This window comes from Kryptolebias marmoratus, linkage group LG10 (genome assembly GCF_001649575.2).
Source record: "Kryptolebias marmoratus isolate JLee-2015 linkage group LG10, ASM164957v2, whole genome shotgun sequence".
NCBI lineage: Eukaryota > Metazoa > Chordata > Actinopteri > Cyprinodontiformes > Rivulidae > Kryptolebias > Kryptolebias marmoratus.
Genome location: NC_051439.1, coordinates 17,193,457 through 17,265,545, shown reverse-complemented (window position 1 = coordinate 17,265,545; position 72,089 = coordinate 17,193,457). Strand labels below are relative to the sequence as shown.

The 72,089-nt window shown below is 38.9% G+C and overlaps 2 protein-coding genes across 2 annotated transcripts; both read right to left on the bottom strand.

Moving 5' to 3' along the window:
- Positions 1-60,204: 60,204 nt before the first annotated feature.
- On the bottom strand, positions 60,205-66,772 carry bsdc1 (BSD domain containing 1). Its single transcript, XM_017431697.3, has 11 exons — positions 66,703-66,772; positions 66,186-66,240; positions 64,858-64,974; positions 64,587-64,754; positions 63,710-63,764; positions 63,382-63,497; positions 63,230-63,298; positions 62,540-62,624; positions 61,964-62,452; positions 61,758-61,861; positions 60,205-61,669 (listed from the first exon to the last, which is right to left on the bottom strand). Exons 1-11 carry the CDS (start codon positions 66,711-66,713, stop codon positions 61,640-61,642), a joined length of 1,299 nt encoding a protein of 432 aa, XP_017287186.1. The 5' UTR covers positions 66,714-66,772; the 3' UTR covers positions 60,205-61,639.
- Positions 66,773-70,733: 3,961 nt separating this feature from the next.
- On the bottom strand, positions 70,734-71,887 carry olig4 (oligodendrocyte transcription factor 4). Its single transcript, XM_017431724.3, has one exon. The coding sequence runs from the start codon at positions 71,738-71,740 to the stop codon at positions 70,967-70,969; it is 774 nt and encodes a 257-aa protein (XP_017287213.1). The 5' UTR covers positions 71,741-71,887; the 3' UTR covers positions 70,734-70,966.
- Between the last annotated feature and the right edge of the window lie 202 nt (positions 71,888-72,089).

The window sequence follows — 72,089 nt, the reverse complement described above, 5'->3', positions numbered from 1 at the left end:
AGTATTTCTTTTTTTTTTTTTTCCAAACACAAAAAGTAAATAAAATACATCAGTGAAGTGTTTTTTTTCTGAGCGGGTTCCCCATCATGAAACATAGCTGCTGGCCAACAAAAAGAGCAGAGAGCCAATAACTTCTTCAACTTGTTTCCAACACAAACAGAAGGTAAAGAAAGGGAATTTTCAGAAAATAAACAATATGAAAAGTAATTTGACCAAAAGTTAAAGGACAAAACGTGCTCTTTCAGCTTCTCCCTCATGTGTTTTTTTTATTATTATTACTGTAGCACTGCTTTATTTGTTTACCTGCCACAGTATTATTGATTTCCTTTGCAACTTCTGCAATGTTACGTGCAGTCGGAAAAGTAATATTGGAATTTGTGACTCATACTAATATTTATTGACTGCCCGCTTCTTGCCCTCCCTTTTCTCTTTGCCCTCTCTCCTCCATCGTATATTTTTCAGGCTCTTTCTCTCTGCCAGCTGTCAGCGTTGGCAGAGTGCCAGGCGGACTCTTGCTGCTCGGCTGGTGACAGATGCAGGAGCAGTCAGGCAGAGAGGAGAAGAAGAACAGGAGTTAAAACAGAGAGAGCAAGAGAAAATAAAGAGAAAGTGGGGGCAAAAAGGGGAGGGGGGGGAGAAAGAATAAAAAAGGATGAGCAAAACAACAGTGTGGTAGCCCTCCCCGTTGTGTGAAAAAAGGGACAGGGTGCTGGATTATAGGCCACAGCCAATAATCACAGCCAGATGGGCTGGGGAGAGGCGTGGACTGAGGAGATAGAAAAACAAGATAGAGTGAGGCATTTTTGGAGTAAGGTATAAAGTACAACTTTATTTTGAGATTTTTATTCAAGGCTTTGTGCATATTCTACTCGTAGCAGCCTCCAACAAAGTAATGTGTTTGAGAGTGCTACGAGTCATTTCCCTGTAAGATTGCATCACTGATAGGCCACATCTGTGTGGCATTTAAGTCATGCTGCCCTTTTTCCCCTCACTTATTAAAATTCCAGAGCCCATTCCTGAACCCCTGACACTGGGAGATTACTTGGGCCAGAACTTGGCTGTTTCTTTTCAGCTCCTACACAAATTGTGCTGGTAATTTTGTTTTTGAAAGAGTGATTTGTCACTTGTATAGTGCATCAAGTGCCAGGACTCCATAGTCACCCTTAGAGACCAAAACAATCTCACAGGACAGGAAAGTTTCTGGAAAGGCAACAAAGGAGCAAAAACAAAATATTAGAAACAGGTTCGGTGACACATTTTGAGCCAAACAGAGTTTGTTTTCTTACTATTTCTTTCTTTCAGCACTTGCATGGTTTCTGCCAGCAAAATTTCCACCTTTTCAACCAGAAAACAAAGCACAAATTAGCATGTTAGTCCAGCTTTGGTTGGCACAACACATGTACCATTATCATCAAAATAAGAAGTTTTGCATATGAAGCCCGGATTATAAATGAGTCACTGAAAATGTTTAATTAAAGCTGACAAACCTGTTAAATGCAGCCAAGGCCATGTGACGACCCAAAAAAGACACAAATGTACACAAGCAAACCAACTTATGGGCCACAACAAAACCTAACTAACCCCACCCCCAACTTTCTCTGCACCTTGGCTGTTCTGCCTGTATATTATTGTTTTTCTCCCCCCAGTTTCTTTGTTTCTTCTCCCCCCCCCCATCTGGTGTGTCTGGACACGGCCACTCGGAGCTAATTCACTTCCTTGGACACCATCTGCTGTGAGACTTTCTACAGTAAACTGAGCCTGCCGGCCCGTCTCCGGGAGGCACAGAGCTGTGTTGTCACCTGTTCAGCATGCCGCCTTCTGCCCACCGGAATCATTTTTCACTGGATGCTCCATGCGTCGACATGGAGGGTGTGACAAAAAGGTTGTTTGTCAAGCATTAGCGCTTCACTTATCTGATTTTTCAGTCCTTAATGACTACCTTATGTCTGCTCCACAAGATCATCTGCATCTGTTTAGTTCTAGAGTACGATGTCCTTGCTTGGACTCTGACTGAGAAGATTATATTTGCAATAACCAGCCACAAATGTATTAAAACTATGTCATCTCTGGTGAATGTGCAATTAATCAGTCTTTGCCTGTTAGCACGACCATAGGGCAATTACATAAAATTATAAGACTCACTTCAGATCCAGTAATTACTCAAAGTTATTAACCCCTGTGGTGATTTATTACCTCAGTACTTTAGAATTTGAACGGTAATATCTTAAGTTTAACATAGGTTAGTTTGACTTCTCAGTGTAAAAATGTTATGTCTTTACTGTAAACTAGTGTCTGTCAAAAGAGAGTAAAACTACCTAACATGTGTCTTATTTACATGTTTGTTTTAAATTGACAAGCTTGCTTTTATACTGTTTTGGTAAAAAACTGAGGTAACCCTATCAAATAATTTTACATGTATGCAATAATTGCTTGTAGTTTGTTTGAGGCATACATATTTAGTAAGTTATGGCTATTTTTGCCTGCTGCAGAAGGTGAAAGGATTTCTGCAGAAGGTTTTTGCCGTGTTTGTGTGTGTGCATTCATTCTTTTTTCTGTACCATTAACAAAATCATTTCATGGACCAGTGCTCAGATTGTAATGAAACTCTAAGAAAGTCAGATTTAGATCTACAATTCATTTACATTTAGAGTCAACCCAAATCTAGAAGGCTGCCAGAGCTAATTCATTTTAGCTAACACAAAATGGTTTCAATTCAGTCAAATTTACAGACAGAGAGTGAAACTATGTGTGGTAGTGGCTGAGAGTCATCCTCAGCACATTCTCTGAAAACTAACACATCTAGAAACATTGCACAAGATAGTCCATATTGTCATTTACAAGGTTTGACCAAAACAGCTATAGTTATAGTTTAGTTTAAATCTCTGGCATGACCTATGACGATATGCAGTAAAGGAACAGTAGACCTTTAATTATCATTATTATTGTTTTTTTTGTACATTACATTTATTATGTGAGTCACAACTGTGCTGATATGAAGGGATTGATACTTTGTTCATAAGTTAATGCCAGACTTTTTCTTTTGAGCTCCAAAAATGTAAAGATATATTAAGTACCAAAAAGAAAAGACTAATTGCAGGTTAATTGAGCTGTTGAGCAATGCAACAAAGAACTTGACCAATACTCGACCACAGTTTTTAACCCCCCCTCCCACCCCCACCTCTCTATCTAAGACCAAAAAGGTCTATAGTGAGATTGAGACAAAGCTCGCTAACTATTTCCTGTAAATTTAATTATAAACCAGATCTCTAATCAGCTACCATAATTACAAGAGACTTCATTAATGAGCATGTCAGCGTCTCAAGGGAGATAATAATAGTGGAATGGCACATTTCAACCACCATGCTCAGCAGGTGATTTTCACACGGCACCAAGAGGCCAGGAGCAATGTTTTTTAAAGTGTAAGTGAATTAGGGTATATTGTTTTTGTAAAAGGTGCTATTCACAGCAAAGAAATACAGTTCAGTGCTTCTAATTCTATGTAGCCATATGTCAATGCAAAGCAAACCCTAAAACGTCTGAAAACTGTGACCAGGTTTAAAAAGAAGTTTGCTTTGAAAGAATATCTCATGATTTGCAAAGTGGTGCAGACTCTGAACTAATCCTAATGGATGTGTTCCAGAGTGTGTGCTGGGTTGTGGAAACAAACGGCCCGTCTCTGCGCAGTTTCCTCTCGCAATTCCAACCAGATCCATTTCTTTTTCCCCTCTTTCTGCCTTTTCAACCTCTTAGCCCTCCACTTCTCAGCAGAGTTAGATTTCTCTAAAGCTCAGTCCGGGTTTGGCCATCTGTGCCTTGTGCTTTGACCCTTTTCCGTGGCTCAGGAAGTGAAGAATCTAAGCCATGGTGGGGTCTAGGGCAAGAACTGCATTGCTGCCCTGTTGGCTGACCTACTGACTGTTGTCACGACAGCTGGGTGAGGAAAACAGAGCCATTCCCCTGCGAAAGGATTGGTAAAAGGACATGATAGACAAAGCACTGGATTGTCAGTTGTGCTGATTTAGTGCGCAGAAAGAAATGAGAGTGACACATGTGTATGTGCGTGCAGTAGCAGCTGGAGTCCTGCAGCTGTTGACGCTGCAGCATAAGAAGCCTGTGTGTCTGCAGGCATGACCCAGTGGCAGCATTCCTTCTCATCGCAAAGGCAGAAATTGGCTGTCTGGTGAAAATCTTCCAATGAATACCTCTGCCCCGTCTTCTTCCTCCCCTCCTGCCTGCCGATATCCATCCAGCTCTTCTCCAGGCAGCCTGTCAATGAATTGTGCCTTATTTTCTTTAGTTACTTTTACTGGGCCAGCAGAAAGCAATTTCTGACATTGCTTTCTTGTTTGGCTCTGTTTGAGGCCTTGGCTTGGTTTCAGTACAAGATTATGAGCAACTTTGTCAAGTTGTGTTTGTCACTTGACTCCACAGGCTGTGGGTTTGTATAAAGATGTGGAAAATGGGAGTTTCTCTTGCAGTGGTGGCACACGCCTAATTTACACAGTAATAAAGAAAAAAAGTTTAACATTTTTCTCATATTCCCTGACTACATGTGTAGAAAAGTACATGTGGTTGACCAAGTCGTAACTCATTCACTGTATACTGGTACAATCAAGCTCAGCACTCATTTAGTCCAATCAATTCTTTCAGAAAATCAATTTACAACTCACTAAAACTTATCCACGTCAGGGATGAAAGTATACAGCTGCTTTTTGTGTGATATAAGGATTGACTTGTCTGCCAGACGCTGGCTGGGCCAAGCGTGTCTCTGAGTGTGTGTGACGTTCGAGTTTCTCCGGGGACTTGGGGTGAGGTATGATGGGCTGGGTGTTGATGTGATCTGGTGTGGTGAGTTAGGAGTCAGAGGGAAGCTAAAGCAGAGGGATGGTCTCCATCTGTCAGCCTGGCCCACTCTAAAGTGGCCATCAGTCAGGATTGATTAGCCAAGCGCCCATTAGCCTTCTGGCTTTTTCCTCTCTTTTTCCTTCTTTCTTTTTATTTGAGCTCTCTGTTTCCTCCCAATCATCTGTCTTTCTCTCTTTCACTCAAAATTCTTCTTCTTTTTTTGTAATCTTTATTTTGTTATTTGCTTCTCACATTCTCTTGACTCTTTACCATTTTACACTCTTTGGATTTTCCTCACGAGGTCACAACTCTTTTTCCTTCTGTGTTGTATTCTTTTATCTCACCTCACTTGTTTAATTTGACTTGCAGCTTTTTAAGCATTCTTTCCCCCCTTTCATCTGCTTTTACACCAGTTGCCTCAAACGTCAGAGTGGTAAAAACCGGATCAGCATACAGGAACACCCAGACAGTCAAAAACCATTCCTTGCCGTCATGATTTGCAAGCGTGAGGAGACCATCACTCTCTGCATCCATTTAGGCCAGGGTCCTTTGGGAACTGAAGGGATGTGGAGTGTGATCTGAGTAGCTGAAGCGATCGAGGATGTTCATGTTTGCTATTTTTGGCATTGGTAACTTTGGGAATGCAGGCTTTTTATAAGCAGTGTGTGCACACAGAATTCCAATTTGCAATATACACTGTAAATATTTACAGCAGATTCTAAGGACCTATGCACCAATTTTCTGTCAGTGGAAAATAATGTCACACTAAAATACTGTGAAAAGAGATCAAAACTAGTCATGATGTCATTTTAGTATTTCAAAACTTGTCCAAATCAAGTTTTTCTGCTTTTTAAATGATAAAAGATTGTTACAACAGAGAGAAAACAGGTGAGCTGATTACTGACGCGAGACAGATGTGAGTGAAGCCTGAAGGAAGAACAACTGAGGAAATCAAATCGCAAGGAATACAAGATCTGAACAACTAAAACTACTCCAATAAAGCCTAAAAATAGTAATTTCATCAAAGTTTAGTAGTTTAATGGAGACATCTTTGAAAATTGACCTGATTTTGTATGTCGTAAGTTAATAAATATGGACACAGTTGTAGTACAAGTTTCAAGTGAGACTGTACATTCTTCAAGTGTGTTTCACATGGATATGAGTATTGTTGGATAGGATAGAAATTGGCACAATAGTTTTTTGGAGGAGTTCATGATCCTTGATTTTGCAAAAGATACCCTGAATATAAAAGATAAGACAGAAATACAGAGAATCCACAACCAGAGAGCAAGCATGACTCAGAGGAAAAGGGGAACTTTTGTCCCCTGTGTTGGCATACTGACATTCAGCCAATTAAGAGTTGCACATGGCCCTTTCCTAATTTAATATTCCTTTACCTTTTATACTAGTGAAATTTATGAGTTTTACCATAAACTTTTCAATTTAAACTTTTAGAGTTTTAGGAATGCACTAAGTATGCCGTTAAATTGCCCCTTGGGGATGAATAAAGTGTTTTGAATTGAACAGAACAAACTGAATTGGTTTCTTTGTACTGCTTGCTCTGACTCTTCCTGTATAAAAGAGTACAACTAATATATTTCCGTCCCACTTTAATGGACCCATGTCAACATTATAGGTGATTAGGATCAAAAGAAAGGCAGGATGCACTTAGGGGTGGAGCTGACCCAGTATGCATGCAGGCTTTCTGACAGGTCTAAAGTGACAATGTGCCATTTGTGACACAAGCAGCGTGACAACATGAGGAGAGCCCTCTGATAAGCCAGCAGGGTGTTGATTGAGTACTAAACCTGAATGTTCTCAGCTTCTTCCAGTGTTGACAACAACTTGTCTGCTTGAGAAGAGGCTCTTAAAAAGCTGGCCTCATACAAACACAAGCACAGGGCCAACACTTACATGCTGCTTCTTCTCTGTGGTGGACTTCTATCAGGGTCGGGTGGAGGTAGCTGTGGCCTGCACTTAGACTTGAGTGCACATTTAAGAAATCTATGTTTCTAGTGAAAACCACATAGTGTTGTTGTACGTCACTGCAAGCAGAACCCACTTCATTCATTCACTCACTCAATAGTGTTCAGTATACAGACGACTCTGTAGGGGATGGGGTAGCCAGCTGTTTATGCACTACTTTTAGTGTAACACAAAGCAAATTTATACAGTGCAATATGAAGAAGTATTATAGCTGGAAGTGTGAACACCAATACACAATGGTTGATTCATTATACACTAAACTTTATAGTGAACATGTGTAAAATTTGAATGCAATATGATTATTAAGTTAACACTTATCTTTTAACTTCAAGAATAGTCTATGAGTTACCAAAATGTGTGTTTTTGTGGCAAAGGGTAGTGCATTTAAGGAATATACATTCATATAGGGTAGATATTGGTGTTGATACAGCATCAGCCCAACTCTGTTCAAGTAAAGGCTCAGATCAGGTAAGGACAACCTCCTTTCCCTTGGTGTGGAGTGGAGCTCTAGCCTCCAGTAAAGCCTCGCATACAACTGCTCGTGCACACTCAGCTGAGATTTCCTTCATTTGAAAAGGAAGGTGGAGGATAGGAGAAAAAAGGGGGGAAGGCAGAGACAGAAAATCAATACATCCACAGCATTACCCAGTGTACTCATTTCCCATCTGTGTGGCCATTTTAATCACAGACATAAAAGCAAGGGCACCCATAAGGAACAGTCTTTACCTATTTCAATCTAGCTATCACAAAGGAGATAAATTAGAAGAGGGATGCTTGTGTTTTTACACGACAGGAAGCAACAAGATGTCCTCGTGTGACTCATAAGTCTCAAATTGAACGTGAACTTCCCCTGTTTACTTTCAACATTTTATTTTTGTTCTTCTCTTGAGCACACACACACACACACACACACACACACACACACACACACACACACACACACACACACACACACACACTGTCCAGCATTAGCAGACTTGCCACAGTGTGAGATCAATCGATAAGTGAAATACCGTGTTGGCTCCTTACATGTCTCATTAAACACACCGGAAGTGTAATAAACTGGGCTGGACTGTGGTATAGGAAATGAGATAGGAGGTGGTAAAAGGAGCTGAAGAAGAGGCGGTATAAAAGGATATTTGAGGTGGAGGAATCTTCATTGTATATGTGAGTCACTGCATATAAGCTAGCTAAAATATGACGGTGCTGTGGCTCTAGTTGTGGCTATCTGGTTACAGCGAGTCTTTAATGAATGTGGCGATGTGAGACCTGTTGGCTGCAGCCTCAGACAGTCGGTAACTTTAGAGGGGCCTCTGGGGGATACAATGGCATGAAAAGGGCCCCAAGCCCCCAACCCCTTTTCTCTTTAAACACACACCATGCACATCCTCATGCACATCTTTCTTTACATTTCCTCTTGATGAGAGATCCTTGATTCATTCACTCAAAGCAAAGCAGAAACATTTGTAAAAGCCCATACAGTCAGAGCCAGCTGCATGATACTGAATATTTTTGTGGTTCAAGTATGGAAAAGTCAAGTGCATGTCACCAGGCACACAATGATTACATCAAATTGCTTGAAAAGATCTGACATTCATCACCTCATCCTGTCACAGCTGCTTTACAAGCAGCTCTGTAGATGTTTAAGCTCATTTTCTTTGTCAGTGCAGGTGACCTTTTTCTGATACGAAAGGTGATGTACAGCCAGCTATAGTGATTTTAGAAGATATGTGATGAACTTAATGCTATGTGTTGGAGAGCATTTTAGTGAGGGTAAAGTCATAACCTGTTCCTTCACAAACAGCTGTAATCAGACAGCAATCAAATGTACTCTGAAAAGTATCATCTATTCATCCCACCCCCAGGGTTGAAAGTGGCACTTCCAAAGTCAAAGTGATGAGTTGGAGTTTTCATTTCAAACTGAAGTCTTTTCTGATCTACAGATAGAAAGCAAAACTCTTTTTAAAGTACTGGCTTGCCTTCACATTTTAAGTATTAAAGGTGTGAAACAGTGTCACTGTAAATCCTAAAAAGTAGAACAGAACATATGGTGAAATTATTGTAAAAAGAAAATCATAATTAAAAGCAGCTCCTAAACTTGTTTCTTCTCCTTTTTCTAACCAATGTCACCCCGACCACAAACCACAGTCTTGCAGGATTCCATCTGTAGTAAGAATGTTGACAAAAGATTGCCAGCATCTTCAGAAAACTATGGCTTGCAGACAACGATCAAAGTCCTGTTGTCACCAATTGGGTTAGTCATTCATCATAACCTTGTTGAAAATAACTCATGTCCTTAATTAGTCACACAATAAATTAGTGCAAAACCAGCATAAAGTGAAATCTACTCCAAACAGTAAACAAAGTCTTATGAGTTTAGCACAAATAGAAGTATACCTCCAGATGTAATCAGCCACAGTGTGTGGCTGCCTGCATCATCTTGTGTCTTAACTCTGGCAGACTACTTATTATGTATTCACATTTAGTGTTATTTTGGTACATAAATGGGTGAATTAAGCAACATTGAAAAAACATTTCCAGGAGAGGCTGGAAGCAAAATGAGGTTTATAAGGAAACCTCCTCCGTACTAATGAAAAAAAAACATGTTCAAATTATTTTATGAGTAAAAAGGAAACTGACAATAAAAGATATAACCAAAAAATGTAACATAATAAGTCATGATGATCAAAAGCCTTTTCAAATATTAAAAAAAAAAATTAAGATAATGAGTTCTGCTTCTCACACAATGACCCCTGCAGTCAAGGCACCAGCTGCCATGCAACCTACAAGGGAAAAAGCTGGTAAAGAAAATGGATAGATGGATGGATTTGTAGATATATCAGTCAACTTTATAGTTTGTTTTCCACCATAAAAGATAGGAATTTAAACTGAGAAACCTTGATATGTTTGGATCTATCTGAATATATTTAGTTCAAAAAGTCATTCTATTTGTAAATTAGGGTGTTCCTAGCCATACCACATGGGATGTAAGAGCACACGCCTGTTTTAGCTACTAGAATCCCCTCTGGTGAAATCAGCTTGGGGAGAAATACCAGAGCTCCATGGAGGCATCAGAGAAAACCATTTAAGGATGAGCAGTATGGATTCTCAGGCTGGTCTACCCTCAGGCCTGGCCTTCATTCAAAACTCTTCTTTTGTTGTCACTTTTGCACTTTCTGTTAATTGCTGCACTCAAATTTCCTCCCCTCCCATCCAAGTGCAAGTTTTCAAGCATTTTGTTTGCAGTGGATCCAAGATATGTGTTGAATTCTTGAGTTAATGAAGCCTGAATAATTGCTGGTGAAAACAGCATTGTGACTTGATCTAATACGCATCGGAAATGAGAAGGGGTTTGAGCTTTAATGCAGCGTAAGCCAACTCAATGGGATTACATTCTAAAAACGATAAAACGTGATTGCGTTGACATGCTGTGGATGGGACTCATTACTCTGGCTTTCATCCCTCTGTTAAGTATCCACAAAATCCACCATGTTGCACAATTGAAAGAAATCACATGGGAGGGTCTAATAATGTTGCATTTCTGTGGCTGTCTGTCAGACGAGAATGGAGACTCTTCTGAAGAGAGCAACTCTGCTGGAGGAGAAAACATAAGCTTGTCAAACAGTGTTTTCTTGCTTCATTAAATCTGCAGACGTGTCCTACTTTTCTTCTTCCTCCTCCTTTGGACTCCTGTGCTAGTGAGCAGATTTGGTGGAGGATGAGAGTGGGGGTGTTTCATTAAATATCTATACACCCCGAGCCTTTCTGCAGTGTTGCTCGACCAGCAGGAGGTGCAGTGAACATTAAACATCTTCATGAAATCCTGCCCTTTGGATTCCTTCTCCATCCTGTTGTGGTTCAGACAGCCCGCCTGCTCCCCTCTATCTTCGCAAACACACTGATAATCTTGTTCTTCTAACCTCCCCCATCCTCTTTTTATTTCCCCCTGCAGTCCTCCCTGGTGTGACATTGAGCAGCCCAAGATTCCTTCTCCACCACACCCACCCGACTCCCCTAACTCCCTTTTCCTCTCTTATTGCTTTCTTTTTACCAACCCCCTCCACTTTTTTGTCCATCACAGTCAAAAGCTGTCAAAACAGCACGCTGCCTTCTTGATATCAAAGCCTGTTAAAAAGCTGCAGCCCAGACTAAACTCCAGAAAAACACAGTTCTGTTTGGACTTCCTTCAGCTCAGTTTAACTAGGCAGAGATCTCACTCTTTCATACCAATCAAACTGGTCAGAATTGTATAAAGGTTTAACATGAGGACAATGAAGCTGCTGGCTGGTATCAGATGAAACCTGAAGGACAATCCATAACATTTTCACTCCTTTCTGTCTGAATTTCCAGAATCACTAAAGCATCAAATTTCTGCAACTACAGCTGGATTTTTTTCTGGTGAAACAGAGGAAGAGTTGAGAAACATATACTATGGATATGTCTTTAAAACAAGAATAAAAGGCATCCAGATTTTCTTTCTTTGTTTCTTAGTGTTTTAGCTAAAATGCTTCTTTTTTCAACAAGATATGGAAGTTCCATTGCTTTTTACTCAAGCACTTAGCATTACTAAGACTTGGATGGTTGAAAATATACACCTACATATTTTCTGCTGGCATAATAAGAAACTCATTTTCGCTCCTACAATCTCTTTCAGGGGAGCTGCATCTTTTCAACTGGTCATAAAAACCAAACTATGCTCAATAACTTGAAAAAAAGCCTGCAGTAATCAGCATGACAGGAACACACCAACTAAATGTATATTTTTTTTATTCTCAGTTACTTTAATTTGATGTTTAGTTACTGTATATGTAACATTTTAATGGTTATTTGTCGGATTGTCAAACTATTACTTTTGTAGCCTCATTACAGTTTTGTTTATTAAATTTTTAGCTTTGTAGGACTGTCTCTTTCTAAAACTGAAGTACAACTGTCAGGAAAATCCAGCCCAATGTCTGAGTCAGCCCTTTTGGAGATGATAGGGAATGAATGGCCTTAATGTTGATTCAGATTTAAACAGTGTTAGCAACATTCAAGGGTTTAAAGTATCAACATAAGGTAGAAAAATATAGCAAGCCATATTTATGAGTACTAAAAATAAAGGTCTATCTCACATGAAAGTCTGCCTTGGGTGAAGGCCTCACACTCAGAGAAGCTGAAGCAAAAGCTTAGCTTAACAAAACAAAGCTGGAGAAAAAGACATTTGATCAAAAGATTTGATCTTCCCTTAGGTTCTGTAAGGTTTAATTGAGTTGGAAAGGGTTTTGTAAAAAGGCACACAGGGATACCTGATAAAAATCCATTTTGTCTTCTAAAAAAACATGTTAGCACGATGCCTTCAAAACCATCGCTGTATTAAAATATTTGTGTCTGCAAACTGCAGAGCTGCAGGTCTGTTCTCACTTGTATTTAAAAAAACTCACTTGCTTGGGAATAATTCCTCCCTCTGATGACATAACGAGATTTTGAGGTGAGCAATGACTGCAGTGTGCTCTAATAAATGTTTTACAGTGCAGCTCTACCAAGCAGTTAATCATGTGAGCAAAATTGTGCTAAGGCAGAGATTTTTATCACCAAATAGATAAAAAGTTTATTGTGCATGGTGCCAAAAAAGTTCAGGTGCACCAGCCAGTACATTACTTAATGTGACGCAGCTTGAGGGATTTCTAGTAATTTAGTTAACTCTGGGGAGAAAAGGGATTTGATGAATGTCATAACTTGTGAAAGGTTTCATGTGAAGTTTTGAGATTGATTTCAGATTGATAATGAAGAAATATGGTATGACTGAAAACCAACAAATCCCTCTGCATTCCTCTGTTTGTTTGGCACCCAAGATGTAAAGGTTGCTGTTTTAAGGAACCCATTGAAACAGAAGACAGAGACACAGCCCTCTTTAACAAATGCCATCCATCATTCTCCAGCAGGACTTTACCTTGCAACTAAAAACAATACTTAATACCACCAGTTTTTCTATTTTCTTTAGCGTACTGTTACATATATAGATTTAGCAGCTAAGAGGTTGTGTCATAATACAGATAAGACAGGACAAGTGCATGAACCTGTTTCTGTAAGAAGGAAACTGCTGTTGGCAAGAATATTACTGCAATCAGTGTTGTTTTCTGAAGTCACAGGGGAAAATGTGAGAAAGAAACCGAGTTTCCTTATTTACAGTGGTAGACCAGGTTCATCTGTCTAGTAGTATATTCCTGCAGTCTTTCATAATCAATTATTAGGAAACTAGATGAAGTTTTTAGATATTTTATGTTTTCATCCTTTTGGATTTTTGCACATTTTGAAGTGGAGATGACAAATGATGACTAAACCATAAAATTTACTTTGTGACTTCTCCAGTCTGTTAAAACTGAGATCACTCTGATTGTGGACTACTTCAGATTCCACACAACCCAGTTACAAAAAGTCAGAATCATGCCAAATGTTTTTTAGCAAACATTAGCAAACTTAAATATAGTTTTAAAACTAGTAAACATCTTGTTACTGTCATGCTAGAATTTTAGCAAACTAATATAAACATTTTGGTCAAAGTAGCAAAAGAGGTCCTTGTTAAGCAGGTCTTAGAATCTCAGATTAGCTTGTTTACATCAAAATGTCATCATTTTTAGAAATAAAAATAAATAAATTAGAACTCATTTATCCAACAAAACTTTTAGCCTCACATTAAAAATCTTGGTCTTGATGTTTTTTTAAATAAAATTGAGCAAAATATTTGCAGTTTGGTTGATGGCTCTAGAAGATCCAAAAGTCTGGTTTTGACTCTCTATACAATGTTTTGTGAGGAACTTGTTTGGGTTGTGATGTGAGTATCATGTTAAATGTAAATGTAAGTGTTGCGGTATTCACTCCAACTGTTTGTCTCAGGATTGTAATAATTAATATCAAAGCCTGCAGCTTTTGGGGTTTCAGAGGACCTTCCATAATGAGATCACCACCAACAGCTCTGAGTGCCAAAAGGCTGAGTCAAAGCGTTCTTGCCACACAGACAAGAGCCCACACAGACATCCCACCAGCACAGTGCCAACCAACCAATTGATCTCCAGGGAAACCCACCAGCATGAGGTTTAGTGTTTTGTGTGACTACGCCATGCTTGCTTGAATGCATGATTGAGATGTGATCTTTCCATTTGATAAGATTTTACGCTCCTTCTCAAACAGTTGATTCAGTGTCAGTCAGAGCACTGATAATACTGATGCATTAACTGTAATGAGCTATGACTAAGAAGTCTGCTCTTAAAGCAAGTCATTAATTACCACATGTTGTGCTTCCCGCAACAATGTAAGTTATTGTGAAATATGGGTCAAATGTAAAATGCTTGCCAGACCAGAGGTTTTTTTTTACACATTTAAGTTTTGTTTTCTGTTGGTTCACAATTAGAAAGTACGGGAAAATGAAACCATCCTTCTTTTATGAAATTCCCTATCAGCCCCGTCATCACTAAGACTTGGGTAAATAAATTGCAACAACAATGAGTAAAAGTTTCCTAACCATGCAAAGGTTTATAGGAAGTTTTGCACTTCCTTATTATATCAGATGGGTCGACAGAAAGCACCAACTGGCTTAACCAAAATCCCCAAATGTCACTTTATAAAAATGGTTTTCAACATATTTGTGTCAAAATGATGTTTGATTTATTATTTTCAGGTCAGCACTGCCAACCTTTGTTAAATCAAGTTGAATTTTTCTGTGCTTGAAAGCATGTTTTATGGGTGTACAAAGTTATTTTCAACTTTAAATTAAAAAAACAAAACAATTTATGGCTCTCCAAAGGTTTGATAAGATCTTATGTCAAGAGTGTTGAAGATTATAATTTGTCATGTCTTCAGGTATAAGAAGAAGAAGGTAGAAGATTGAGCTTCATCCATTTTTAGTTTCAAATCATACTGTATTTATTTTACCTCAGAAGTGAGAAGTCAACATTCTTTTAATTTATCATATTGCTTTGCAATTACCTTCAAAATATTTTTAGAAGTTACATTTCTGTGAATTTAGGAATGAAATTAGGCTAATAATGTTGGTTCTTTGATGTTTTAAATTCCAACTAGGAAATCTGACTTATTGTTGGCATTTAAAAAAATATTTCTCGCACGAGGGATTATCTATTCTCTCGGGCCTGGGAGTCCCTTGGATTCCCCAGGAGGAGCTGGACAGTGTTGCTGGGGAAAAGGATGTTTGTTTCCCTCCTGGACCTGTTGCCTCTGCGACCTGACCACTGATAAGCTGTAGAAGATGGATGGATGGGTTTCTTGCTGTTGTTAATTCTTTAAAAAAAAAAAAGAAGACATAAAGAAAACAATCAGTAAACTTACCAGAAAATCCAAATAAATAAATCTTAATATTAGTCTCTAGATTCTAGAGTCTAGAATCTTAAATTTATTGGAATGTATGGACAGTAGAACTTATTACAGTATTTTTATCTGCAATACAGTGCATTAAAAGCTTAACTCACAATACAATGTACCTAAAAGATAAGTCCCTACCAAGTTTCTGTGACCAAGTGTTTGACAAAGCAAATGTGTTTAAGAATAAAACTGCCAGTAAATTAGCTGAGAAAGTATTAGTCCAGTTTCAATTTGCTACAAATTTCTACAGGTTTTTGAAAATATTCTTCAAAGAAACACAATTGGTGGAAGAAATGATGCCCTCTAAAATCAGCTGCAAAAACAATAGCTGTAAAGACAGAGAACAGAAATGTCCTGATGTGGTTTTGTAACCCTGATACTTTTTAATCAAAGCATATCACAGACATTTTATTTTGACCACAGTAAATTAATTTTAGCTTTTAAAAAATGATGCAAATTGTGTTTGCATCATAAACCTGTAATTCACATTAGACCACATAAGCTATGTTTTCAACAGTCTGTATAACAATAAGAATGAGTATCATTTTGATCTTTTGTTCCAAACAAAGTCAGTTTACATAAAACTTAATCTTGCATAGTTTTTTGTTGAATCTCACCAAGGCCACCGGTTCCAGACTGTTCTTCACTTCACTAAAGCCATAACGTGGCCTCCTGTGGTGCTCCCGGAGCGTTTTTGATGGGAAGCTCTCCAGGAGTCTAGTTAGTCAAAGTTTGTTAACCACAGTTTCAAAGTGAAGTGATTCATCATTGTCATGATGAGAGGAAACTTGGTTCTTCTTTTCTAATGAAAAAGCAAACAACACTGAATGGAAAACAGACCCACTTTGAGCTGAGAAATGATTTTCTTCCTGGAACTGAAAGGTGAATACCAAACTCTTGAAGAGAGCTGCCCACCAAGAGGTTACTCACTCACCTCTTTGGATGCTTTTAGCTTTATTCTCGCAACAAAGCCACACTGGGTTAATACACACGACTCTACCTTAACACCTCCCACATATGCAGATCTATACAAGAGATCAAAGATTTTGACATTTGACAGTAAAACTTACTTTAATGTTTGCTAAGAATTGAAAGAGAACTCTGATAAAACCTATGTACCAAACAGAGTCACAAAACCACGAGAATCAGGAAGCTTGTGGCATTAAAATGAATAATCCCCTTTGTAAAACTACAAGTTTCAGTTTAATTGTTTATGTGTGCCTGCACACTAAACAGACATGACATAATCATGTCTTCATTTGAACGTGAAAGCCAGAATTTCCAAGCTTCTTTTTGGAAAGTTTAGCTGAAACCTTTAAAATGATATTTCTCAGAGCTAACCTTAATATATCTTTGCTGGTAAAAATTCCTGAGAGGAGCATTATTAAGATTAATTCTTAGAAACCCTCCCATATAAAATTGTCTGCCTGTGCCAGTGAACCTATCGCCGAAGTGTTTCTGTGTCTATGTTGCACAAATACATTTTAGTCATTTGTGTAACTTGCAGCTGTAACACAATCAACCCAGCTGAGGTGTCCTTTTCAGCTCAAAGTCTTTCTGATTTTTTAGGCAAATTAAAATTCAGAAAAACAGATTGATTAAAGTTTGAATATTAGGATGTTTTTACTATGCTATGCTAAGCTAATCAGCTAAAGTGGAATATAAAATAATGCAAATACATTGTTAAATTGTTAATTAACTAGAGAAAAAAGTATGTTTGACATTTCAGAAAGAAAACTTGCAATATGTTCTTTTGAATAAACAATTAAAAACTTTTTAGTTTTTCAACAAATATATTATTTATAGACTTGCTACAACAAATCATCTTTCTGACAAATCCAGTAAAAGTTGTGGGCATTGTAGTCCTGCATAATTTCTGTTGTTGTGGTCTCTCAAACAGAACAAACACAATTGCTTGACTTTATTAAAAAATCTGTTAGAAATCATAGGATTTTGTTTTCACTGCATTTGTCAATAAGAATCAATCTGACAACACATGACTCATGAGAATAATAATTTTATCATGATCTGGAAATTATTAGTCACGCTTGCTATAATTCTTGACTCATCTGGAGACATGCACAACAAACACTAATCTACTGTGTATCTGACATAAATGTTGACCCAGTTATCTAAATTGTTGTGAAGTTTGAGGTTTTCACAAAACATGACAGCAAATTATATTCATTGCTTGATGTTTTCTGCTTAAATAGTCAGAGTCAACTGCTTAAATGAATCAATGCACCACAGTGTTTGGGTGAGGGACATGCTAAAAGCTAAAAGTTGCATGAAGCTATCTGAAAGCAGCAAAAGGTCAGCTGAATGCTAAAACTAGCAAAAAGCTAGCACAGGGGTGGGCAGTCCTTGTCCTCGAGGGCCACTATCCTGCATGTTTTACTTGTTTACCTGCTGCAACACACCTAATGTAGTGGTTAAATTACCTCTTCATGTTCTGCAGAAACCCAGTGATTCACCCATTGATTCAAATCAGGAATAAAGGCTGTAGTAACCAAAAGTCGTAGCATCCATCTCCTAAATGAGTTGAATGTTTTATATATCTTCTTTTTCTTTCGGCTGTTCCCTTAAGACTGGCATGAAAGATACACTGGCTTGTGCTCCCTAGTGGCTGGTTTGAATGTTTCGATATATGAATGGCTAAAATAGCACAACGTATGCAGAAGAAGTATACAAAATGAAAAGTAGCGACGTGAAATCTAAACCAGATAAAAAGAGGAAGTGAGATTAAGTAAGAAACAGAAACTGAAGTCAACCACAGACATTTTTTTTTATTTACAACTTACTCTCAACTGCTTTCAAATACATCAGTTGGCTGGCTGAAGAGCCACATCCCAGGCTGACATGCTTTGTGTAAATAGGATGTTACTTTAGAGTCATCCACGCGTTGGTGAAGCCTAACCATTGGCTAGGCTTTACAGGCTGATGTCACCTCTTGGCACGACTTTGTGATCTTTGGACCTGATCAGCAATTCTGTTGTAGCCAACCAATCGGCTTGTAGGATTTTGACCCGTTTGCTTATGTCATGCAGCAGGGAATGCAAACAAGTGCACTTCTGGTGTGTGTGTGTGCGTTGGCTGTGGGGCAGCGGCTGTACTGCACTATTGTTTATCAAGCTCAGCAGTTGTCTGGGCAGCACAAACAGGCTGCCAGCTGTGACACTGTTGATTTTCACTAGACAAACTGTATGTTCAGTGCTCTTGCTGGCGGCCGAGTGTGAATTCACACTGCCAGTGTTTGTAAAGGTTTCCACCTACTACAGCCTTTTTCTAAACTTTTCGTCTTTTATTCTTTTCTCATTCAAATAATGAAGAATGGCTTTTTAAAAGTTGTGATTCAACATTTCCCGGAAAAGAAACATCATCTGATAAGACATCTCAAGACAGCAGTAATCAATTTTAAATAACAATGAATTTTATTCTTTTGACTTGACTTGACTTTAAGTCACTGCTGAGTGTGCCACTTCCTGTCTCGAGGTCGTTGCACAAACATGAGTCAGTTGCTCAGCTTAGATGCAAAACAGCATGTGATGACACAGTTTTAAACTGAATGTGTGAAACTACAGTGTGTGAGTAGCGCAAAATAAAAGCTGTCACATCTGAGGTATGATTAAAATTAAAACACAAAGTGCCTCTCATGTTTTTTTGTTTATCTAATGGCTGCTTTTGCACTCTTGCGGTTGTGACTAAACAAAACTTGAGGTAGGAATCAACTTACTGATGCAATCATATGGCAGAGAAGGGGTCAGGAAAAGCCCTACAAAGAATAAAAAAAAGCATCTTATTTGTGGTAAATACAAAACTACACACAGAAACCACCACACTCCACACCCCCTGCCTGCATGGGTTTACTTGAGGTGAAGTTTAAATAATAAATGAAAATGCTTCCTGACAAAGCTTGCAGTTTCTCCCCATGCCTCTCAACATGAATAATTATTTCCCTAACACTCTTGTTATGGACTGTAAATTGTAAAAGATGTGTCACAGTTTGCATAAAACTTACAATGAGGATTTGCAGCTATTCAAAAATTGTGAATTAGCAGGTAAGGGTTGAAAAGACAGACTTCTCTGCATGTTGAGAACCAGGGGAGACTTTACAAACTATGTCCTTTGTGTCTATTCTGTGTCAGAGTTGCTTTTTGTTAGAAAGTTGCTGTCTGCACTTTTTTATTTTTAGAAGGATTTGTTAATCAAGTCCATCACAGAATACCAATAATCTCAAAAAAGCTTTACAAAGGTTTTAGTGTTCTGTATGATCATTTTGTGAGATTGTAGTGCTATTGAACCACTGCTAATAATGAATTTGTGTATTCTATCATTTTAGGTCAAAATTAAAAAATTGAAAGAATTTTGACCAACAGACTGCTGGAACGTTAAAATAGAATACTACACTTGGCAGCCAGCATGAACTCGTTTTACATGAATTCAAATGCTTTGTCAAAGTTTTATTTTAGTTTCTGCTCAGTCAAACAGAAACACTGGGCTTGACTGGGTGGCAGTCCTTAAAATAACTGCAGTGCTGACCAATTTTTTTTCACAAAATGGTGGTTTCCTTAGTTTAAGTTGTGTGATGAAGCCAAAAATAAAGACCATTCACCCATCCCAGTAACTAAAATAACATAAAATCTCCATAATTTACTTTTAAATCAACATTTTCTAAGAGGTGTGTCTTCAGAAATAATCCTTTTAATTCTAATCCTCAAACTTTATTTTGAAAGCGACCATAGTTCTCTGCCTGCTGCATGAGCTCCAAGAAATTCCTTAAAACAATGTTTGGCATCATTGTGAAGCTTGGAGATTCCTCTTTTAAAATATCTGGCTGGAGTTCCCAACGATACCACTCCACACCCATAAAAATTGAGTTTTGAAACCGACACTCTCATAAATGAAACTAGCTTGTTGCCAGACCAGGTGATAAATCTTCAATAGTCAACAAACTATGTACTGCTTTAAAGCTTTTTAGGTGGAGAATTTGAAAATAAAAAGTCAATAATGAAAGGTTCCTCAATGTGAGTTTTTGCTAGCAGGGGTCACTTATTTTAAAAGTTAAACATTGTACCTATTGTAGGTAAGTACAATATTTTCCCCAGAAAATCCCTGTTTACCTTTCTCATTGAGTCATTTCCCTTTATTGGACTTTAGTTTCACTTTTAAATGTTCAGATCCTGTTTGGTTTGGTCGGCACAAACACTTCAGTATATTCAAACTTTCACTTTTGGGGTCTATCTGGTGCGCCTCAAAACAAACCCTTTTGGTTATGGTTGATAAAAAGTCAGAACTCAAGTAAAATTTGCTGGCTTTACAATAGAGGTTGGATTAAGACAGACACAATCCTTAGATGCAGTTGCTGCAGTTGTTTCTGTCATGGTTCAGGTTTTGTTTTTTGTGGTGTTTTGTTAATTTAGTTGATTTTCCCTGTTTGGATATTTTTGGTTCTTTATTGTGGTAGTTTTTTTTTTTATTCCCATAATTACGCTTCAGCTCCTCTGTTTGCCCAAATTACCCAAAGTTGTGTCTTGTGACATTAGGTTTATCTATTGAAAATATTTTGTTTTTACAATGTTATTTTTATGTTCTTTTGTTGGCCACTAATTTTCCCTCAGTGTGTTTATGAATATGGAACTCATAGCAAATGAAAGATGTAATTTAACCCTCAAATGTAAACTACATTTTTCTAATCTGGTCATCATGTAAAGTTCATTACCCTAAAACGGTTGTCCTTATAAAGCTTGTGCTAAAGGACAAATTGAATCTTTTGTTGAACGTCTCTGCAAAGCTTTATTAATCCATTATCTTCAACATCTTATTAGTTAGCTGCTGGCCAGAAATAAAAGATTTTTAATCAGATTGAACACAATAACATGATGTGACCTTGCAATTATCCCTCCATGACTAATTACATAAAGCAGCCATGTCTACATTGGCACTGTTAAGCCTGATTTAATGAGCATATAAACCTCTACAAAGTTGGTGAAAGGCTTCTCTGTGGCTTCTTCCAGAGTCCTATAGATAGCAAACTGCATTCAAGTCAACGGGAAAATGCATGCCAGAGTAGGCAGTGCCTGGCAACCCAAATATTTAAAAGGCTATTTAAGTTTTATTCCCCTTATCAAGAGTTAATTCACTCCTGCCAGCCATAGGAAATGTATGCAGAGAATTATTTTCTTCTCACAGTGTGTTAAAATGTTCTAAATTATTTGGATGAACTAAGTGGCAGTAAAGGCATCCACTTTTACAGCCTGTCTTTAAACGCAGCAGGAATGAAGCTCTTTTTGTCACTTTTATGGACTCCTTTACCCGATACACCAAACAGTTTATCTGAGGAGAAGAAACTGACTGGTGGCAGATGCTGACATCCATTCGAGCTGATTTCAGAATGAGCAATTATAACATTCATAGATATTCCAAACAACATGGATTTGTTAGGATTCCATCCAACTCATAAGTACAAAGTGTCTTTTAAGAAACAAAGTCAAGGGTACTTAAAACACATTAAATTTAAAGTTATTGGTACATAAGGTTGGGTTGGTATGTCTTAGAAAGACGTAATCAGCTGAAGCGCTTTCAAAAATGTCAAAATTACTGATTTGTATTCAAGTTTTTGCTCACTCACACATTGCATAGATTAGAAATGCTTTAGTTTAATTTACAAAAAATAAAGTAGGTGGTCCACAATTTTTAAAATTATGATTTAGGGGTGAATTATTCCAATACGTACAGTATAGTGAGTGTCAATTGTTTTATTGCTGCAGGTGTCTCAGATGCATCCACATTTGTTTTTTTAAAGCCTGTTTCTAATGAAAGCGGGATTTAAACAACTATTTACCACAATCAGTCTCAGAAAACATGTTGGGGTTGAGTCTCAGCCACCACATCAAGTTTAGTAATATCTGTTAAAATATACTAGTACTTTATGATATAATGATTCAAAATTAAAAACGTCACCAGCACAATAGAGGTGTTTTTATCCAACTCTACCCATAAATCAGTGTGAAGTAAAATAATAAATGACAGATTTTGTTTATTGATTATCTTAAAAAACAAAAAATAGGTATTTTTCAGATAAGAAAGCTTTTATTTTAGTAACATCATAAAATTGGAAAAACATGCTACCTTTTCAGAAAAAAATAGTAGCCAATATAGTTTAAAAAAGACTGATTCAAAATACAAAACATAAACAGGACAAGGACTCCAAAAATCCCCTCAAACCTCAAACTGTTTCAATTCAACTTCATGTGAATAGCAGACAGAAAAAACTGTTTGTGCTTGTGTGTGTGTGTGTGTGTGTATTTGAATGCCTGCAGTAGTTACTGAAACCTTTTTCTGACAGAGGAAACTTTATTTTTAGCTGATTTGACTAATGTATACTTAGTGACATGTAAACTGCAAGCATAACGTTTCAGTAATTTATGCATTCATGGAAAAAGCTTTGTTAAAAAAGGAAACCTAAAACTTGAGGGGTTCTGGAAACCTACATTTTTCTGCTAAATCTCAGCATCTAAAACTAGAAACATTAAATAAAGATCATTTGAATACATGAAACATTAGCTTTTACACTAAATTGTGGGCTTAAATCAACAGTAATGACTACTTAAACATACTGTACAGTTTGAGACGAGGACACAACTGAAAGGATTAAATAGAGTCAGCAACATATCTATACACATTTGACCAGCTTTTCAAACAAGGCTGCTCTTGTTCTAACATATAGTTGAACTGTGTGGTCATACTTTTTGTTTTGTTCATCAAACATACAGTTGCCCCCATGAGTTCAGACTGTGAGATTAAACTCATGGGAAGTTATTGCACCTTGAGAAAAGGAAACCATTGTTTTGGAAGCCTAAAAACTCAATCACAACTAAAACTGCAAGGTTTCCCCCAGTCAGGGCTCTTATTGCTGTCTCTCTGCTTGTTATTGTGGCCCCCTTTTCCCATGTGCAAGAAAGAATTCTGGCTTCTGTAAGATTCATCCTGGGGAGCAAGAGAAAAGGGTTAGCTGAGGTTTCTTTATTTCTGTCGTTGTCCCCATCCAGCAGCCCTGTTTCTTGATGAAAATGTCCTGCTGGATGAGGGCATTAGACCCCAGCTCTAATCCCGTGTAATTTCCCACAATCCCCTTTGCTTGCATCCTGCCAAGGAGGCGGTCGGCATCCTGCCGAGCCCCTAGCTGCCGGCTTTGACGTTCCCACACCTCTGCTCAATCAGTATTTCCTCCACTGGTGGAGAGGAAACAAGATGCTCGGTCTCTCCATCCCACCTCCCTTTCATCTCTTTTTCCATCAAAGCCAAAGCAACAACAGAAACAAGCAGCCAACTGATCACCGCGCCCTCGCACTGTGACCTTTGGCAGGATCCCGCTGGGGGTAAAGGCCACAGAGGAGACAGACAGGTTTTAGTCATTAGCAGAATTAAAACCATGGTCCACTACTGGTTGACCCAAATCACATCTGTGACTTTGTGGCATTGTTGCCCTCCACCACTAATCGTGTGTTTATTTGCAAGTCTTTGTACATTTGCCACAGCCATAATCCTGTTCAATCTCCTTCTTACATAAAATGCTTTATGATCATCTTTTCTATTGCTGGGCTCATCAGCGGGTCAGTTGGGTCAGGAACTGAATGACACGCTGTCTGGCCTCACATCTAAATGTCTATTTCAGAAAAGTCTAACAAGTGATAAATCGATTATACATGCTGTTCTCAACAGTCATGTAAGCTGGAGATTGAAAGGGGCTTTGTATGAAACACAAAAAATACACTGGCTGCTCATCAGTGACGCATTCAGAGGATTTTATCCATGACTGTTAAAGAAATTTGCATTTTAGTTTGCTTATTAAAGCCGGCACCTTTTCATTTAGTGCAAGTTACAATTTAGATGCACTGAATCCAGCGTGAGTACAACAAAGATAAGGTGACAAGTATATAGGATTTGTTAGATTTTATTCTCTGGTACCAAATTTGTGAAAACCTAATTATTTGGCTTACCCAATAGCTATTGGTAAAATGTTCACAGAAAGCGTTTGATTAATTCTAGGTACTGTAATAAATGCATGACTGGACATATTTATTATTGTTTAACAACAACTTTTATTTAAAGTGGATTGGAAATAGTTCAGCATTTAAACATTTAACATTGCTATTTACTATCAGAAGTACAAAGATAGTGCCTGTTGCCCCCAGAGGCTTGGTTGTTATACTGTAGGCTGTAGCTGTTCCCGGTTGACTCTTAACATTGTGTTGTATCCTCACGCAGCCTTACAGTTAATATATCTAGAGGCACAAAACTTGCTAAGCATTTATGTACATCTCATGACGTATGAATTTCACAAGTAACACATTTAAATGTGCGAAAACAGGCTCTGAATGTACATATATTTAGCATAAAAGTGGGTACATGTAATCTCACCCGAAATTTGCTTCATCAGTATGCAGAGTAAGTTATTTTCCTAAATCAGATTTTTATTTTTTTCTGGATTACCTACTATGTGGAGCTTCACATTTCTAGAACATGTCTCTGTAAGCGTGTTGTAACTTTGTTTATGCATGTGTTTTGATTGTGGTGGCAGGCGGCGACACCTCTGCTGCCTCCGAGCTGCTTCACTGCTGTAAGCACAGCAAACTGCTCAGCATCACACAGAAAAAGGAAGGATACGTGCAAGCCAGTTTCCCATCACCACGCTGCATAAAACTATTTTAAAATAGTCTCAAAATAACCATAGCTAAATGTAAATAGGAAAAGAAACTTACTGAAAATCATTACTTTGTTCTATTTTTACTTATTTTAAGATGGAAAATAATTTACAAACTATAGATTAGATATTCCACAATTTAGTAACTCCAAACAATTTTTCCAATGCTTAATTACAGCTCCTACAAACATCTAACCTTTGTTCAAGTTTACCATCAGACTGAGTGTAAATAAATTGCAGGAAATGGATGAAACATTATTAGCAAATGTTGACATACCAGTGTCTAATCCTCTATTTCCCATGGATATGAAATTTTAATGGCCACTGCAACAAAAATAAACACAGAGGTTTCTGAGAAAACGTCTGGCAATTTCTTGTTGTCTTTACATTGTTTGTGAAGAGCGTGACAAGATAAAAGTAATTTTTGCAAAGGAATAAATTGTGTTTGTTTTGGTTTTATTTTTAATTAGAAGGGAATGGTTGGTTTATAATTCTGCTCTAATATTAGTGGGTGTTAAGTTGCTACAAAGCAGGGTGTCTAAGTGGATGGTAAAAATAGTTAGAAAGTGTTTTCTGATTACATTTGGAATTTATATGTATTAATAGAAGAATAACAGACATACTAATGCCACCACATGTCATACAAGAGAGACAATACAAACAAACAGGATGATAAGAGTTGCCATTTTTATAATGAAGGTGGCTGAAAGTCCTATTAAACATCAACATATGCACTTATTAAGAAGCAAAGTAATATTTTACTGTAATATCTATTGGAAGCTGACAGCCAATATATGAGCTCTGACTGTGGCTTAAACTTTCAAAACTGGGTGTGCAGACACAACTTGGCAAAAAACTTTGCTTTTAAGACATAGGCCTGCAGTTTTTATAGCTAGGTTAAAGTGAGGGGGGTATGCATTTTATCAATAATGGGTCCCCACAAAGAAAGTATTACCTCCTCGGTTAACAGTCTGACCCCACAGCGTGCACCCTGCAGACAACTAAATCCTGCACAATTTTAAGACTTTTGTGCATCAAGAGGCTAAGGCTTGTTGTAAACGTTTTTCAGATTACAGCAGCTGTTTACTCTCAAAAATATTGTTGTTTAATTTGCCCGAGTAACTCACGCACTCTTCAAGTTCCTCAGGTCAAAGGTCGCAGAATTTATTAAGGCAACATATGAACATGTTATGCACACAACTCAAGGAAACTGTAGCACAGTGAAAAGAAAACTTTCCACTCATTAATTTCCAGAAATGTACTGTACACTCACAGGGTGGCTTTAACTAGCAGTTACTGAACAGCGATCGCATAGCTGCACCCAGATCTATTTCCATAAAATGTAAAAAAATGAAATATCTGTTTATTTTTTAAATTGTAGCTTTCTGGAGGCACTGTATTCATTTTAACACTCATTAAAAAGACAAGTTTATAGTTACAAGTGGAGATCAAAATGAATCTTTAAGTCAAATATGTATCTGTAAATGGAAAAAGGAGAAGTGAGTTCTGCAGCTTTTAGGATGACTTGTTGCAGGGGACCAGGTCAACTGCGGACAATCTAAATGGTCAACCTCAGTGGAAATCCAGTCACATGATAGTGACTCAACCAAAGAAACTTTACTCTAGAACAATTTCTCTGTCACTTCCCTCTTGTCTTGAGATGCTGTTTCTTTCTTTAGAAAGGAAGGAAACTTTTCAGATCAGCAAAACCTAAATGTGGCATTCTCGTTTCCTTTAAAATTGGCAGCAGTGTTGAAACAGCACTTCAAGAATTGACCTGAATAGTTTGAAAGGATTGTAACAATTCTGAAAGATTGCTCTGTAAGGCAAACTGAACGACAGGAAAGAGTAGCTTTGATTTAGAGCTTATAGAGAAGTAGCAGGCATTTCAGTTTTTCACTTTGTAAAGTTATTTGTTTGGCTTTAGATTTATCCCCAACACACTTGGTGTACCTTAATCCCCCAGCAGTATGAACACCTGCTAAAGAGAAGCCAACTCTGCGAGATGTGGAGATTGCAGAGAGAATTTTGGGAGCCAGATGTAATTACACTGCCTCACTTCTAGACCATAAATCACTGAGACCATCTGAGCATTGTGATCTCACAGAGCTTCACGTTAGGATCTTTTTGATGGCAGTGAAGCAGTGAAACAAAACAAGATAGTGATTTTATTTGGGGAACTTTGTGATCCCCAGCATCCCTATTTTCTGCTGTGGAATGTGAGATGGTGGAGCAGAGGCCTCCGTGGGGCTGTCTCTGTGGTCTGCCGCAGTGGGAATGTCAGACAAACATTATGAAACATGAGCAAACTGAATTGACATATCTTACAGGGTGGCGGCTCCATTTCCAGCTTCTGATCCAAATGGACAAACACAACTGACAGGATTTCAACATGGCCAGCACTCTGCATTATGAAAATACATATTTCACTGCATAGCTCTGGCTCTGTGGGGTTAATTTGATTTGATTGAAATCCATATTTGGAAGACCACTCAACTGAAGACACAGCAAGTCTTTTTTTCCCCCTAACCTTTAATTTCAATTAGTCATACTGCTCTATCTTTCTCATTCTCATTCCTTCATCCCACTCAAAACCCATCCCAGACAAGACTTTGTCTTTAGGACCCTTTGGAGACCAATTGAATTAAATTAGTGGCTTTTGTCTCTAAGCTCTGAGTGGCTATTTTCTGCCTTAGGGATGTATGGTATGTGGCTGACCCTTTCTGTCTGTTCTCTGATCCTCTCCCTGTGCTGTCAGTCAAACTGGCAGGAGTCAGGGGGGGCTTCAGATAGTGCCTCGCAGCATCATTCATTATGCCTGCTGTCGGCTGCTGGGATTAGAGCACAATCAATAGCTGCACAAACACATTGGTGGAGCTAAAACACTTCTCAGACCACCTAATTATTGTCTCAACACAACCCAATAAAACACTTATGCATCAAACTGCACACATATAAATGAGACAAAGATGTGTCTGATTCTCTTCTGAAGAAAATGCATTTTTTTGTTTCATTTTCATCCCTCCTTCTTTCTAGTTGCTGACCAAGCTTTTTTTCTGTGTTTGATAGAATAAATAGGTTTGTTAGAACTCTAATGAATAGTGTTGTGTCCTTTCAACAGGGGAGTGCTTTTGAAAATGCCAACCTAAGAGGATCCCTGCTTTTAAAGAAAAGCAAGGAAACCATCAATCAGAGCTGTGGCAGGTAAACAGTGTAGTTCACAATGTCAACATAACCACATTGCTACACACTGGTTGTTAATGATGAGGCACAACATGCACTTAAAAAAACAAAACACATTTAATGTTGCCTGTTTTAGTTTAAAACTCTGCAATCATTCTCCAAAATAAAATATGTGGCTGTCACAGCTTTGCTGAAATATTTTCCAGTTTGCAGCAGAGAAGAGACAGCTGCAGAACATGTACTGCGGTGGAGTCCAAACTGTCTGGGGGCAAAAGAGAGAGTGCATATTTCAGGGGGGAAGTTTAGTGGCCTCAGATTGGACTGAGATTAATGACATCTCAAGAGAAGGAAAAAATATTCCATGAATCAGCATTAATTTTTAAAGGAGTTATTGAAACAGACTGAAGTGAAACGAAAACAAAACCACAAGTAAAGCCAGATATGTTCCTAAATCTGTGAAAAATACGGATGTGTATGTTTTAAAACACCTAATAGAAAAGTCTAAAAATGAAAACCGTAAATTATTATACTGAGAGATGAACTGAAGAACTGTGTTTTCATGTAAGTTCTAAGTTTGTAGTCAAGATTGCAGCTGCTATTTCAGCTGCTAAAGCTTTGTTTGATGCAGTCTATGAATACAGAAATCAATTTTAGAAAGAGCAGTTTTGCATATGACATAAGCATTTGTAGAAAGAAATGGAAAATGTTAAGTCAAGTAAAAAAGCATCAGAACTTTAATGGAAACAGCTGCTTTATTGTCTATTAATTTCCAAGTTATAATAACAATTTTCAGAGACTTGTCATATACGTGCAACAAGCAGGCTGTTAGTTAAGTGCAGCACAAAGACTGAAACCACCATTTCAGCTCCTTTATTATATAGCTAGTATAGATAGTAAAATGACCCAATATTTCTTTTCTCTGTGAGGGAACATGGCTGTATCAAACTAAGAGTTATCATCTTGTCTTTCAGAAAACAAATTATCCTATTTTCTTGAAATGTCAAACAATTCCTAGAACTCCCTTAAAAGCATGAACTCTAATAAAAACAGCATACACATCGGTTCTAAACCTCATATGCACATAAACTGTCAGTTATATAAAGGTCACAGCCAGTTTATTTGAGATAGCTTATCTAAAGATGGTCCCCAAAGGAATAGAAAAATTATTGGTTGAATTGATTTAATCAAGACCTTCCCTGCAGTTTTACATTAGATGAGATCGGGAAGCTTGTATGGAAACACGTGATGGTATCTTTTTATTGCCTTTTTATTTATAGCATCTTATTAATTTCCATTCATTTATCACATCTCATTTCACCACTTACCAGTGCATACGCTTTGCTCCTCCTCCACGTTGGGGCCCAAGCTTAATTAAAAACCGCTGTAAGGGAGATCTGAAAATAAGAAAAATAGAGATGAAAAGGGACAGAAGGAAAGAAAAACAGTCACATACAGAGAGAGATGCCAGCACAATATATTTGAAGTGAGAATTCGCCATAAAAACCAGACAAGCGTTGAATCACACATACCCCAGTTCTGTCTGTTCTCAATTGTCCCATTCTTTTCTTCTTTAAAGCCTGAGTGCAGCTGCTTCCTGGACTATATTCTTTGTTTGTAGGCACGATAGAGTACGAGTGTGAATGCAGATATGGAAGAAGAAGGTCAAAAGTCAACCAGAGACTCAAGGGTCAGAGAGGAAGCCCACTTTCATGACATGATGGGGGCTGGAACCAGGGCAAACTGGGACAGACAGTAACGTAAACAGAGATTAGACGGGTGGGAAGAGACCCCCAACATATCAGCAGCGGACGAAGGAGAAGCAACAACAAAGAGTATGATAGGTTCGACCGCTGGAATGTCTGTATTTGCTTTGATTTGGGCTGCTACTGGTCTTTTATCTGTACCTGGAATTTGACTCTTCATGTCAGCCTCAGTAGTCTTCATGAACTTTGGAGATATTTGTTGATAACCTCTTTTTTGTGATAAGAGATGAGGCTGAAACCAATGGATTTGTCTTCCCCAACCTTTGGCTAAATGAAACTCAGTAGTAGAGGTTTTTGAATGTGGTGCCATTGATAACATTTTGCACTGTGGTAATGCCCACAGTGGCAAAACAACCTTTTTACAAACTTTCATAAAGTAAACTAATAACAACCAAACAGATCACAACAAATCATAAAGACAACTGAAATCAAGAACCAGAAATGTGGATTTGCAGTGAACACTTTGAGTTATGTTTAGGTTTTAGGGTTTTAGCAAACTACAAATTAGATTGACTACTTTGTTATTTTCATATATAGTTTGTGTAACTGTAATGTTTTCATTTGGAAAAGGCTGTCTTGACAATATTTTTTATCTGCTTTGTAGACAAAGCTAAGTTGTTGTCTTGTCAACCTCCAGATAACATTAAGACACATATTTTGTAAATTAAACCTGCACTGAAAGTAACTTAACTTTTAAAATTTGCCCTTAATACATCTTTATTTTTCTTACAGATGAGATCACAGGATAATTTTGCCTATGCACAAAACAGCAGTAGGAAAATGACTTGAATAGTTTGAGCAAATTTGTATATTTACAACCAAAATGTCCACGAGTTCTTGTTGTCTTAAATTTTCGGGGAGTGGCAGAATTAAAGTCCAACCAGGCATCCAGGGTCTTAAATGCCTTCATACTTTGCTTTGTGACTTTTCACAAAGTAGAAACGGGTACATATAAATATCAAGAAAACAAATTTCTGGCCAGATCTTTGGGTTTGTTGTCCACTTATTTTTGATAGGTCACAGGGATCTTGAATTTATGATGATATTCATACTCCTAATTCCATAACGGGAGACATGTTTAATCAGCTCCAACAGTGGTGTAGCTTTTTGATTAGATTAACACTCTCAAGTTGTGATGGCTCTAACACTGTAATTTTCATTCTTGAAAAGTTTTTTTAGAGTGATATGAAGCATACAGTTATTGTTTGATAATAATGGGTGTGCCTTGCACAGTGATTAAAAGCAAACAGACAAGCAGAAAGTTTTTACGAGTGTGTCTCCTACATGATGTGGTTCGTATCTCTGGGAGGGGTTTCTTCATTCTTCTGTTTTGTATTACCCTCAGACCTTTATGAGATCACACCTCATCCACACTGTAAATCTAATCATGACTGACAGTTTTTGTTGCACGAAAAGGAAAGCAACGTTTTTGAGCTGTGTTTTCACATCAAATTATTACTCCAATATATGAGCTTTAGCTCAGCTTAACAGCAGCTGACATTCAATCACGCTCCCTTTATTGGAACAGAATTTGTGAGCTGGCTAACACCACCCTGTCCTGTCCAGGCACACACACACCGTAGCAGCTTCAGCAGGCAACTTTGGCCCGTGTTAGTCACCATCTGCTTTGAATTGTGATAAGTTGAGACTGGGCTGTGGTCAGGAGGAGGAGGAGGCCTTGGTCTCATCTGGTTCTAATAGGTGATAAGAGGAAACTGAGCCATCCTGAGAAGTGCCTGCAGGGCAGCATGCCAGAAATTTCCAATGAAGGGTGGAAGGAAGAAAAAAAAGGTGCACACTTTCATAAAACTAACCTACATAGGATTTGGAGGAAATTCATTTATACTTTTTTTTAATCTCAGCAACTATTGGTAGTCAAGTGCATTATTGATTAAAATAAAAAGAGACTTCTGCTGGTATGAGAATTACTTGTTTTTGCTCATCTCATTAACGAGCTGACTGCAGGAAAAAATAGCACCATAAATATATGTTCAAATTAATTTGCTGGTGGTTTAAACTCTTTTATAGATTCATTGTTTAATCTGCAGCCAGAATAAATAGTCTCTTCTTTTATTCAACAACAAGGTTTCTACAGCTCGACTAATTTTCTGTTTTAATGGTCTGGAAGTGAACAAAAAGCATCAGGAAACAGGGACTGTAGACATAGCTGAGCCTTATCAGTGGGGTATACTATTCATCAGCTGAAAAGTTCATATCCATTAGTCAGCATTACCATGCTGCCTCAGCTGAGTCTATAGAGTAATGGGCCATAGATACAGCCCATTCGCACTCATTACCAGAGGCAGCTCACCCCAGAGTGTGAAGCAATACCTCAGTCTGTGGCTGGCAGGGTGCCATGTGGACAGAAAAGCTCCCCTCTGAGTCTGCCAGGCTACCTGTCAAATCACATCACAAGCATCATCCCTCTGACATTTATTCACACATTGTGAAACGACAAACTGTGAGTTATTTGATGGTATCATAAATTTAGGACAGTAAGGATAAAAATGATTCCGTCTGTAAATGTTGGCACATTTACCTTATGTATGGAAGTGTACTGTACCTGGACGAATGGACAGTGCAGGAGGTCAGAGCATTATTTCACAGGCTTCTCTCTATCAGCTGGTGATGTGCAAGAGAGGAGAGATGCTGCTGCTGCTGCTGCTGCTGCTGGGACAGAAGAGGAAAACATTCCTAACAGGTCAAAGGGCAACTGCTGTGCTTCCTGCCATTCAGGATGACTGGATTGGAGAAGTTTGAAGGGGAAAGGGAAAAGGGAGAGAAAAAAAAAGGGAGGGAAACTGGTATGATAACTGATACAATATCAGACCTTTTCAACCTTATTCTCTTAGAAAAATCTGGTCTGTGATAAGGATTCAGGATATTGCAAGTATCCTCTTGATCTCCTCTTGATTTCTGACTGCCAGCACTGTGGGGGCCCACCTTCGTCGTCTCATTGGTCCTTTCAATCCTCCTCAATCTGGCTGCTGTTTCTTACAGGGCCTCCCAGTACATCTACTCTCTGCTGCGGATGGAGGTGATTTACTGGTGGCCCCTGTGTTTGTTTTCCCTTTCCCTGCTGTTGGTTCTGCTAAGCACCCTGCTTAGCTACTTAGCTGCAAAGCATCGTCCTTGTGTGTAGACATGTGTGTGTTTATATGTGTATATATCTTACCCATAGTTCAGCCCGCTGGTTTATGTTACTTATGTGCATTAGATTTAAACACTGGTGTTTTCAAAGTGGTCAAGGAATTTGAGTTTTATAGAAACAGCCTGTTCTCATCGAGGATACACAGAGCGTTACAAATTTGATTTAGCTGACAAAGCTGGCTCACACACTCCACAATGGACTTTAGGCTGCCTTTAGGTATCTGCCATAGAGTGTCAGTCATCTATAAAAAGCACTAATGTAAGGATTTAACACATGTGGTCCTAAAAATGTTCCCTGAACAGTTTGTGAGAGCAAGTAGACCACACTGTCTACTCATACTGACCACACACTCAGATATGAAGAGCTGTGTTACAGAGTAAAGAACAAAGGCACCGCTGTCAGTTCCCAGTGTTCATCTAATTGGCCAAATAGCCGGAGGGGAGGGGCTGTGAGGTCACGCTTCTCTCTCTGGGCGCCCATTATTCGCTCAGTTAAACCTGGCGCTACGTGGCGTGGTCCAAAAAAAGGCTGTAGATACACTTGTCATTAAGACAGCCTAATTAGAAGTAGCTTCCCATGCCTTACCGCCTGACACCACCTGAGAGGCAGAGCTCAGACACACCTGTTCCCTCCAGACCCATCTTCAAGAAGTAACAGATTTTATGAGGATCTTTTGTCTTTCTGTTTGGCCCCTTTTTATTCACTTTGCTTGGCATGCTGTTAATGATTACAGGCAAGTTCTGTGCCACTTTTAATGAGTTTTTCTTAATTATTAGTTATATTTAAAGTAATATACTTCGTGAAAAGGCATTCTTTGACTTGTTTAATTTGAATAATATTAGCAAAAAGCAAGAAATATATAATGGGTCCTATGAATAATAAATTATAGCTTCAAAGCTTTACTTTTTGAAAGTTGGAGGCATTGAACAGAGAAACATAAAAGACCACGAATACACATACACACTCAATCAGATTGAAATCATAGATGCTGATGGCTGTGGGCAGGAAGGATCTCTTTTAGCAGTCTGTCCCGATGTGTCCTCAGTCCTGGTGTCCTCAAAGAGCCCCACCAGATAAGTTTCGCTGGTCTCCTGTGAAGCCAGGTTGGTCTTGAAGTCTTGGGTGATCTACCAGACCAGGTCCTGAAAGGGCAGCTTTCGGATGAGCAGCTCGGTGGACTTCTGGTAGTAGTGGATCTCCCTGAGAGCCACAGTACCAGGTCTGTAGAGGTGAGGCTTCTTCACTCGGCTGGTGGCTGAGGCGCTCTTGCAGGCGGCTTTGGTGGCGACCTGCTTCCTGGGAGCTTCACCTCCGGTGGATTTACGGGCGGTCTGCTTGGTTCTGGTCATGACTGGACTTCAGGGTTCATCACGTTTAACACAAGATGGCTTTTTTCACAATTGGGGACAGCAGATTAACATCTTTCACTCTTCAGTTGTTATGGTTACGCATCATAACAAAATGTCTAAAAGTAAAAAGGTTTCAGTAAAAATCCTTCCAGCTGCACAGCATCCGATAACAGAGGAAGTAGTCACCAAAAAAGTGATTTACATCATGAAAAAAAGAAGAAAAAAGTTTTCAAAAGCAATTTCTCAGAATGACTGTGACAGAGCTAGTCTAACATGCAGCAACCCTGAGCAGCGCAACTCTACACGCCGTCAAAAATGATTGACAGCTTTAAAGGAACTACTAATGAGTGTTGTGGTGTGTTCCCCTACAAAACAAAAAACCCAATTAAAAATATTTCATGAAAGAGATTTTTAAAAGAGATTTCATGAAGTGCTCTAAATTCATTCAGTATTTTTTAATGTTAGAGCAGTATAAAATCTTGCCCTGAACATGAAATTTTACAGATAGATTTGATGTTAAGACAGCAATCATTCCTCGCAGCCAAGCATTGTTTTGTGAAAAACTGTATGTTGTTGCACTTTAATTCCCTGATGGCAGATGGTGCATTATATGAAGCATAAACATTGAAACTAACTGCTGCCACAGAGCAGAGCTTTAAGGACTGATTACCGATGCATGAGTCATTTCTAAAGGAGCATTTTGAATTGATGCCAAACATGAAAAACTTTCGCCTGCTCAGTGGAGCGTATGCAATGCAGAGCCAGTGATGCATGTGGGGGTAAACTCTGGGCTGGTTTGGGTTGACTGCATGAGACAACAGGAAGTATACATAAAGCCAGCTGACTTTGACATGGAGTCAGCCTTGTGTAAACTTTGCAACATGTGCTTACATTTGCCATGAGTCGAACATACATTCCAGTGCTGAAAATGAATACAAACATCAAAACACTGATGAGTTTGAAATGATGCGTAAATTTGTGTTCCTCAATGGCTTTCACATATTATCTTTTCTTTGTTTACCTCTCATTCTCCACTCATTAGACTGCAAATATGTCACTGCAACTTCATGCATGCGGACATTCAAGGTCTCTCCTCATTTATACTTGCATGCATCATGGCACATTTCTTTAGATAATATCAAGCACAACTCGTAGAGACAAAAGTATGGAAGTCTTTTTGTGATTTGGGTACTTTGAGGTTAAAGGATTCCTTCTGACACAGGGGGTTATTGTCAACAGTATGAGGTAAGTGTGAGAGAAGCCAAGAAAAAAGGAAGGGAGCTTAATCACAATGTCACCCTGCCCTCTTCTGCCTCATAAAACCTTCTGATGTTGCTTTATATTAAAGTTTATAGGCTGAAAGATAAGGCTAAGACAGGCAAGGGATGCTGTGTCTTCTCTTTTTTTAATCTTTTTTTGCTTTACTTTTCCATCTGTCCACTCACAGTAGAGGCTGTGGTTGATGAGACGTGACATTTATTAAAGTTTGCCCATCAGGACTTTAGCTGAGAGGAGAAAGAGAGTAAAAATGAACGAAGGGTGGGGAAGAGAAGGAAATGATGACTGGGGGAAAACAAGAAGCAGAACTTAGGGTTGGATTAAAATCTCTGGGGAGAAAGATAAAGGAGATGGCTTTAAGTTAAAGCGATTGAAGGAGAAGAAGAAAAAAGATGCAATTATCTAATTCTTGAATATCAAAAGCTCCCAGTTGGAGCTGAAGGTGTGTTTAAGCCTGCTTGAGTTATTGATGAGACTGTCAGGACTGCTCTTCATCAGGTTGTGGAAAGCAGGAGTGTGTATTTTGGATGGGGATGGTCAAAAGGAGAAAAAGATGGAAAGAGCAAATGTTGGGGTGAGTGGATGGGTTCAGCTGGAAGTCTGCCCAGCCCAAAAAAGTGGTTCTGCCAATAAAACAGAGTAATGCTGAAAGGACAAAAAAAATGGATGCTGGACAGAAAGGAATTGTTTTCTTTAATGTGGTTCAACTAATTTTGATGGCTGAACTTCTCAGCTGACCCATTGTTAAAGTTTTACCCATGTTTTAAGGACTATTTTAATGTTCATGTTGTGCATGTTTTCATGTGAGAACTTACATATGTTGTACTTTTTTCTTTATTTTCAACAGTCTGGGGTTACTTTGGGCTGCAATAAAGTGCTCACCACAGAAACATTTCTTCAGCCAGTTGACTCATCCAAAATGATTTGGGTGAGAATCAGCGGTTGACCGGTAGTCCAGTAATCTGCCTATCAGATTCAAATATGACCATAATTATTCCTCTTCACTGCAATCCACTTTTGTGGCATGGAATTGGAAAAATATATGACCTATTTTTTGTTTTGTTTTACACCCACCCCAACCCTTGTCTTTAGCCTGATATTTAGGTCAGGGGGGACTGCGTTTTCCAGGCAGAGGCTGGGAGATTACTGTCCACTTGCTCCCTTGCCCTCGATATGTAATTGAAAAAATACAAATGGATTAGCTGGAGAGAGTTCAATGTGAGATGGCCTGCTGGGCTTGCAGTGGCCGGTGGATTCGGACACTTTAATACCACAGAGGGGGTAGGAAGTGGGATGGATTTAGGATGCTGATCAGCTGGAAAATGACAGAAATGGGATTAAAACCATGATGTGTTCATAGAGAAACATGGAAACAGAAAGGCAAATATAATTACTAAACATGTTAGCAATAGGAGCATAATGAATCAGCTTTCCATAGGAATCAGCCTTCCTATGTTTAGGTTATAGGTTACATACAATATTTACACTCTAAACTGCTTTTCTCATCAGTTACGATAATAATAAGTCTGTGCTTCAGTTAATTTTGGGGATCTGATGATATTGAAAACAAAGTAGTCAAAAAAGTGTTCTGGGTTTGCAAAATATTTGGATTAGACAACAACAATGAAAAGAGTTAAATTCTCACTTAAATTGTACACTGTCACCATCTGTTACAGCTTACTGGCCAAAACTTCTGAGCCAACTTCACACACTTCTAATTAAGCTTATCAAGGGTCTGTAATTTTTTCTGTATTTGCAAAATTTTTCTAGCTTTAAAACCAGTATATGTAGTAACATTTCAGCATATTCTAAAGCACAAGAAGCTTGGCAGCAAAGATCAAGTATGGTGCCATCAGTGGCAAAATAGAAAAAAAAAATGAAAGTCTTCGGGATATGTTTTTGATTCTGCAGACAGAAGAAGAAGTTGCCTAAAATGATAAAAAACATCAGATATAGTTTGTGTAAATCGTTCTTATGTCCCACAGAGCCAACAGTAAGTGATTTCAAACAGCTGTGTGACAAACTTTATAAGAACATTTCATAAAGAAAGACAAGAAAAACAATGTCAAGAGCAAAAAAGGAAAAATAATAAAACAATTTCACAATTTTCTGCCTGATCTAATAAAAAAATAGAATTGATGTTTTTTTGTTTGTTTATTTTATCCATTTAAGTGGAAATCTTGCCAGAGTAATTTAATAAAATTGATATAAAATGTATTGATAAACATTACCATCTGTCTGCACAGCTTTTGTCTTTAAAAGTAAAACTACAAGGATTTTATCCAGTTTTTATTTTATTTTTAAAGGTTTCAATTAAAGTCAGATTTTTTTCTGAGTTTTATTCCAGAGATAAGTAGATATTTAGCTTCAGAAATTTGTTTTTCTTTTCCCGTTCTTTGCTAATTTACTTTTTTCCCAACAATGAATGTCACTGTTTGAACTTGCTGCAACCATTTGATTCATCTGCTGAGTTACACTTTGCAAGATAAATAAAACTATATTTATTACAGTCAGTGATCTCACATGCACAGCTCCTTCAGCCATGCGGTATGTCTAGAGTACTCATAGGATTGGTCTTTATTTACCTTTATACTATTAACCTGCGATATTTGTAGGCTTATTTAAGTCATCAATGACACGATTATTTGCTGCAGAAAAAAAAGATGGTTATGTATATGTGGAGTTGTTAGTCTGGTATTGCAAACAATCATGTTTATTTAGTTTAATTTTTTCACATGTTTGGCTTGGTAGTTTACCTTCAGCTTCATTTTTTCCTTTAAATGCCACTATAAGCACATAACCAGAATTTGTCTTTAAGAAAATTCTGCTGAGAAATTGTCCGCCTCCTTTTAGCATCTCTCTCCTTCTGATGTTTCTCCTGCATCCTCTGTCTCGTCCTCACCGGCTCTGTGGACACACAAGGTCAGCCTCTGCTAATGTGTTGCTTGGTTCGCTACAGTTGGCTTGGAGATGGTTGTAAAAGCACTGACAAGATGACCTTCTCCTTGATGAATTATGGTCAAGAAGGCCATTACTTTGAGCTACTGGCTAAGCTGTGCACAGACGTTATGTGGTTTTGCATGAATGCAGGTGTGCTTTCGGATCTTGGAAATTTTCATTAAAAATGTGTCTATCTTTGCGAGTCACACTAAAATGATATGACGAGAATAGAAAAAAATACTAGGAAAGAAAAAGAAGGTATGGAAGACGGATGAAAAAGAAGGAATGGAGACATAAGACGGCTGAAGATGGGAGACGGAGCGAAGGAATACAAATGAGAGAGAAAAGGGGGAGGGTGATGAGAGGAAGGGATGAAGGGAGGAGAAATGAACAGGAGAGCAAGCTTAGAGGACAAAGAGGAGAAAAAAAAGAGGTTAAGAAAGAAAGAGTCAGCGGAGCAGTCGGCTCAAAGACTTGCAAGCGTATTGGTGACCTAGATTCTCTGCCTCTCCCTGGATCCCTCTCCCTCATGAATGTTTGATTACGCCTCCAACAATAGCAGTATTTACACCAAACACTTTTTAAATTACAATTTGGCTACAGCAGGGGAAGGTGGAGGGGGGAGAGAAAAAAAAATCAAATCCATTTATCGTGGAGTGAGAGCGACAGAGAAATTGATTTGAGAATTCTCACCTCAGTGGAGAGGCAAGATTTGAGTCTCTTAAGACCAGACAGTGCTTATTAGTGCACATAAACTGTCTCGCACACAAACACACACACATTGAGACAAATGATGAGCCTGTCTGACACATAGCCAGAATAAGACAAAAATAAAACCATCTCCACTCATGCATACCTCCACCAGGCACAGGCGGGAAAGCTCCTACATGAACATGGGAAAAACAAAACAAAACAAAAATGAATAAATAAATAACACAACCTGGTTCACAAAGCCCTCACAACCCTCCTATCTTGCTCACACAGGTGTATCTGTCGTTCCTCCCTACTCCCTCTAATTCCACCACATCCCAAAACCCACCTCCACCTCGTCTCAGTACATCAGCTGTCACCATGGCCACTGATAAAAGTCCGCCAGTGTTGCCATAGTAACCACTCTGGGAAAATTAAGCCTGCTGCTACATGTATGACGGCCATGAGAGACACAGAGTGGAGCCACACACACACCAGCAGACAACAAAATGGTGGCAAGATTAAACAGAGGATTCTGGGCTAAGCCACATTCATCAGACCAGACAACAAAGGATGCTGGGAGAGCACAAACACACACACACACAACTTGTCTCTTTTTGTGTCATGTCCACTTGCTTTTTTACACCCTTCCACACATGCAGTTTGTGTGCGCATGTGTGTATAAAAAAAAGACACACAAACACAGCTGAAGCAGCAGTTAATTCCATTCCAGTAACCAAAGAGAACTGGTTCAGAGTCAGTAATCTCCAAAAAGCCTGGTTTTTGGAAACTGCATGACAACCGGTTCCAAGTGGAACAAGCTAGACAGCCAGCTCATCACTGTCCTGTTTTTAAAAAAAAATGTCCTAAATAAAGGGCGAAACAAAGGTTTTTGAGAAAGAGTAAAACAATTCTGAAAGGATAAATAAAATCCTGCCAAAACCCAACAGATGTATGTTTAAATTGAATATCTAATTTTACTAAGAGGCCTGAAAACATTTGCAGACACATTTGTCTCTTTGATCAAACTGACATCCACATTTTGCACCTTGTGAGCCTTAAGCTTCGTCAGTAATTGTTGTATTTCTACATTTAAACTGTTCACAAATCATGCCCATTTTAATCCTCCTTTCTATGTGTCTGCTTTCTCTGCACCACAGACCAGTGGTGTCCCCACCTCATCCCCACCCCCTCCCTCTGCCTGGCAGAGGCCTCGTCCCCTTATCACCACAGTCTGGCTCGCTCCATAGACCGGATCATTCTGTCTACCCCCTGCACCACAGTTGCCATGGAAACGTGAGTGTCTATGAGTGTGTGCGGTGCTGCTGGGGGATTGGTTGCCGGGGGCAAGATGCTTTCCAATCAAACCTGTTACTGGGGTGTGTGTGTGTGTGCCCCCCCTTTGGAAAAGCAGGGAAAGTGGAAGACAGAGGGTGCCGCCTGTTGGGGCAGACAATGTTTTCATGTTCAGGTGATGTTTGGAAAGTGTGCTGCACGGTGGGACTACAAGAGGAGGCACGTCGATTTACCTGTGTTCATGCTTAAGACTGACACTTTGACTGTGGAAGTGGTTTCTTCTAATATTAGAAAGAATTGTTGTTACTATTTATTTGTTTACTTATTCAACTAATTTTTGTTGTGATGGGACAAATGGTGGAACAAACTGAGCTCATCTGTAAACACTTTTTATGTGTTAGGATTTCAATACAGTAAGAACTTATTTGTGTTATTTTTATGAATTTTCTTGTTTTTATTAGCTTTTTTTAATTTAAGGTTTCTGTTTTTCAAAGTTTTGTGCTGCTTTTAGTTTAAGTTCTTTGTTTATTGTTGCAATTGCAAGAAACCAATATGGTTACCATCAGTGTGTTTCATGAATGAGCATTTTATTTTAAAAAATATAAATAATATTTGTTTAAAATTGATTTAATGGATCTTTGCAGTTATGGGTTTTAACTTTATTTAAGTTGGAGATGATATATTAAGTTATTTATTGTGAAGCCTACCAAACCACTGCATTGTGGCTGCACATCAGATGGTTTTACTGTGCTCAATTTAAGGCACAGACATAAACATCAACGCATCAAAATAAATAACCTTTCCTTTACTTTCATCCCATAAAAGTCCAATCTGCCTTAAGCTTGATGTGATAATAAGTGCAACCTGCTGGTGTTAGGGGTGTGCCAAGGTTCAGCAACCTAACAGCTTCTTATTTTCGCCTTAGGTTGGACGATGAGTAGTGCTGCATTGTGCTGGGACAAGGCCAGAAGATCAGTTTTCAAATGTGTCCCAGCTGTCAAACATACACGGAGCCACGACAAAAAGATAGGAGTGCTCAGCAGGACGAGCCAGCTGAAGTGGAACCAGAACAAACGGCTTCTGAGGTGTGCTGGGTTAACTATTCTGCTCGCCTTGTGGGTTGTAGCTGAAGAATTGGGGTCCCACTGGCAAAACCAATCAATCTAAACAAACCCAATCAAGGCTTTATACTGAATTAAGTGTAATGTAATTTTTCTCTGTGGCATGACAGTTTAACTCAGTTCACGTTTTGTTTCACTTCATTATTGACATGCACGTGACCATAACCAATCAGCTGCCAGTTAAAGAAACAAAACAGATTCAAGCTGTGCTTTTATATCTTTAGACTGGCAGTTTAATTTTGAAATGTTTGCAGAAGGTGAAAAAGAGGCTGAATGACTTGTTTTTTAAGGTAAATAAGAGTTTATTTTAAAAAGATTTGATTCTGATTGACATCTGTTGAAAACATCTACTATTCATGCACCCAGCATCACTCATAATTCAAAGGCAACATTTGGCTCCAACTAAGCCTCCACACAGTGGCAACTGTGCTGTTTGTCATTTTAATTCAGATCAAAACTCTTGCCCAGGAATTTTTTTAATCTTTGGGGATGTTTGGGATATTCTGATCATCTCTGGTAAGAAGCAGAACAGTCATAAATTTACTTTGTGCCCACTCAGACCAGAAACAGCTGTTGACTTAGATTTAGTCAGAAGTAATTTGCAAAGGTTCTTTCCATCCAAGGGGCATGAAGTACTTTTCAAAACAGATATGATTTTTTGGGGGGAAATTATCCATCCATCCAAATTAGACACTAGCATGTTTTACTAGCTGACTGAAAACCATCCGACATTCTGCTATTGGTCATAAATGTCTGCACTTGTTAACTAATGGTGGCCAAACTATTCACTAGCAAACCAGTGAATGTCAAACTGCTGATACTGTAACTAGTTAGGGCTTTTTTAAACTTTACTAGTTGACTAGTGTTGCTAAAAATGTGCACAAGTTGACTATTAAAGCACAAAATGCCTTTTAGTAACACGAGTTAGAAAACTTTTCACTTGTCTATTGAACTGGTAAAAGTCAAAATCTTGTGAAGCGAAGTAATAAAAACCAAAGTACTCACTAACGAGTTACATAGAAAGCTAATGAGGAGATGGCACTACAAGTCAGATTTTTAAAAATTTTTAAATTTACACCAATCTTAACCTTTGTCAATAACCTGCCTGCTCTGTTTACTTGTGGCACATCTAAATTAGAGCTTATTTACAACCCTGAACAACCAATTAGAGGGATTGTTCTCACTGACAGTCTATCAGTTTAACATGTTAAATAGGCTGGATAATAAAATGTTAAAGGGGTCCGTGAGAACACTGAGACAAACTAAAATGATGAGCGCAACAACTACTTACTGATGGCCCTGAAATAGAGGTAAGCCAGGGACAGTAAAAAGCCTTTTCGAATCATTCAAAAATTAAAACAAATTCAAAGCTTTCAAATAGTAATCACATCATGTTAAAATTAAGACAACTAGACTTCTTTTTTTATTCTTGAAGACTTTTTGTTTCTTATACGAGGAGCTTTTTCTGTGTCATTGCCAGGTTTGCTCAGGCTTTAAGATCTTTGATACAGTTGTTTAATACTTGCCAATCTACTGCCATATGCATTGTTATATAAGGCTGAAAGTGACTTACAGTTTATTTAAGGTCATGTAAATTGTTACATGCAGCCTATATACTTTTTAATGATGTTTGGTGTTTTTCAAGAACTTGAGCAAAATTTCTGCTAGTGTATCAAAGTGAAACTTTATGATGTTGACTGATTAAAATAGTATTTAAGAACAAGAAGAAATAAGTGACTGTGGTCTAACATTGTCCCCATGGGCCAATAAGAAAGACTGTCTAAATCTGTTGATGTTAGCCTCTTTGCTCTCTGTGCAACTATGTCTTCTTTATCAGATCCTTTTCTGCTTCCTATACAAAGAGATCTGCAGCCATCAATCTTTGTCACTCTTGGTTTCTGTTTCTGTCTTTGTCTTTTCGTCTTTTTTCATCCTCTTCTGCTCTCCGTCTCTAAAGTCATGTCTCTCTCAGGCCCACTGCCCTATCATGTCTTAATCTACTCCTGAATTAAAGCAAAGCCAGCATCCCAGAGGAGCGCTTTAAGGGTGGAGAATGGGATAAAGAGACAGAAACTGAGAGAATGAGTATCAGATTGAGGGAGGAGATGCCATTTGCAGCAAAAGATATCTTAATAAGATGATTTATGTTTTCCAGATGATATAAAAACTCGATCTTAAAGCAGAAATTATAAAACTTTAACAAATCATAAAAAAGCACAAAAGAAAAGAGAAATGGTGGGATAAATGGAATGACAGATTATATCATATTCCATCTTTCCACTTATGGGTAAATCTTAAAGCCTCTCCAGAAAAGCAGCTATCATCAAACTGATAAATGCATGAGACTCAACATGTGACAACCATGCTCCATATTCCACCTTTCACAGCTCCTGGTGAGATGACTCAGGAGATAATTGCATTGTTTCTCGACATGTAGTCTGTTCGTTCAGTCATAATCAGACACCTGGCACCATCTCGCACTCCCCTGACATTCAGGAAGATTCTGTTGCTAAGAGCAACCACAGGAGGACAGTGGGTTGGTTGTGTTGTGGCTACGCTCTGACGTATCACACTTTCCCAGAATGAAATGGGTCTATATTTATATTGCTCACTCTGGAAGGATGACTCCTCGATGCAATATCAAGTTGTGCTAAAATCAAGAACCAATCTATCAATCGTCAAAGTGACTAACATCATTTTTATACTCCTTGCTGCTACTATGTCCAGTAGAGACTGTCTAAATGCTTTGACAGCTATGTTTTCTGCAGTGCCACTAAAAGGACTACAGTACAATACCCAGAGTGGTGCAGTAAAGAGTCCATCATGTCACTGTTATTTCCTTCGAGAACTGGAGTCAAATGTCTGTTCACTCAAAGATTTCAGCTATAGACGGTCCCAAAATGTCTGTAAGAATCAGAACAATGACAAGTACAAAAGTTAGAACACAATGGAAGGGGCAGCACTGATAAGTGTCAATCACAGTGTGACACTAGAGGAGGCCTGAATGAGTCTCAGAATCATGCAAAGTGTCACTCCTGCTTTTCAAGCTACTATTCATGATTTATTCAGTGCTACAAGGCTGCTAAACTGATTTCAGCCAGTCTTTATGTTCTGCCTCACTTCTGGCTTGGAGCTGGGTCTTCCAGTGCATGGCAAACAGTGAGCCTGCAGTGCCATATGGCTCTAAATTCTGCAAGTCAAGGAACACCAAATTAATTCTACGCACTGGAGGATTAAATTGCCCATCCTCTATCACACTAAACCCAGCAAAAAGTGTGACACTTTCTTACAGTTTACAGCCCCAACTGCTGTTTCTGCAACTTAGAATGCTGCACAAACACAGGTTTGCACATTTGCAACCAAATTACCAAATAACACTCATCACACAGTGCATTTTTAATAAAACAGCTGATTTTGGAAAACATAAAATACTTTTGTTTTTGTACATTAGTTACCTTGTAGCAAAAAAAAGCAGTTTAAAACAAATGGAAGCTAGCATAGTTAGAAGTGCTGTCACTTAAAGCTTGTATGTTTAAAACAAAAGGGCCTGCATGCTTGACAAAAGAGACAAGACAAAAACCTGTTGGTGCAACCTGGAGGTTATGTGACCTATGTCTTCAGAGTAGCTTTGTCCTCAGGCTGTGTACACACTGAGAGTGAAACCAAAGGTGTCTGTAAACAAAAATGAAGGCTGTACAGACAAGAGGAACCGATAAGCTCCCTGACTACCTGAGTACAGACTCATCAATCACTCCTCTAAAAGCCCCAAAGGAACATATTAAAATGGCTGGCTTCTCTCAGTAGGTTTTGTCAGCAATTATTTAAATAAAAAGAAAAATTAGTGATTTGTGATCAGTGGGTTTGTGTTTTGAGTAAGTTCTGCGACTTCTCAATTTTGCAGCGTCATTTGATTTTGATACAACAATGTGAATATATTTACCTTCCTCTGCAGGCCTCCAGAGTTTGGGCTTGCATTTGGTTCCACTTCTGCACATCTTGCAACACACCTTCCAATCGGTCAAATCAAACTTTATTCCAACCCAGTGGGCAACTGTTACAGATGCAGCATTGTTTTGTACGGATGTTTTTCTGTCACAGAGACTAAGCACTGAACAGGATAGAGGGGAAATAAATATAAATCAATTTCAAGTGAAAAGCCTTTTTAGTGCTCAAGCTCAGGCAATGGTTTATATGTCAACAAGGCTTTCAAGAAAATAAAAGAACAGGTTGAAGAAACTCAATAAAGGTCTTAGAAGAAGCCAACCAAAGTCCAGATTTGAAACCAGTGGAGGATCTCTGGAACCTTATAATACCTATACACTGATACATGAAATCCAAGCTGGTTGAGCTGAATCGTTGCTGCCTGGAAGAATAAATGGTAGACTGAGATGCTGGTATAGATTCTCAGTCATCCAGTGTTCTTTTAAAGCAGCAAGGCAGGTCATGATGATGGTAGGATCAATCTTAAGAAGGCCTGACGTTGTGATTGCCACCACATGCACATACTAAAATAAATATCTGAATGTTTCTGTAAATCTGATATTTCTTCTATTTTTCATAAACTATCAAAACACTCCAATGTTTGCTTTATATAGTTTTGTGTGTAAATGGTTGGGGAGGGGGGGGGGTCTAAAAAAGAAACAAAACTTGAGCAAAACTTGAGCAAGCCTGAAAGTTTTCCATATGCACTTCAGATGGGTGTGACAGCTGATCTTGACCTCAGATCTTCTGTCAGTGTTTAGAGACCAAGAGCCAAGGGAGCTGTGGAGAAGGCTGGACATTTGAAAGTGTTGTTGATCTTCTTGCGAGGGTGTTTTCCTGTGCGAACAGATGAGGACTCATTACTCACAGTTAAAAAAGCCATCCAAGGCACCTTTTACACTCACAACGGACTGTCCCACCCACTCATCTCAGCCACAAGCCAAGGAAGGGCTGGGGTGCAAAGTGCCTTTTGAGAATACATTAACAGTATAAGACAGTTTGGCTCAGGTTTTTGACACATTATTTCTTTTTCTGTCTCATTTTAAACAGTCTTGAGTAAAGTTATCTTAAACAAATGCACTTTGTCTGACACAACTGGATGTGTGGAACTGTTCTGTGTGGCAAAATTTGAGTGCTTCAAGGTCTTTATTATGAGGATTTCACAAACACTGTCCAGTGATGCTTTCCAAATTTGATAAACAGGTTGAAGGTCATCAAAGCTCAGCAGCTGCACTATTTGAGCCTGTTCGGTCGAGTAATGAGAACATGTATATTTCCAGGAAAGGAGGTGATGCTCAGAAATGGTTAAAACGAGAGTTGGCTGCAGGCAAAGAAACACAGATCCAACAAGAAACATGTGGACAGCTGGGTAATGTAACTGCAGCTGATGTTAAATGGAAGCCTGGACTCTTCCCTTTAACCAGCTTGAGGATTTCATTCATGCTTGAGGGAAGCCAGATAGCATGAAATAAGCCCAGCGATGCTCCACACACACCACAGTGAAAACAGCTCTTTTTATCCGAGGACAAGGACCAGAACGCTGGATGAGCATCCCTTTTTCATCACTCATATCTGTGAAAATAAATGATGGACTGAACTGAAAGAGAACATTTTAAAAGTACTATGAGTAAGGCAAGCTGAAAGTTATATTTCTCAGTTTTATCATCACATTGGTCATGCATGAGTACATACCAGGTGGCAAGTAAACAGGGAAGGACAAGAATTAGGTGAGGGGGTTGTAATGAGGAACACATGTGAGTAAGAGATGTGGTCAGAGGGGAAATTTGCCTTTACCATCATTCCATCATTTTTGTGTGAGTGAAGAAAAATGCAGTTTTTTTCCCCCCACCGTCCCACATTCGATCCTGTGGCCTCGAGTGGCTCCTACTCCACAACAGTTTTTGTTTCGCCTGATGTAAACACTTCCATATGTGACTAAAGCGTGTTAAAGAGTGGACTTCGTGCTCAACCACAAATCTCTGCAGCATGGACGTCCAACAAAACATCTGTGATGATTCACGGTCCAAGTTTTCAATATGCATGCAGTGCAGTACACATGGGGATGGATAGTTTGTGAGTGAGGGGAAAGAAAAGGAGAGGGGCGCAGTAAAAGGGGGGAGGAAGTACTGGAATGAAAAGTGTCTTGTCGACAAAAGCGAAATATCTGAGGCTTGGCGTGGAACCAGAACTTTGGGTGTGGAGGTTTATTGTGATGTTCTGGTTTGGAACCAGAGGCTTCACTCCTTTCTCTTGAGCATCAAGAGTTTGGAGGCCCTGATATTTGAAGAGCTGTGCAGCTGAGGCTTTCACTGAGAAGACTGTGGTGTGACTGTGAGTGTTGTGGTTATGGTGTAAAACATGATATGTGCTATGATAGTGGGCAGAGTTGTGCAATGATTGTTGTTGCATATTTTGCCTTTTTACCCTTTGATTGGGGTAAGTCTCTGCCTTCAGAGGAGGACTTCAGGTGACCTCTGAATGATGGAGTGAGAAGCGTCATCTCCAAATCATCGAGGCTTTGACTGGCAAAGCTTCCACTTTAGTGATCCATTTCAGCCATCATCTATGAGCTTGCGATTTTGTTCATGAGTCAAAGAAAAAGATTCAAGGCTCAATTGAGTTTCCTTTTAAAGGTACCTTAGAGATTGCATGAGGAGCTCTGTCATTTGAGAGGGCCTCAGAATGAAGCCACTGCTCCTCCTTATTGAAAAAAGTCAGCTGAGGTGGTTTGGGCATCAGATCAGGTCTCCTAATTATTTTAGCAGGATACATTTGCATCACACTGTAATGTTTGATCAACTTTAATCATCTGCAACTTTTCTTCATTGTTTGAATTTTTTGTATTTACATTTAAAACTTCTTTAGTTATAAAGCTCGAATTAAAAATTGGTCACATTAGTTAGGAGTCCCTTCTAACCTTCTGCAACTGCAAAAAATGCATGCATATGTGTGTCTTGTTGCCATTTATGTTCGTTATTAGAACCAGACAACAACAATTTGAGGAGTCAGCAGTCATTAGAGGATCTGCTCCTCATATCACTTTCAGCTGGCTTCAGTGTTAGATTGCTGTGCTCAGCTAGTGTGAATATGACTGTATACCTACAGTATAAGTTTATGGTTGATTAAGCTTACCCATAAAAGTATCATAAAGTCCCAATGCAGGCTAAAAAGTGTGCTTTAGATTTCAGAGTTTGTTCTATTCTCATTTTTGTGTGTGGATGTTTCTTTTAAACTCCCCACACCCTGGCTTCCTTCACCCTTTGTCCTTCTTCCCAGTTTTATGGTTTTCTGAAACCTCCCAGCTTTAGGAGAAGATGGAGAAAATTAGCCTTATTAATGAAATACAGCATAAAACGACACCCTGTCATGAGTACATCTATAACCCAGGAGTGTGTTCTAATCAACCCTTGTCACGACAGGAGAATCACATAACAAACAACATCATTATCTATCTAAAATGAAAATTTAGTGCATACATGAGAACTTCAGCAGTTCCAAAGGATTACAAATCAATAAGGAAAAAAAGAAAATATCTCTAGGTCATCAATGACATCCAGACAGAGTAAACTCATACATTAAAATATAAAAATGGCTGCAAATATTGGATAAATATTTGAAACTGCTTATGGACGGAGTACTGTATCATTTAACCTAAATATAAAACAGGTCTCCAAAACATACTGAGCCACAGTGTCCATGAATTTTTTACTTTTATTTCTTGATATCAGGATGTCTAAATAACTCAAAAAAGTTTCCAGTTAACCAAAAAAAGTTACAAAACACACCCACACACACGCCTATATACATATTTTTTAAAAAAAACATAATATTTTCTTGTTAGCTTTCTCTGAAACTCAGAACACAATTTTTTGAAAGTTATTTCCAAACCCTTAGGTTTAGAATAATGAAGAACAGTTTTCAAGTGTTTGTAAAATCGAATAATTGTGTGTAATTGGGGATGGTTTGTTGGTAAAAAGGAGGTGCTGGTAAAAAAAAAAAAAAAATGAATGGATGGATGGATGGATGGATGGATGGATGGATGGATGGATGGATGGATGGATGGATGGTATCACTTTACTGTCCCAACTACAAAATCAACAGTAAAGTAAGATTGTGGTCAGACATTAAAGCTATGCTCACAAAATATATATGAAACTTTGTTTTCACTGTTTTCAAGTGAGATCAGTACATTTTTGATTTATTTCAGTTTAAAATAAGGCAAAATGAGCATTTCGGTTAATTAGCTTGTTAGTGTTGTGGCCTTTTCAGTCATAGTTGGGAAAGGTCAGCTTTTACAAATTCCAGGACTATAAATGACTCCTCATACTCTACTTCATCTGAACAGTCAGAAGCCATTAGCTCACAAGAAGCTGTCTAGCAATTTCAAAAATATGTATTATCAAAAGCATTTTTCTGTGCCCTTGCCACAAAGCTTCTCATTTGAAGTTTGCCAGCAAAATCATTTTTAAATCATCCTTATTTATTTGTGCATGGATGCAGCTAAAAGACAACTTATTTGGTTGCAGAAAGTAAAGCCTTTGAGGGGAAAAAGGGTTCAGGATTTCACACACCTGCTGAACTGTTAAGCAATTTAGAGAATTTAAGGTTTTTCCAAGCCTCCACAGACTCTCAGCTAAAATATCATCAACAATACACAGGCAGATTTCATTTGGCATTGATAGTCAAATGATCTAGAGGGGTTTAGCAAGAAGAATGGATAACATTATCACAAAATATGGATGGTCAAAGATACATAATTACCTCTTTTTTTCTTTGACTTCTAATTATTTTGAATATACCAATTCAAAAGTAATTTTATATATTTTTAACTTATCTTTTGGAAACAAAAAATCTGAAATTTTCACTGATGATGTCCAACTACATTCAGGCCACTCTCATGTTAACAATTTCTGAACAGTCAATAAAGATTTCTAAATCCTCTGATGTTTGATAAAATATCACTATTTCTTGCTGCTGAACAGTAGCAATACACATTCAATTAAAATCATCCTTATATGATATTGATGTTACAAAATCTCTTCCTTTCATCCATCTTAAACATTAAATGTATTTAGAAGTGATCCCAGTAAATCTGTTTCACATCCTGGTCAGCCATGTCTGCCAAGTAAAATCAAATCTGCCCTGCTGTTCTACTGCAAGAGGGAGGAGTTGACAAGAGTGACAGAAAATGTGAAAGAGGTCAAATTTCATTATGCCATCCATCATTTTTACACTTAGATTTTTGTGCATTTTAGTAGCGTGTATGTGTGTGTGGGTGGTAAAGGCGTGGGATGTGTCAGGTGAGTGCGCTGAGGGAGTGCGCACATTCAAGATAAACTAGTCTGATGAAAGCGCAGCCCTCAGCCTTGTAGTGGCCCCATCATCCATCTGGTGATGTCACCTGAATGTGTATCTGTGTGTCTGCATGTTCGAGTGGGGTTATTCAGTCTATTGAGTGACCCTTTAGTAAGGCCTTTAGGGAGTAAAGAGGGAGGTTACGGGTTGTCAGTTGGAAGGATGATACCTCTCATCTCTCCAGGGCTCCAGACAAATTTGTTTTAGTGCGTGCACGCTTGTACATGCACAGCAAAAGCATAAAAGTCCTGGAGCAAAAAAAGTCTTCCAGAAGAGGCTCCACGTTCAGCAAGACCCCGAGACATCTCAAAACATGGCAGAAGATGAGGGTTAGGAGAAAAGCAAAAATAATGAAGGAGACATTTAGGGGCTCAAAGTGCCAGAGGTATCATTACGTTTCCATTTCCTTTGATGAAACCCATTTGGCTGGATTAGTTTCACACTCTCAGTAGGACCCCGAGGTAAAACGGAGCCTCCAATCAGACTTCATGATCGTCAGAACGCTCGGTGAGGAGGACAGAAAAAATAAAAAACCCTCACACGTTTTCTGCACACTAATAAAGGCGTGGTCATACATTGGCAAGCGACAGATGTGTGTGTGGAACGTGAGAAAGTACATCTGCAGTGAGAGACGGCCAACTTGCCACTCTGAACGAGAGTGAAGGACAATGATTGGACATGCCAAATTTGGAGAGGATAATAAATCTAGTAGGCAAACCCACTTGGTAATGAGTTTCTGTAGCAGTGTGTATTTACGAGTGCATGTATTAATGAGAGTATGTGTGAGTGTTTGTGTTCACACCTCTGGGCTCTGTCATCTTTGCTCCTAATTATCTGAAGCATAAATCAACAGAGTGTGCGTTGCCAAGGCAGCCTGCGGTAGGCCGAGCGCTGGTGATGGTAGTGGGAGAGTGCCTGAGCTATTTCATTAACCTTTAAAGGACTTGGTATTTATTTCAATAGCAGTGCTATGAATATAAATTTGTCATTCTGAAAAGGGAAATGACCAGGTTATAAAAAGTCTGAGGACTAATGCCCACCACATACACAATCATATACACAATTTTGCAGTTTTGTCCTTCTCTTCCTTTTTTAATTGTGTTTAAATGTTCAGTAGGACTAAGTATTTGATGCTTTTTAAACACTACTTGAGTGTAGTAGTACTGCATAACTACATACCAAATATTCACTCTTACGTGTTGAACTCAAAATTAGAAATATTTGACAAAATTTAGTGAGGAAAGCAGACAAAAAATGCTTTTTACCTTCCTTTTAAATTCATTGTTTTTATACATTATGGTTGTTACAAGCCATTTTTTTATGTAATTTCTTGCTAATAACTACTTGTTTTCAAATTTATTTTGGCTTCTTAAATTGGCTGATAACTATGTGCCAAATTGTCACAGTTGTTGCAAAGACAGATCATAAAGGAAAGCCATCTCTAAAATGAGAACCATTCTCGTCATGTTTGAGCTAACCATTTATTTTAATGAGGATGCTTTGTGCTTTTGGGAGTTTGTCATTATCTTCAGTGTGTTTTGTAGGTTTTTTTAAGCTTATAAAAGGACCAAGAAAGACTACAAACAGGTGTTTTTTTTTTTCACCCAGTGGACACAGTTACACTGACACAATTCAGATGAGGCCCAGGCTTTTCTCACTTTGGTTCTGCACATCATAACCCATTTGTAAAACACCTGGCTAATAGCTTTTGCATGTTTCAAATAAAGAATGAGCAGCTGCTTTACACTTCATCGTTTCAGACCCGTCAGCTGATTTATATGTGAAATCTGGGCTTTTCAAAATTTCAAGCAAAACTAAACAAAAAGAGCATCTGAGACAAAAGATGACAGGAGGTTCTGCAGAAATATACAGTGAAAAACATGTTTATGAACAGGAAACCACATAAAATGAGATTATAGTACATCAGATTGCCAAAAGTAATAATTTGGGTTCTTACCATCCACTTAAGGATGGATACAGATTCGGTTTTCAATGCTGATGTCAGTGTAAGTTATTTACAATACTTAGAGGTGTGTTTAAAATCTTTATGGTGGATTCCTTTACAGCCAGATCATCTGCAGCTGTGGATGGAGGCCAGTTGGGAGTTAGTACTCTTTTGGGGAAAAGGAAAAGAAAAGGGGATGAGAGAAACAACATCTTCACAGAACAGACCTGACATGCATAACAGAATGTGAATAAGTGAAGCAGCTAAGCTAAACATATTTTCTTTTTTCCTGTTTGTAAAGACACCCATTTTCACAAAAAGCCATGTTTTGCAGAAACGGCAACAAGAGCAACAGAGAAGGGTCTCTTTGTAAACTAGGATAAGGATGTTTTAGCTGTAATTTGATGGGGGGGTTTAAAGTGCATTCTGCAGATGCCTCAGCAGTAAGTGGAATCTCTGTAAGCCCTGGTAATTCAATTGTGCCACATGATTTCTTGGTGAGTAATCTACAAATGGGCACTCAGTGAAAACAGCTTGGCATCCAGGCCTGATGAGCCCCGGTTGGTGGGGTGGGGAAGGGAGAGTGTGGCAAGAAGAGGGACTGGATTGTTGTGGTGGTGGTGGTGGTGGTGGTGGTGGAGGGGGGGGGACAATATAATGAGGATAGAAAAAAAGAAGGGAAAAGTGTACAAAAGATACATTCACATGTTAAAAGGAGGCAGCCTGACTTGACAGAACTTTACAAAAACAATTAATGCAAAATAGCAGATTCACAGAATTCAAGAGGGGTGGGTGGTGCTAATTTGTTCCCGCTGTTAGACGAAAATGCGCAGCTCCAAATCGACCAGAGGAGAGGAAAGAAAGGCACAGTTTCTATAGTAACCACTTTCAGTGTAAGTGGTTGTCTTTGCTCACTCTCAGTTTTCTTTGATTTGCTCTTTTTTGCTCATGCTACCTCACGTTTTCCCAATTTTACGGTGACTCGAGAATAAAAGGGCCTGTGTTAATTTTCCCTAAAGAGAAGAAGGTGCTGCACTAGAAAATCTGCACAACGACACAACAAATACTGACAAAAAACAGAGAGAAACTAAAAGAATATATTTATTTATCCAGATGTGTGGTGAGTAAAAGCAAATTTCCAGATGTACAAACAAACAACGGCGTAACTAAATCTAAACACAACTATTCCTGCCCTAAATTTCATATTTAATCTGCGGTGCTAGAGGATTTCTTGGCCCAGTGCGCTGTGTAATCTTGTCGAGGGGCAGATGGCACTCCCACAGTGTCAATCAGATCTCCTGGATTGGGACAGTGGAGGAGGAGAGTTTTTCCGAGGCTGCCAGCCACTGTGCCAGGATCAGCAGGTTTGGCGGGCCAGCGGCAGCATCAGCAGCCTGGACGCAGACAGTCCCATCCCTTTTTTTTTTTTTTGTCCAAAGCAAAGCCAAGACCTAGAAATGACTTTCAGCACAGTGGTTGACAAAGCAGCAAACTAGGATTAGGATTAGCCTGTCTTCTTCCTTTTTACTTTATACAAAAATATACAAACACTTTAGATTTTGTCTCTTTTGCACATTTCCACTTTTGTTTTGCATTTTAGCCTTAAAATGACGCAGTATCCAATCACCCTTTGGACTCAGAGGACTGTTTAGGAACAGATATTTGCTGACAGGAAATGTCAGTCTGACACAAACATTTGAGCCATGTTTTTTTTCTGTGTATTTAAAAACAAAAACATCTCCTGATTTTTCCAGAAGATGCTTTTTGTTAAACATTTCTCTGCATACTAATCTGCAGAGCGATGTTCATGTAAAGGATGATTGTTTTCATTTTTGTGATGAATCTTGTGATACTATTTTTGCCCTCAGGCAGCACATGACTCATCTGTCCGGTTGATCTATAGTGAACTTCTGAACTTTTACTCTAACAGAGATCCTCATTAAACTTTGCATTACCTTAAGAAAAGGATCAGCGCTAATTTCTCTTTTGGTTTCAAGGCTGTATGTAGGCGTTTGTTTATAGGATAGTGGAGAGACTACAGTGAAGTTTTGACAGTTTGCATGGATGCAACAGAGGCTCTGGCCTGATTCTCTTTCACCACCACAACAATCTCACCTTCAATTACCAGACATCAGATGAGATGAGGGCGAATGTAGTCGTTTGATTAGACCAGGGAAGGAGGGAGGGACCCAGTGGAGGATGAAAAGGGCCTCGAGTGTCCTGGAGCAGCGATGAAAACTGAGAATAAATGAATGAATAAATGAATGAATGGGACAGTAATGAAAAGAGGAGGAGACGGACACGAACAGGACATTCAGAGGGGCTGCTTTGACTGTTAAAAGAAACGGAGGATGAAATAAAGCTGAGCTTGAAGAATGCCTGCTTTTGTTTTGTGGGCTCATCGGGGGAACAGATGGGGGGTTTGAAGAATTCTAAAAACTTTCTAAAAGTTTTTACCCCCTCAGTGTAATGAATCACACATGCCACACTAGTGACAAGAAATCTGGCAAACAAGTTAAAGCAGTGTATTGAAGGAAGGAAATATTAGGGCTGCACTTTAAAGAGAAGTCATGGCTTAATTATCACAAATTAAATAGTTATCTCTTGTCAGACGCATCTTTGCAAGTAGATACTTTTATGAACACAAAAGGGAATTAAGAGCCTTGCATGCCTTCTGCATATCACCCACCGCTTTTCATGCCAGAGTGTTAGCCTAAAATTATGGTATGATGAGCAGGGATGGAGCTAAAGCCACTTCGGTCAAATCTTGAAAATTATGCAACCTCGTGCAATTTTGTGAGATCTGTTCATGCTCAAAGTATGCACTGAGGATTAATCTCAGCTCCTACCACATCAGTATCAGTAAATTTGATTAAGCTATAGATATTTTTGTTGGCTAAGGTTGATTAGTTATGGCAGCCATCTTGAATTGGGTTAACTCCAGGAGTTAATCAGTTTTAGATGTACATCAATTGTCTATTTTCTGAGAATTTCATTAAAATTTATCCAGTCGTTCATGAGAGGTTTTGCTAACAGACAAATAGGGTCAACACCAACAGTTAATGCCAACGTTTTAGGCAAAGATGTTGCACAACTTGTACTACTTGGAGTATGTGTTGTGAATTGTCTCAGTTACTATCACATCAATTTTTAACACAATATCTGTAGTACTGGCTGAATTATAGCTATTTTTGCATTTGCTAAATTTGCTTAGCTATGGCAGCCATCTTGAATTGAATTGACTCCAAAATTAAATAAGTTACAGATGTATGTCCAATGATTACTTTTTGAGAGTTTCATTGTAATTCGTCAAATGGTTCATGGGATATTTTGCTAACAAATAAACACACAAACACACACACACATAGAGATATGAGTAAAAACATCATTGCCCTTTTTCCTTTGCCCATGAGTGATAATAAAACAACCTGATGGACAAAAAATAGGCCAAAAAGCAAAAGATGTTCTTGATGATGCCAAACAATTTCTTTAGTGAGAGCTTAACTGATCACTTGGCCACAAAGTTAGAACACACTGCCAAGAACATGATTGCCTGAAAGCAACACCTTTCCTCCAATGATGGATTTTATTTCAACTCACTACAGACTCAAAAAATGGCTTGGACTTCACATTTACTACATAAGTATGAAAAAATAAAATAAAAAAGCTGTTGTCTCGCACATGTCATTAAGACAATTACACTGAACGTTCCAAAAACCTCAACAAGGTAAACCCCCTCAACCCTGCCTTATAATGAACTTTTAAACCAGTCACCACAGTCCACACTAACCCCTGTGACACAACTGAAATATGAGCTCACCATATGTGTTAGAAGCTTTACAGAACGACTGCTGCAAACTTTCCCATATGATAGAGCAGAGGAGAAAGACAGAGAGGGCTGAAAAGAATAGCCAGGGGTTGGTCGATTCAACGTTTGCTTTGGCTGCCCTGGAACAGAGGGGCGGCGCTCTGCTAGTCCCTTGACATCCATCCAAAGGAGCCCCTCTGTCTTCACCATAAATCTGAATGGAGTGGGAGTTATCGTGCTCCCCCCCACCTCAGCTGTCCCCTCCCGGACTAAACCCCACATTCTTCCCAGACAGCACTTCATACAAACAAAGTAGCCAGTTCCCACTGCTCCACGTTGGGAAAGGCGATGGTTTGTCATGGAAAAATCCTGAGGCATCTCAAGAGTCCTTTAGAAGTTTTTTTTTCTTTTTTCTTAATTCTCCCACAAAGCTCGGTGATGCATCAACTCTTAGCTTACTTGCAGTATTTTCTCTTTTTATTACAGGAACAAACTTGTTAGACTTCACACTCGGATGCCAGCTCCTTTAAGACAGAGAGAACACATGAAATGTTATAATAAAGGCCCGAAAACTAATCCACACACACACACACATATAGGCTTGAATTGGGCTTGAATTTGGAGACCAGTCACTATAGAAAACCCTGGTAACACATTCCATAGCTGCCTCCTCCCTCAAAGGGAGTCTTTTGTGCCTACTGAAAGGCAGAGAGGTTACAGGGTTTCTCCCTTTAGGGTGCTGAGAAGAATACTCGCTCTCAAGACAATTACCTCATCCAGATTCTTTCCGTGTGTATCGCATTTTTGTGTGTTTCTTCAAATTGGTTTGCATCTTTGACCATACTCAAATTGAGAAGGAGAAGCAGGAAGAGTTCGGTCAAGGATGGGTTATGAAGGGAAGCGGGAGGAGCTGCAGAGATCCTCGGGAGAGAAGTATTTCTCTCAACAGTCTGATTGGCTCCCCCCCTACCCTCCCCCCTCCTCTCCTCAGCGTCTGTCCTCAGTGAAATGATCTGTACATGACATTGGTGGGAGTCGGCGGTAATGCAAAGCCCACACATAGGCAACAGCAGGCGCAGGGAGCAGTGGGCTACAACAGGAAATTCCTTTACAGCCTTTCTGCTGACTAAGGCCTCCAAGTGGGAACAGAGTAAGAAAGAATGTAACGTATACGGTGTCTGTGTTATTTGGGGTCCGCTTAGGGCAGCATGTGCGCAAACCATTACCATTCAGGCCCAAGGATGAAAGAGCAGAATTATTGAATAAACAGAGGTCGATGAGAGGATTACAGCCACAGAAACATCTCTCAGGACTCAAATTACTGATGCCCTAAAATATTGAGACTAATGAATTTTGCTGAATATCACCACAAATTTAGACAGAGAGAAAAAAAAAGGGAAATTCTGTTAGTCACACTTAAAGGAATGGTCTAGTCATTTTTGTGGTGATGCACTGTCAAACAGCTATCACTTGTTAGTGTCTAACCAGCTGTGACATCAGTCATAAAACAAGGAGTTTGGCAAAACGGGCAAAAGTCTTCGTCCAGGCCAGTTTTAAAAAAATGCTCATCACGCTTATAAGACAAGATTTTCTCAAAAACAACATGCTGGTGTGAACATTAATAAAACCCCTGCACTTTTAATTGATGCCATTCATTCAGATTGTTGCTGTTTTCTCAAAATCTATGTTCAGTTGAGGAAAAACTTAACAAACCGTGTTGTGCAAAAGTGCAGCAATTTATTATTAGCTAATATATTTTAGTGATTTTTTTTTACACCAGTATGCCATTTTTGAGAAAGAGTTGTTTTATAAGCCTGAAAAACAATTTAAAATGGGCCTTCGTTTAGGAGACATTAGCCTAGCCTGGATGAAGACTTTTGCCTTTTTGTCCACACCCCATGCTCTCCGACTGATAAGCTACTGATAGCTATTTGACAGAACATCATGCCAAAAATGACCAAACTAACCCTTTAAAATGTGCGCTTTTCAGAGATAAGTGTGCCTGTGTGTAATGTTCTTCAAAGACAGTGACAAAGGGTTGATGAGCATGCGTCTCCTTGTGTTTTATCATCATCACACCCCCTCCTCATGAAAAACCACACCCACCATATTCTATTGTGTGGAGAAAAAAGAGAAAACCCAGACAGTAGCCATCTTTAGGAGCAGCATCCATGTTGCAGAGGCAGCACGCTGCACAGGTGTCCCTCCACTGTGACCTACATTCACCCGTCTGATGCCACCAAAAACACTCCCCCCTTACAGGTTTCACTCTCTATTCCCACGAGGCAACCAGTGAGGGGAAGTCATTAAAAAGATAGGTGTTTTTTGTTTTGTTTTGGTGTAAAACGTCCAGATAAATTAAAGTAACAGTGGGGATTGATGAAGAACACTGCTGTGTGAGACAAACATGAGGCTCATTGAGATTTGTGACATGGATGCTGCAGCGGAAAGAAAAGGAGTGGCAGGTGAAGACCGAGGAGCCAAAGGTGGAGCAACAGCGCCGTCTGGTGGTGGAGATAATTATTACAACTCAATTCTTATTATTCGCCTGCCGCCAAAAGATCTTTGATTATTATTTTTTCCCCATTAACTATTTGAATCCAACTCTACTCTGTTAGCAAAATATCTCATGAACCACTAGAGGGATTTAAGATGGTCGCTGGAGCCAGCTCACCTTAGAAAACAACAAAACATGTCTATAATTTTGTCACTTTTACATTACCTAAAATCCCATGTGGTAGTAGCTGAGAGTCCTTCACAACATGTACTTAAAGTCCAGTTCATTGGCCACATATTTGCTTATAACCTTGATATTAACGCAGTTTGTTATTTGTTAGCAAAATAATGCATAAACTACTGGATGGATTTCAACAAAACGGGCTCAAAGTAATTTTTAATTACTGGAGAACCACTGAATTTAAAATGGATGTTACAGCTAACCTTAGGAACACAAACAAGGCTGGATTTTAGACATTAAGCTAAAATCTGGTGTGGTAATAGCCAAGTTATTGACAAGATATGATATAAAACTCTGACATTAAAGGCGGCAGTATGCAGACCTTCAAGGATGCTAGGCCTTTATTTCTGAACTTGTGATGACCACAAACTCACAATAAAACCTAAACAAAGGTTTTTTGCTTTTTAAAAAAAAAAAAACTATTCTTTTACTTTACTACAGCGGCTCTATTGTTTAGCACACAGACAGCACTGAAGCTACAGCGAAAAGTCACTAGTTTAAATGTCAAACTGACCTCTTGTACTAAAATGTCTACTCCATTTTTTACTATGACCTTTTTAAAAGTTTATTTTATTTACTTTATTTGCATGGCATCTTCAAATACCCAATTAATGGCACTACTACTAGTAGCATAGTTCGGTTTAAACAGACCTGCGTTTTGTGTCTTTGGTCGGTAAACCTGTCATCCCGTATCGCTCTAAAATGCAAGACACAAATCCTATTTGCCATGATTTCTTCTTTTAATGCTCATGATCATTTGAGAAATATAGTGAAATACTTGACATGAAAAAAAAAGAACCTGACAGCTCTGGAAACCAGAAGTGTGCAGAAACAGCTCTGATTAGCTCAACGTGTGAAACTGAGGGAAATACACAGCCGAAAAATTACAGACATGCAACACATCGTCTGAACACAAGGACCGGGAAAACAGCCAAAAAACATACAACTCAACAGTACCCATCTGCACAATGTTTTGCATAATGTTATTGCACAGACATGCAATCAAAAGCACAAAATTACAATAATTAAGCGTTTATTTTAGTATAAATATTACACCTCTAGGTTTCTCAGAGAAGGTACAGATGATGAAGGGGGGGTAAAGAAAAGCAAAAAAAGAATGTAGTGTGCTCAGATTGCTTCTTGATCTACTTGGCACACAGTCTGCTGAGCTATTCTAACCAACAGAAGAACCTAAAACGCATAACTGTGTCATTTCTACAAAAAAAAAAAAAGAGAGAGATACTACCCTCAAATTTCAGCTCATAAATCAAATACCCGTTTGAACTCTCTCCAAGTCAAACGTTATCTCTTAACTCAACGACAGGTGATAAAGTTCCCTCGACCTAAATCTGGCAATCATAACTCATGTGACACATTTAAAAGTGACAGAAACTAACAGATTCTGCAACAAGCCTATATATTCAATCTTACATGACAGAACGGGGAAGTAAAGCCTTTGGGGAACATTGTCCCACTACGGTGTGTGTTTTTTTACAAGGCCTTAAATTTAGAGTTAAGAGGAATCCAAAACTGAAAAGTGCAATGTGAAGGCCAAAATATAGATTTTTTTCTATTCTGAGGATTTGCTTGCATAATAAAAGATGAAAAATGTAAAAAGAAAAAGAAAAGACAGGGAGACGAGTCGATCATCATTCAGAAATCACTTCCATCTTAGAAAGGTGACAAGCAGCATTAGTTTATGGCTATTTTGCAGCCCACAATTAAGACATGAACCTCAAACAAACAGACTTGCAACATATGATGGATTTAATGAAAGAAAAACAGCTCCTCTCCCACAGCTGCAGTGAAATTTTAACATTCTGACTTGCATGTCCTTCAGCTTTAAGGTCAGAATGATCGCAACGTGTCACATACTGGTGTCATAAACGCTCTAAGTGAGAGGTTACTCAGAGATCTGAGTTATTACCTTCTCTAGAGGTTCATCTGCACTAAATCTGACAGCTGACAAAGCAGTATAATTCTTATTGCCTTGGTCTTCTCGCCGATCTTTTCAACAGGTTTATAAAGTCCAAATCAGGCAGAAAATCTGCTACTGACAATCATGACATGAGTGGACAAAGAGTTAAAACACGAGAAGCATGGTTCATCTGCCGTGAACTAGCTTTTAATAGCGAGACAGTCTGTTTGTGAGGCTCTCACTCCCAGTTCTCCCAGTCTTCATCCAGCTGGTGGGAACAAAGGAGAGAAGACAGGAAAGAGTTAAAGAAACAAGCTCAACTTCAGACATTAATATTCATCCTTTTAAATACCAACCTCTGCAGAATCATCTATTTTAGAAAGAGCCAGTTGAACTTCCTCTTCTGTCATGTCCAGGTCGAAATCTTTCTCCCAGTCTTCGCTCACATCGGTGCTGGACCCTGGAGGAGAAAAACATGATCATCTTGTAATTTCTTCCTTTGCTTTCTAAACCTGCTTCAGTTTCTACTTGAACAGTGAGATTAATAAACCTGATTGTGTACCTTTCTTGCCATTGTTAGAGGGCGTAGACTTCCCGCTGTCAGAGTTGAGCTCAAACACTCTCAGGTCTTGCGGTCCCTCCTCTTTTGCGTTCTCCGGTTGTTTAGAGGCGGGGGTCTGCACCGACGCCCCTTTTGGAGTGGCCTCTTGATGTGTTGCAGGTTCTATTTTGTTCTCGCGAGGGACGTCACTCTTTTTGGGACTCTGCTCGTCTCGTTTCTTGTCAGCAACATCCTCCAAGGTTGCTTCTGTTAGCTTCTCGGAAAGCTCTGTGGCAGCCGGCGGAGGCTGCACTTCTACCTGCGTTGGCAGGCTGACGCTGTCGCTGCTGACAGAGAGGGTGGCGTCACGCTCCTCGTTTGGAGAAAGGACGGGGCTCAGCAAAGTCGCCTCTGTAGGAGCTGCCGAGGAGCCGGGTAGGTGGGTTGAACCGCTCTCTGACGGGGGAGTGATGTTGAGTTGAGATGATGATGTGGCACCAAGGAAGTCATCTGAAAGTAAGAGAAGAAACACCAGAAAGATGACTAAAGGACGATTTTTAAAATAAACTTAAATAGATTCAAACTGTCGCCACATACCCTCCTCTTCCTCCTCCCAGCCCAGGGTCTCTGTGTGTGCACTCTGCTCCGCCCTCTGCTTCAGAGCCACTCTTCTCGCCTCCTCCTACATACAATCACAGAAAAACTGCCATTTTACTATCCTAAATATGTGAAAATTCTGGTTGTGATTTTTATGAAGATTTATGCTAATCTGTGCCACAAATGAACCATTCCAGACTTAATATAGCCATGACAGCTATAATGAAACAAGACAGTCACTCTGCAGTTTGGAATCAAACACTATAATAAAAAATGTAGTACAAGTAGGGTTAGGTAATTAGGAACTAAAAGGAAATAATGTTTGATAAAGAACTTATTGACTGATTAGATACAGAAGTCATATTGGAGCGACTTTTTGATTAATTCAAGCCAACATAAGATCAAAATACAGTCTCCTAAATTGGTCTAAAGTTAAAATATTCTCCCATTTACAGAGTCAGTCTATCAAACAGTGACACTTTATATTAGCAATCCTGATTTAAGAAATAAAACATTGTTCAATAGCTTATAACACTAGATTCCAGGCAGAATTGTGATCATCTTATGTGAATTAATACTCCTGAGTGAGTTAAAAGCTGGCCAGCAGGTGGCACTAAAGAGACAAAATAGTTAAATGAACTGACAGCAGCTCAGGAGCTTCAACACTTCAGAATAATCCGGCAACTGTACCTGATCCAGCTGGAAGACTTTGTAGAAATACCTCTGCCAGAATTCTGAATGGGAAACTGCAGCTGGCACCTGCAGAAAAGAGAAAAGCTTCTAATCTGAAGAAAAGAGAGAGAATTCATAGAGCTAAAACGGCTAGAAACAACCAGCGATACCATTTTGGTGTAAAGCGCTCGTATAGACGGGCTGTTGACCAGGAGCTCGGAGATTTCTCCTTTCTTATCTTCCAGACTGAAAGTGGACAGCCAGGTGTCAAACTGCTCAGGAGGACCTAGGAAGCACACAAAAAAATTAAAGTAAATGTAACATTGATTCTTCAGTATTCTCCTGAGAAAATAAAGCAACAAGAGAAGCAAAACACAATCTAAAAAAAAAACAAATGAACAGTAACAAAAACCAACAGCTCATGCATTAACAAATCAAAGTTAACATCTTTAAGAAAATGTTTCAGGAAGAAAACTCCTTCCTTGTGTTTTATCTCACCATCGGGCTCGTTGCAGTATGTAGCAGGGTCAGCTTGCAAACTGTAGAGACGAGCCTGCAGAAACAGACAGTTTTATTTTCACAAACAAACTAGGGGCTGAAAAAAAAATCACTTTAAAACCTGCCCAAAGACACTGCTCAGATAAATTAGTTTGCATTTAACCAGCCATCACTGGTTTGATTCCGATGTTTGCACAGAACCTGCCAGGGGTGGAGTTCAACAAGACTGCAGTCAGATCAGTGGCTGATTGCAGAGAAATACCAGATGAAGCAAGATTTTCAAAGACTCCTTTTTGCCTTTTTTATTGCTTTTGGTTTTATTACACCATATAACTGAGAGCTCTATCAAGCCTTACTGCCAAAACAACGAAAAGAGAAACACTGGTGAAAAAAAAACAAAAACAATAATCATAAAAATTGTGGTCCCCAAGGGCATTTTTTCTTTACAGTAACAGCTCAGTAAGTCTTGAAATAAGTAGCTTTTACAGCCATCCAGCTAAAAATACAAACTATAGTGTTCTGTGTTGAGAGAACAAGCTGAAATTAGATGAATTACAGCCACCTTGTGGGAGATAAACAGGAGATAAAGGATCTCAAGATTCAAAAATAAAGAAAATGTGGTATACATGCACAATATGCACATAATAATACAAATCGGGGTAAAGCTGTCACCTCACATCCTTACAGTACATGAAATAGTAAAAGTTCTGCCGCCCTCCAACAAAAACTTAATACCATTTCTAACCAGCAAGCATTGTTACAAGACCATTATGCATCACATTGTTTAAATTATTCTGGTATTTAACAATCTTATCATTTAGTAGTTCTGTCAAACATTTTTCTGTAAAATTTATACTTCGGCTGATTTTGTACCCACCTTTGAACTATCGTAAACCTCTGTGGTTCCTGCTGGTGTCGCCACCAATGTGATTACATCACAATCAATCGTTTTATCAGGCGGTGGAGCAAGAGTGTCTGTTATCACCCCGAGGAAACTAGACAGACTCTTTTTCACTTTTTCTGTCGTCTCAGAAGACCCCTCCACCTGGAAAGGAGGACAAATGTGTGCAGAATGTGAATTAACGAAGTCAATCTGCATATGGGGTGTTATGTGGAAGACATTCATAAACGAAAACTTTATGACTTACAGCAAGTTTGTTCTTGACAGCATTGGCTGTAGCCACAATTGAGCAGGTTGTGTCATGCTGCACTACTGTAGAGAACTCAGTTAGGTCTCGCTTTAGGAATTCTAAGGCCTCAGATGACTGCAGGGCAGAGAGGTAAATGAAAAAACATAAACAAATAAATGTCAGACACTGTCTTTATTATGCCAATAAGGAAATTGTTTTAGATGAGGAATTTGAACTGAACTGATAACTGGACATCAGAATAAAAAGGGATCAAGTATGGAGATATCAGTGACCAGAGAAAGACAACAACAATTCAGAATGCAAACATATTTTTAGAGGATTCAAAACAAAAGAAGGCAGCACTTTTATCTTGTCAATGCAGCTCAAAGACAAGCATGTGGATCAGAAAACAGATTTTACTATAACTTTGTACTAACATGCTGCCTGACCATTCATATCAAAAACATGCCTGAACTGCTGCAGTCACATGAACAGGCAAGCATACACATAAGGTGTAGGGTAATTTGTCTTCAATCAGCTTTTTAAGGAATCTGACAGATTCTGTTATCATCAAATTAACAGTGCTGTAAAAATTACACCACTGTGGTTTTGCCATTGAAGCAGATTTTTTTATTTCACAAAATACAGCACTGAAAAACATTCATGAGAAAAGTATTTAAATGGATAATTGCCTTTGCTTTAGGAAATTCAAGAAGCTATTAAAGTTATGTACTTTTTGTATGAAAAGCCTCTGTAATAAATAATGTAATCTTCTTGAACTGTCAGTAAATTGACCTAATAACCCATCTGCATTTAAAAGTTCTTCATAGATAGCACAATTGGGTATTACACAAAAAATATATTTTTTTAAATATTCACAGCCTAAGATTTTCCAGACCTGAAATAAAATAATGTGTACTTACTAGCAATTAAAATTAAGTTAGAGACAAAACGTTAAATACAATCAGGAACAAGAAAATATTAAAATCACTTACTTTTTATTTAAATTTTCAATGTTACTTTGTAAATAGTGTGTATTTTCTATTTTTTATTAATTATTTATTTTATTTGTTTTGTCTCTTTGTATCTTTCATGTTCAAATTAAATTAATAAATCTAAACTAATGACATAAAAAAAATAGAGGTTGCACAGTTCAAATTCCTGTGTATGTATTTCTATGCTGGGGAGGTTTTATTCTTGCCAATCACCTGAAAAATGCAGATCAACCCGTCTGTTCAGATAGAAAACCGTGATCAGCTATAAAGTTTAAACCGCAAACAACTAATCCTCATCTGAATACCAAGACAAATACAGCCGTATCCTTGGAGTAAAACCGCCTTTCTCACCTTGTCTTTGACGGCCTGGAAACTCTGCTGAAGCCAGCCTCCCCACCAAGCTTCTCTGTGTTCAACACATATTAAAACATAGACGATATAAGCACTATAGACTCTTAACTGCTGACATGTTTCTGTTGTCACACAGCCGAGAGAGATAACGTGTTAGCTAACGTCAGCTGGCAGAAAAAAACATGACCAGTCATCGAGAAAAAAGGAAAATATCGCAACAGAAAAAAGGTAAAGGTGCAAACCACAAGTAGATATAGCCTTAGACTTATTACTTCAAGCTTTAAGAGGTTTTATGATAGCGCTAACTAGGCTAAAATAACGCTATCAATGCTATGTTTTTGTAAACAAATACACTTCCTGAACTCATTCCGAAAAGCCGCACAGCGCAACAGTTACAACAAAATATTCACAAACTCTCAGTAGACACACAAGACAATAAAAAACACAGCGCACGATAGAAATCGATGTTATTTGTTGGTTTAAAGTGAATAAAAACAAAAAGTATTTTCCTTCTCACCCTTCAGCCATCTTCACACGATGACATCATCAGTATTTAGTTCTTCTTCTTTTGTTTAATGGCGGTTGATGGCGTGGAGCGCTTTGGTGCGACAGCGCCACCAACTGGACTGGAGTACAACTCGGCGGTCTAACGGTGAAATGAAATAAAGTTACGATTAGACTAAATAAATAAAGACATAAACACCGCATTCCCTATTTTTAAAATTGGTTATCTTGACGTATTACAACAACAACAACAAATAAGAATATTTTGAAGTTAAGTTTCCTATTCCAGCAAGTGAAGATGGCAATTAAGTTTCTAAAGATTTTGTTCCAAATTAATTTTGTCAATATCATATCTAAAATAAAATAGAAAAACTAGTTCTAAGTTTGTTTTTAGTCAACAAATTCACACTTCCCTTTAATGTTTTTGTCAGTTTTGAGTGATTGCTTTACAATTTTAGGCCTCTTTAAAAATATAATCTGCAACAAACAAATAAATAAATAAAAACACAACATATTATTTGAGTTGTTTTTTTTTTACTGTTAGTTTAGGGAAAGGTGTTATGAACCAAAACACCACAAAACTGAGCAAAGCTAAAAACTAACCATTCAAAGCATATAACTTCAATGGAAAAATATAGTGAAAAAAAAAATCCTCTTATACACAAAAAATAATCAACAATGTCTGTATTTGACTCTAAAGTAATTCAGAATCATTTAAATCAGATTGTATTGTTTTATGCTTCAATAAATCATGGTAATTACAAAACATTGTATCCTGTTTTTAGAATATTTGAAAGCTATCTAATCCAAGCCAGGCAATTAGCTATTAATGCACTTTTACAATGAAACGCCAATGCCATAAGCAACTCGTTTTCAGACCATATGTCAGCACATACTCATTTAGTGCAAACATCAGTAACATATTACTGGCAGCAACGTTTCTATGGTCAAATATCTTTAGCAAAGATGTGACAAATCTTGTAGAATTAAAACCTCAGGAGCTTATGAGCGTCCCTCAGTGTGTATATATTCACCAAGGTCTGCATTAGTGCAGCTTTTGAAATGGTTGTTGGACACAACAACAAAGAAGGACAATCTCAAGAACAAACTTTCCATGAGGAACGTTAACATTTCAAATATATGCAAAGAGCTTTTTTTATTACAACCAATTTAACCAACAACTTGTGTATAGAACTAAATAATTGTGCCAAGACCAAAGCTTTTCTTCTTGAGTCATTCTGTCGACTAATCAGCATTTAGCAATCTCAGCCTGAATCCAGTCATTAGTCTCCTCCTCCCCTCTGTACATCTGTGGACGTGCATGCGAGCAAATGTGCTCAGCATATTGGAAATGTGTGTTGACCCCAAGCAGCTGTGCTTTCCCCTCATCAGTATTCTGGGTGGATGAAGAAGGTGTAGGGGGGCTTTATCAAGCACAAAATGAATAAGAACAGGCAACAAGCCTCTGGAAGTGGGTCCTCTCTTAATTGAAGTTCCCCTTTCTCCAGACGCTGCACAATGTGTGCGTTTGTCCTCCAATATGTCTCCCTTGTCCGGCTCCTCAATCCCCTTAATTGGGTCTTTCAGTCCCCTAATTAACTCTGTCAGTGCAGGTTGAACTGAGCCAAGTTGGGATAAAAAGTCCTCCATTGATCAGTTTCTGAAGCAGTTAACTTATCCATCTGTCTACATAAGCAAGGACATTAAACGAACAAAAGAGGAATGTGTAATTCTATCACAGCTTTTGTGTGTGTGTGTGTAATTAAAGGCTTTTTTGTTCTAATTGTTTCATTTTTGCATATCTGCTTAAATAAGAAAAAAACATGTTTTATTAGTAAATTAAATTATTAACTCTGAGATGAGACAAAATATAAATATTACATTTAAGGTATTTCTATTGTCAGAGTTGACCGCAGTGTTCTTTTCCATTTTAGTTACAATAAAGAACTAAAATCTGGCTTTTCTATTTCTACATTACTGGATCAATGAAGCAATATTACATTTTTTAATTTTCAATAGAACAAGCCTAATTTATGGATTATAATTCATGTGGATTTTTCTTTTTACAAAGATGACTTGAAGTTGTGGAAAATGTTAAAATATCCTCATTATTTTGAGCAAAATACTTTCAAGGGCTTAAATCTTGACACTTTTTTATAAAAAAGCTTTTTTGAGATACATTGTTTTCAAACCTCTAGTTCAGACAGCTCAAATGTATTGCACATATGTTTTTGTAAAATTCTAAACAACATAAAATGTGCATTTTTCCTCTGACTGTTGAATCCATAACATTTTTGGAGTGTTTTAACACTGAAACTCAAACTAGTGCTACCACTGCTGCTGAACGTATGCTAAAGACCACACTGATGACAGCAGAGGCTGACCGTAATAGTACACAGAGGACATGCCCATATTGTATGATTTAAGAAGCATATCCATTACACACCACAGTCTTCACACCCACACACACGCACACACATGTGCAGACTCTCCAGACCACTGATGCCACATTGTGGGTTAACACCATCTGGTGTCAATCAGGAAACACCAGCTTTTGCACAAGTCAGTGTCTCTAATTATCTACCTCGAGCAAAAGGAGGCCGATCCCCACTAATCTCCTCAATGTGTTCTGCTTCCCATTCCCACCTGTGCCCCAATAAAGGAGGGGGGGGGGGATATGTGGGAGGACTGGGGTCTCTGTGTCAAGGGAGCAGGGACCAGGTGACGCTGCAGAGTCGGTAACCACGACAGAAGCTCCACCGCTTGGTTTGGCTGGCAGCTGCCTCCCCCCACTGAGACATCCCACAGCTGACAATCCCCCAGCGCTGACAGGAGCTCTTTACAGTGTCAATAGCCTCATATATTAGAGCTAACCGCCTTTGTGGTGAGCGAGGGTGTCAGGCCTTTTGGCCCGACAGAGCTTGTTACCATGATGAAATGTAGATTGAATGGAGGGGGTCTGTGTCCCAGGCACGAGAGCTTTGACTCCCCCTGCCTTTGTGTCCCACGCATGGCTATTGTTCAGACCTCTTCAGCGCTCCGTGGAGGAGGTGGTGGGTGAGAATGAGTTACATCTCTTCATTCTCCCCTGATCTCCAACTCATCTGTCAGCCGTGGGAGGATAAGCATGTATTTTACACGCTTGATTTGTTGCTAAGTGAAGGCCAGCCATTGCTGGGTTGTTTGACTAAATCATGTTCATGACAGCCATTGCTGGGTTGTTTGACTAAATCATGTTCATGACACTCAGTGTGTTTTGTTTACATAGAACCCTGTTTATGGTTTGTTAGAGCAATCATCTTTGTGAATCAGCTAAAATTTGACTTTTATCACTAATGCAGCTACCAGTAACTGCAAAGTTAGAATGTGTGGAAATATTAACAAAAAAGATTCAGATTAAATTGCAGGTTTTTTGGGTGAACAGGCTATGTCCTCTGCTTTAATTTTGTCCTTTGTGTGCCTATATCCATAATCATATGAGACAGTGACAAATGGCTGGCCTACAGCTGAGGACATCGTTGTGTCCCTCGCCTACGTCTGACAAAAGTGACGCGCCGTCCTGGCGCCTGTGTCGTCCTTTCATCTCCTACACCCTGTTGAGGTGAAGATTGATGGTCCCCTGGCTCAAGAACACCACATACAGCTTCTGTGCTGCTGTATTGTCTTCCCCTCCTGTCCCTATTTAACTCTTTAGAGGTTAAGCTGTCCAAAACTGGTTTGCAACAAATGACACTCTGTCCTAAGTATTATTTTTGGCCTGTCAGAGTACTGTCAAAAGCCCTTCTGTTCCTAAAAGATGTTGTTTTTTTGGTCTTCAAAGCATTTATACTCATACATCCATTATTTGTACTGAGAAACGTTTGCCAAATGGAAAAAAAAAATCACATGGTACCTTAATTTAAAAAAACACTGTTATGTATGGTAAACTGCAGTCAGGAAAAATAAATGATGAAGAAAGGAAACACAAGTTATTTTTTAAATGTATTTTAATTTAGGAAAATAGAAATCCTCCACAATATCAAACATATGTTCTCACAATGAGTCATCAACAAACGCATCAGCATCACATTGCTGCTCCAATAAAATATCCGGTGCATTTAGAATATTAGAGTTTCATAAAAGCAGAAGAAACAAATCAGTGACAAATAGCAGCTGTTTATATGTACAAAATGTACAAGTCTGGCACCAGGCTGCATGTAATTAGTCCTTTCACCTGTTAGGTGTTTGGTTCTGTGCACTGATCCAAACAGAAACAGTCAATTATAAGAGAGTTCTACTCATTTGTTCATAGACAAGCTGTGTAATGTGGAGGTAGCAGTGGGCAGAGGTTGGCAGAGTGTACATGGGCAGGGCATGCCAGGGAAGTGCCTGTAGGAGCTGCTCAGATGGAGCGGGTCCTTCAGAAGGCCCTGGACTGGAGCATGAAATCCCAGGAAGGTGGCTGACGGAGGGGAGTGTGGAGCTGAAGAGGGAGAAGAGGAGTGATGCTGCAGAGCTGTAGGTGCGCTGCCCACTAGAGAGTGAAGAGATTGGGCCAGAGGATGTAGAGGGAGGTGGGCAGATGTGGCTGCAGGGGTGATAGCGTGATGAGCAGTGGAGCGGCTCTGTGCGGCAGCGCTGCCACTATAAACATCCCCAACCAGCTTCTTCATCTCCTCCAAGGAGCTGGACAGCATGAGGATATAATTACGAGCTAGCAGCAAGGTGGAAATTTTTGAAAGTTTGCGAACAGAAGGTCCATGAGCATATGGCATAACCTCCCTCAGGCCGTCCATGGCTTGGTTCAGGTCATGCATCCTCTTCCTCTCCCGACTGTTGACTTTGAGCCTCAGGTCCTGCATCTCTTCTTTGCTGAGCTCAGACCTGCTTTTGGCCTTTCCACCTCCATCACTGCAGTGCTCCATTCTGCCTTGGCTGGCCTCGCTGCTCTGCCTGTTCTCCTGGCAGTATTTCTGGAACATCTTGTTGGAGAAAAAACTCCCAGCAGAGTCATCCACCACCAGGTCTGGGGAAGAAGAGCGGCTGCAGGTGGAACTGGCGTCCGAATCCATTTTAACAGAAAATTCAACCAAAAATTAAACTCTCAAACCCAGAAAGCTCAAACTTAAATGCAGCAAATGCTTTAAAATCTTTTTTCCAAAGAGTTACAGAGAATCTGTGCTGCTTAGTTTGATGACCAGTCTGTCCACAGGAGTGAGAGTGTTTCAAAACTGTCACCACATGGGCCTGCTGGTGCGTTTTTATACTCCAGACACAACAAAGGAACAATAAACTGCATAATGAGACACTTAGGGCCACAACCAATTGCAGAAGGGACACACTTTCACCCCCCCTCTAACACCCCCTTCTTGCAGCCCCCACTTCACCTTCCCTCGCCCGCTTTAACTCCCCTTAAGCTGA

Excerpts from the sequence above, each read along its gene's own strand:
- olig4 (XM_017431724.3), bottom strand. The coding sequence starts at position 71,740 with ATGGATTCGGACGCCAGTTCCACCTGCAGCCGCTCTTCTTCCCCAGAC.
- bsdc1 (XM_017431697.3), bottom strand. Across the intron at positions 63,498-63,709 it reads ATACTGCAACGAGCCCGATG|GTCCTCCTGAGCAGTTTGAC; the intron begins GTGAGATAAAAC and ends TGTGCTTCCTAG. Across the intron at positions 62,453-62,539 it reads CTGGGAGGAGGAAGAGGAGG|ATGACTTCCTTGGTGCCACA; the intron begins GTATGTGGCGAC and ends TCTTACTTTCAG.